General features: G+C 32.3%; 2 protein-coding genes across 6 annotated transcripts; both read right to left on the bottom strand.

Moving 5' to 3' along the window:
• Positions 1 to 6,445: 6,445 nt before the first annotated feature.
• Positions 6,446 to 10,203, bottom strand: LOC111041724. The gene is made up of 2 exons (XM_022326106.1): positions 10,080 to 10,203; positions 6,446 to 7,128 (listed from the first exon to the last, which is right to left on the bottom strand). The coding sequence occupies exons 1-2, from the start codon at positions 10,101 to 10,103 to the stop codon at positions 6,841 to 6,843; spliced, it is 312 nt and encodes a 103-aa protein (XP_022181798.1). The 5' UTR covers positions 10,104 to 10,203; the 3' UTR covers positions 6,446 to 6,840.
• Positions 10,204 to 12,329: 2,126 nt separating this feature from the next.
• Positions 12,330 to 51,926, bottom strand: LOC111041727 (glutamate-gated chloride channel). 5 transcript variants are annotated; one of them, XM_022326110.1, is made up of 10 exons: positions 51,674 to 51,926; positions 33,005 to 33,089; positions 32,444 to 32,604; positions 30,670 to 30,737; positions 23,789 to 23,858; positions 23,063 to 23,216; positions 22,894 to 22,976; positions 22,670 to 22,804; positions 20,048 to 20,481; positions 12,330 to 16,285 (listed from the first exon to the last, which is right to left on the bottom strand). In XM_022326110.1, the coding sequence occupies exons 2-10, from the start codon at positions 33,073 to 33,075 to the stop codon at positions 16,049 to 16,051; spliced, it is 1,413 nt and encodes a 470-aa protein (XP_022181802.1). In that variant the 5' UTR covers positions 33,076 to 33,089; positions 51,674 to 51,926; the 3' UTR covers positions 12,330 to 16,048. The 5 variants fall into 5 exon arrangements, with proteins under 5 accessions (XP_022181802.1, XP_022181804.1, XP_022181801.1 ...); XM_022326112.1 differs by having other exon boundaries at positions 20,066 to 20,481; XM_022326109.1 differs by lacking the exon at positions 30,670 to 30,737 and adding an exon at positions 27,462 to 27,532.
• Positions 51,927 to 57,030: the final 5,104 nt, after the last annotated feature.

Below are 57,030 nucleotides of genomic sequence, written 5' to 3'. Positions count from 1 at the left end.
TGCATCATCTAGGATAATATCTGCATAATACAGTGGCGTAGCCAGGATTTTTTCGGGGTGGGGGTGGGGAGGGGCTGATCAATTTTTTACACAGTGGCGGTTTAGTTTTTGATCGAATACCATAGACCATTAAATAATTTTTAAATTTTAAATTTTATTAACATTTCGGTGGGGCTGCAGCCCCCTCAGCCTCCCCCCTGGCTATACGCCACTGGCATAATAGTAAAAGTACCTATATAGTATATAGTAATAAAGTAATCACGATTTGAGCCATGTTTATACGATGTGGAAAAACGTCTAAACTGCGTTTATCAGCAACAGTTACATCAACTTTATGGTATATTTCTATAATAACAATAATAATCATAATTATGATAAAAATATTTGGTCACTTTACACTGCAGAAATCATTTTTTTCAAATGCGTGTCAAATCTAACTCTCCCCCTGGACATTTTGAACGCCCCCCTCCCATATAGGATGGGAAATACTGTTATAGACAATGGTAGGTGGGTTTTTTTTATAAATATTTTCCCCTCCTCTACCATTGCAACCGCACCGGGACGGGTGAAACGAAGTGCGTCGGCATCGTATAAGAACGCTGCCGTGCGAATGGCAGGGGGACGGCTATTATATAATATATTATATATTATATATATATTCGATCGTTGTCGGACGAGCGGATGGGCGACGAGTGGTTGAGTGGGGGGGGGGGAGAGGGTTATAGTCGTCGTCAAGAAACCGGACTTGAACGGGCAGAAAAAAAAATTTAAATGAAAAAAAAGACCGTTTCGGGAAAAGAAACGGCAGCGGGGAATATAATAATATTATATTATGTACCTACTCGAAAACAAAAAAAAGCCGAAAGCGGTTTTTCGGCGCGGTGTGTAATAAAAATATAATATTAATTGAACGACGAGGGAATAGAAGACGGAGGAAAAAAATAATGATTAAAAAAAATTGTGGGCATAAAATGTCGCGATCCCGCGGGAGAAACGTCTAAGAACAAAGGGTTGCTGAAAAAAATGGTCCGTTCGTGACTGCACACGCTGGTTGAGAATTATGACGTGTCGTTACAATATTGTTCGCATTGTACAGTGCAAACGAAAAATTCTTCGCAACATCGTCTTTTGTACGTATGTAAATTGACGTGCAATAGAACGGTTTTTTTTTTTAATATTTGTATGTATACTTATTATTCGCATCGGGCAAACATATTAGTACTTTCTAGATAATCATCAATGCAGTCCGTCGTCGCTGAAGCGTTCTTATTTTTACTATTGAGTAGGTACATTGAAATAGTATTATAAAAATTACAATATATATATATATATATATACATATATTATTATTTATTATGTTTCACACAGAACGAGAATAATTAGTTTAAAAAATAGGCTGAAATACTGGAATCAGCGTATTATTATTAAGATCATTATTTTTCTGGAAAATTTTCTGACTTGCAATCTTCACGTTTTGTACTACCTACTCTGGTCCTCAAAATGACCCACATCAAAATAATTATTTGCCAACCAAGAATTTGTTGTCTAATAATGAGCACGATAACTGTCATACGGTTATAGTGACGACTGATGTTGTTATTTGCAGTCAACCCGCGCTCGAAGGTAATATAATACATTACAATATAATATTGATTTGTAAATGTCTTGCTTGGTAAATTGTCTCCCAACGTCTGCACCAACAGTAATCTAACTGTGCTAGCCCTTATAGAGGACTATAGTTTGCGACCGGGGACGACCGCGACCAGTGCAGACGACGAGGACAGTGGCTTTCCGGACTTCCGGTTACCGCTGAGACTCGATGATCGGCCGTCAATGTGACCATACTTCCCGTGCTCCGGTCAGCCACTGCCTCGTGTCCCATTTCCTGCGGTCAGCTCTGCACCGTAAACGTTACATTTGCGTGCTTGAGTAACCGGCAACAGCTGGTCAATTAAAACCACATGCGGCATATTATGTGAGCAAAAACGGATATTAAAATCTACACTTTTCCGAAAATTTTCCTGCAATTGGAGCTCGGACCGGAAACGTATAATAATCATAGATCTTTTACTATACTGGACAAGAACTGTGTTTAACAACAGCATTATGAGCGGCGCGCTGCGGCGGACATTTATGCGCATAACCATGGTGGGTACACGTAAAAGCAATATTTTACAAACAATACAATTACGATTTACGGCCCTTTTTGGGCCCAACAACAAATTAAATAATGAAATATATAACTTACCAAATAAATAAAAATAAACATGTTAGTACTCATGATATAATAGTTAATCGTACGGCGTTCAGACTGGCTAGACAGGTCCTATATTCCTATCCTATACTCCTATAGCTGAATAATAAAAATAGAATAACAATCACATTGCGGTAAGCTCACACAACATTTAAAAAAAGTAATGGCGATTCGCTCAAAAGTTTGGAAAATTTGATTAATAATAATAATAAATGCAGTGGCTGTTCGTGCACACTTTACAGTAATAATAAATATGCGATTATTCGAGAGCAACACAACTAATAAAATTTTTATAAAATAAATGGATTAGCGTACTTATTTAACTAATATAAATAACAGCGTATTATACACGTGCAAATGCCTAATACGATTAGGATACATAAATTCGCAATGATTATAAAATATAAGATCTGATCATAATAATGTGGTTGATCGTTGATTAATTATTACATTAATGAAATAATAATAAATAATAACAATTATAAACGAGCGCAAATATATCATTTGCATCCATAAAAAAAAAGTACAACCTAGGGTGATCGCCTCCCTCTCAACATTGTCCAAAGTCCCATGATCCCTCTTAATATGTGCCTGTCGGTGAACGACGCAGAAAAAGGTGTAAGTAATTAAGTATCCGCGACCTAGCACAAAAAAATCGTCCGCCGTGACATCAACAATATTTCGACCTAATCCATACACCACTGAAAGCGTGGGTGGAGTTCTAAAAAACACCTATTCGTACATATAATACCGAATACCGATATATCATGTGTACGTAAATCTAATGTAGTGTAAGTGCGGTACCGGTCTGTTGCAGATGATGTGGAAATCCTATCTCGGCATAGGTGTGCATTGAGAATAATTACACTATCCATCATCGTTGGTAGATTTCCCGAGAATTAATAAAAACAACAACCCCCCCCCCCCCCCTAAACGTTTACGGCCCGGTGCCTTTCTCCCAGACCACTGCACAGATTCGTATACAATAATAATAATAATAATAATAATAATATATAATACGACACGCTGCATTTCCGGTTAACGTTATACGTCATACATATATATTATATATATATACCTATAGGCGATGGTTGATAAAAAATGTAATGCTCAAAAAACATTTGGGCAACCCTGCCTCGGTTAATCAACCGCATTCGTTTGCATTTAATGCGTGTGCGAACGTTATATCATACATTTATATTTCACTCATATTAGCTCACCCGTCCACCGGCCACTCAATCTGCACAATCATCCCCAAGTAATAAAATGCTTAGCTCCGGATACCACAACCGCTGAAATATCGCGTACAAACTTCAGAACCTCAAGTGTCGAATGTTGACTATTTGAATTCAGTCCCGGCATGCACACATTCGTTTTTTGTCGAATTTCCCATAAGTCTGCAGCAAAAGGAGTACAAGATTGACCCTAATCGCAGTATACACGGATGTACCCTGCAGTACCACCTATTTATAAATTATTGTATTTAAATACAAGTTTGTCAATACATCACCAATTACGCCGGTACCGTAGCCTGGTATGGTTCAGTAGGGAAGGGTCCCTAAAGCCCCCTCACCCTGGTCTATGGCACTGAAGTAAGCGAAATATTCGCCTTTTTCGAAAAACTTCCACTGCCGGTGACTGAATGAAATGACGATTCACGGCGACTGCCACACATCAAAAATGCACGTGTGTGTGCATTCAACGACCGAGGGGATAAAAAACCGGACGTGTGCACAAAGCAGTGTTTCAAAATATAACTCTAATAAATAAAATATGCGATTATGTATTTTCAGAGATATTAATAAAATAGAATTTGTACTTACCTAAATTATACCTCCGTTGTAATCTCTTTCGTTTTTTTAATACCTAACCTCAGATGTGTCGTATACTGTTGTGCAATGTGCATAGTTGAAATGTTGAATAATAAGGATATTGGAAAATGTAACAGCAGTAGTGTTTAATTTGGACTTGGATTGTATTATTCATTGTTAAGTATCTATCTATTTAGAATATTATACATGTATACGGCATACGCGCGTATCATGATTATTATTATTATTGTTAATGTAGCCGATGATCACAGCTACAATATTATTTTAAAACACAGATGTATAGAATAATGTATGATTCTATATATTATCTGTGTTTTAAAAATTATCGTAGGAACAATAACTTATAAAAATTTAAAAATTAAAAAAATTGTCATGCTTATAGATATAAATAAGCAAAATATTTTTTATAAAATGAATTACAAATAGTAATTTAGTTGTAGCAGGTATACAAAATTATTGTTTATTAGGTTAATCGATAAGTAAATTATTAATGTTGTCAGCGTACGTATTTATTTATACTTAATTTTAAGCCTCCTGTACATTTTAATGCAATATGCAGTATTAATATTCATTACCTATTGTAAATTAACATTTATAAAAAAATGGGGTTATACCAACACGGAGCCGTGACTATGCGCCGCCACTAAGAATTATAAAAGGTTCCTATTCATAAAAGGCCTGGGAAAGAAGAAAAAAACACGGGAATACATTGTTTCTTTCGAACAATGTGAGATGGTAAAAAATAGTCATGAAATATATTTTTTTTTTGTAAACACTAAATAAAAATTATATTAATATAATAATACTTATATGTATATGTATAACATATTCATAAACCACGCGTTTGGTTTAAGTACAAAATTTATAATATCATATTGACAACTGAAGCGAACTGAAAAATATATAAGTAAATAATTCTATAGTACATACGTACTTTACAAACTATGAAAATTATTTCAAAACACAGAGTGAGATTCAATTAAAATTCTACGGTGGACTGATTTATGATAAAATAATTCAAACGTTGGATATTCAATGATTGATTTTTCGCAGCATGTAGTTTGAACCTCGATGAATAATGATTTTAATATAAGTTAATTAATATGTTCTGTATATAATATAAATTTCCTTATAATTTCACATCAGTCATCTATAATTCAATAACAATATATAAATATAAAATAAAATTGTTGTGATTTTTGAAAGTATTGACAATCATTATAGGGAGTTGGTAATTAATAATTATGTTTAGGTTAGGTTAGAATTAATTTTAGTTTTGCCTATGATCATGTTTTTGAAAGTTGGATAGACTATGATATTATACAAATTAAATATGGATCCGATACAGATAAATAAATGTTTTTTGAAAAATATTAAACCTCTAATTTGGGATGAATTATAAAACGTCGCACTAGCGGTTGTCGGGAAAGATAACTGAGATAATAATCTTAAGACTAAATTAATTGATAACTTGTACTATTTTTATAAATATAATAGACATTTGTATTTCTGTATCAACTGTAAACAAAATAACTAATAACTTATAAGTAATAATTTTTAAATTTTTATTAGTGCGTAGTGTGTTAAATTACTTAAATTACATGAAATGGTTTTATTATTAGAAGACGTTTAAAAATAAACTGATACTCGATACTTAAATCATATAGCCACTGAACCAGAATAAACAATGTAGACGATAGCTTACCAATAATTGCATATTATTATTTTACACATCAAGTAAAATAATACAATTTTGTCTGTGAAATTTATTTCAAACAATTTCTGGTCCACTTCACACAATTTTTTCATTTTAATCTGGACTAGCGCGCGTTAGCAGCTGGTTAAAACTAGTATTAAGTAAGTTATTGACGGACGGCTCTGAATTTTAAAATTTTGTATTCTTAGAATTTTTATAATAAAATAATCGTAATTTAAAATACAATCCAATCCACTTGACTTTTAAGTATTAACAACTGGTGTTTTGTAAAGTTTTCGTGTCCCTATAGAATATCGCGTGGATATACCTTGTCTACAATTATTTTTATTTTTTACTGTGTAATAAAAAGCGTGCCAATGTAAAGTAAAATAAAGAATATTTTTGAAATGAAATGTTCTTTTGAATAGTTTAAAACCTGTTGCATACTACTTCATTATTTTCATAATGCATGATAAGTTGCGTCGTCAGTTTTTTTCAGGAGTAGATTTGTGGCTCGTCTAGAGAAACTGGTAGTTAGATAATCATTATACATAATTATATACCATCATAATAATGTAGAAATATAGAATACAATCTAGGATTTAGGAATTTAAGATAAGTAGGTAATAATTTGGAAGTATACGATTAATTATTTTATTGTAATAAAATATTACCGGTGGTTTATTTACCATTATGACAGGATCTTTTTGAATTATTTTTTTATAATTGTGCAAAATACATTTTTTTTAAATTTCAAGCTGCTGCAAGGTTCACATAATACTATAAATTAATGTAGCAAATTTAGTATTAAAATCACTGTAAATAAGTTTACTTTTGGTACATTTATTGTTTGTCACAACTCACAAGTGGTTTACCGGACAATGGTGATTTATGGTTAAATACATTTCAGAGTGGTTTTATGGCGTTTCAAAAACGATAAAGACGTAACTAAGCATTTAAAATAAAAATGATATCTATTATATACGGGGAGTATTATTTTTTGTGTAGATATCTTGGTATACATGGTCACCAGCTAGAGAGTGGCCCTCAGCATTTATTCAACGGTAATAGTAATTATCGTTGTAGTTATTGTTGTTGTAGTAATTGTTGTTGTTGCGCCGATGGTATTGCCTCCAACCATTATTTGAACGCCACCTCCACATGGACTCTGGGTGATACCAGTAACCCTCGCCGCGATGGTACATCCACCCGTTTTCTCCAAATTGCCTGTCACCGGGCGACGGTCGCGACGGTCTTGGATACGGCCGGTATCTATCACGGTAGCCACTTATGTCGTCACGAGCGCAAGACACTCGATGCAAGACCAAAAGTACAGAAACAATTATCTGGAAATGGTATGAAATAATAAAGTCATTATATAAATAATATAATATAATATGATAACTATGAACACTTGTGGAATCCAAGCAACAGGTACCGGACCACAGAGATTCGTGAGCTGGTTCAAAACCGTCCCAGGCACAGAATACTCGCCAATTGGATTCGAGCGATAGATGCAAGGGTTTTACAATGCAGGTATCTATGTTCGTGGGGTTTTTTAAAATGGAACATTCCTGCACAGTATTATAGAAAAAATTCTCCAACCTTGCACCTCGTGAAAGGCTTCTGGTGACAAATTGGAATTAATTTGAACAGGAGTTTTCATTTTTCGCCAAAATAAATTATGATGTATTAATTTATTTATGATTATCTTTTCAAAAGTACGTGCAAATTCTCTGCATTCTCCCCCCCCCCCCCGAAATTTCAAGAAAATCTAAAAACTATTTCCCCTTTCCATGAATTCGCTGCAATAGTTTCATTAAATTGCATTTTATTAATTTTAATTTCATACCATTATTTTGTAAGCTCATCTTATCGCTTATGGACAAAACTTTATCACGAAAGAACGAATACCGGGAATTATAGGTACTAATTATAAACCTGTCGATAACGATCAACAATATTTCTATTAATAAATATTAATGCCAAACTAACGGACGATTCTCCGAAGTTAAGTTTTTCAAATATGGTTTTTAATTTTTAACCTTCGCATTGCTGAAATTGTCGCAATTTGAATGAAAAATCAGTCCGTTATTAACTAAAAATTTAAAATAATATCCCTAATGGAAAAACTTTACCACGGTAGAGCGAATACTTGGAATTATAGATACTAATAAACCTGTCGATAACGATCGCCTAGAGGCAGACGCTCTTCTGAAAATAATTTTATTAATAAATATTATTTCATGTACATTGTACAGTCTACAACAAAAATAACCTTTGAGCTTGTTGTAAGTTCATACCGAACCGAGTTAAATTTCAAGAAAGTATTTTTAATTTATTATTATTTTTATTCATGTTGTAATAATAAATAATGAATATATATAAAATATTATAAAATATGAAGAATAATAAATAAAATGAATTAAATACACTTTCTTGAAAGTGAACTCAGTTTGGTATAAACGGTAAACAAACACAAATGTTATTATTGTGGTGGACTGTACAGTTTTCATGAAATAATATTTATTGATAAAATTATTTTCAGTAAAGCGTCTGCCTCTCGGCAGTCAACGATCGTTATCGACAGATTTTTAATTAGTATCAACGATTCCGGGTATTCGTTGCCCCGTGGTAAAGTTTTGTCCATGAGCGATATTATTTTAAATTTTTAAATAATAATTAGCAAATTTATTATTCGAATCGCTGAACGCAGTTTTTCAATAATGCGAATGTTAAAAATTATATTTGAAAAACTCAACTTCGGAGAATTGTCTCGTTGGTTTTGACTTGTTAGCTAGAATTTCCTAGAAATATTTTTATAACGGACGAAATAATATGATTTTAGACAAGTTTGCCAATGGTGGACGGTCCTGCAGGCAGGCGTTTACAACTTATTATTCAGTACACACATATATAGTACCAATTAATAATATACGTATTATATTATGATAATTGTTATTTTATGATTCATTAAATATAATTTTTTAATTTTTAATTTTACTATATGACGATGTTTATACATTTTGATCAGGTCAACCCCCTCTCCCCCTTTGGTTAAAAATAGACACAGTCGAGGATCACTTTGGTAACAATAAAAGCAGGCTTATTGTAAGTTTTTATTACTCCAATTAAAAATATTGAAAATACAGTCGCAGTTTTTTACTTATAATTATTTGATATTCAAAGAATTTCGTCGGAACAGCGATCATTTTCAAACTGAAAAACTGAAAATTTCACTCATCTAACCATAAATATCATATTATTAAATTTGTTCAAATTAGTATAGGGCGAGTATTTCAAAACATTTTGCCCGGCGCCCCGGCATGTCTATACGTTGGAAACTGAAAAAAGTTACCTACTGTCAATATTTTGTCTTACATTTCTATTATAACACGTATAAACATGTCATTTTAAAATTTCCGAAACATCAATAAATATTTTAAGTAGAAACAAAATAATGGCGGAGAAATGTAGAAGCACATGGGGTTGAATTTCGAATAAAATCTTGACTACAAGCACAGTGAAGCACGCATACAATTATATTATTAGATACCACGTCACACAACATAAATCATATCTTTAGGAATTGTGTTATAAAATCGTTAAATAATTGCAATAAATGATTTATAATTGCTATAAAACAAAGCTCACTCTAGTTGTCCAGTGTCCACCCAACTTTATAGTATCACATTTTTGAAATATTCTTTATTCTATTGTTTTCGATTTAACCATTGCAACTAGCCATAAGGTATATGTATGTATATGTAGTATATGTTATATGTGCCTTTTTATATTCAAATCTCAAATTGCATATCATATAAATCATGAAACTATTAACAGTTTTTTTTTAAATACAAATATTTACAGGTTTCAGATAAAAGTATTTTAACAGCTATCATTAATTTAATATTTTTGATATGAACAAAAGTATTTTTTTATTACTATACTTCATAAGTATTGGTTTTAATTTTATAGCGTTGGTTTGTGTACACATATTTTATTAGTAAGTAGTAACACTCAAATAAATGTAAATTTCCCCACAGTCACTGTTTAGTATCCATGTATTATACTGCCTTTAAGGCGATTGAAAGTGGGTCGTTTTTTCGTGCATTAAGACCAATAAGCAAAAGAAAAAAAAATACACTTCCAAAAGTCCAATTATCATTTTGAAAAAATGTTTGGATTTCTTTACTCCTTGTCTGTGTTATGTATGAAATTAATTTTTAATTTTATGTTTTTCTCGATACTTTAAATCTTGTTAATATTTAGGTACATAGGAATAAATTATACTTACAGAAAATATTATGATTTTTTTCATATTGTATTTCCGCAGCTATCAGGTGATACAATAATAAAATGAGCGTTACTGTGTAAACTGTGAAAAACAAACTGAAATTTTCACTAAGATTTTTTGGTTTTATATGTCTAGGTACCTATTAAAATGAGGATCATAAAAAATGTAACCTTGGAAATCAGAAATAATCTAATTAAAAAAACGTACCACCTACCAACCTGCATGATTTCCTTTAAGGTGTAATTATACTTAATTATTTGTAAATTAGTGTCTAATATTCATGTACAATATTTACATATATACTGTATAGACGTATAGTACACAATTTTCGATACAATTACCACCACTAACTAAATTGCAATTTTAGATCATTTTAAAGTACCCACAGTTGTTTTCCTTAAATACGATACTAAACGCATGTACGCATAATTATTATTGTTATAATTAGCATTAAAAAAATTGAAGAAAGACGTCATTACTACATTAAAATGCAGTAATAATGATACATTTATGTCTACCATACACGTGTGATAATTATTTTAATATTTTTTATAAAAAGGTAACTATACAGATATATGTATTGTAATATTAGATTTAAAATTCTGATAAGTATACCTACAGGACAATCAAAAAATATGAGATAATATGAAAAAAATTAGTAGTATAATGTCACATTATTAATGTGAAGGACGAGAAATTAGGCTGGCTGTGTGCATCATACTCAGTGAACATCATCTCGATGAACAACGCATAATATTAAACAATCTAATAAATTATACCCAAGTAATATTTGAACTGTAGGTTTTAAAATCATTATAAAATCATTTGGGCTCTATAGAGTATAAACTATAGTTGAAAAATGTCTGATATATTTTGATGTGGTTGTATGTTTATGTAGCAGGTATGTAGTGTTATATATTATTATGGTCAATTCGATTTTAAATTGTAAGTGATTGCCAGTGAACATATTAGTCTATGATCACACCTAGAACCTGCTACATTTGATTAAGATTAAATTTGTTTTAATTAATAATTAATAGTTTAGATTGTTGTTATTTTTTTTTTCTTTTGCAATTGTTTAACTATAACCATATTTTATTATTTATTTCACTTTTAAATAAATGCATAAAAAAGGTTGCTTCCATTTCGTATCATGCATTCATGCACGCAGGAATGTTTCACACATTCCTATATTTTAATTTTTAGTTTCCTGTTTTATACTGTAATCCATATATCCTAAAGCAGTCGCAATGAAACAGGATAATATTATATCTTATCCACGTTCAAATGCTGGGGATTCAATGAAACAGTGAGTATGCGTGTTTGATATTATGTTATATAGCAGCAATTTCACAAACGTTTTAAACTTTCCTAACCAGTAAAAGTAATAAAGGTTATAAATGATAACCTACACTTTAGCATTATAATAATAATATACAGGATTGTTTGGAATAATGCGTTAACAACCACTAACGCGTTAACAATAATGCAAATTATGTAAAATAATACCTACCTACCTACACAATGCACTATTATTACTTATTATACCATTACTATTATGTAAAATGCAGATCACCCAAAAGATGTATATTGCATTAAATTGTATGGACAAACGTATTTTATAGAACCATACGACATGGCAATACGTGTATATTATGAAAACATAGGTATTCGAAATAATTTTATAAGACAGTATTATAAATTCTCAATTTTTTTTTACACATATTTTATTTTTCAAGAGAATTTTTTTCAACATCTATAATATTAAAAATTGTAATTCAATAAAATCTTATACAACCTTATACACTAACACATATAAATTAAATATATTTAATATATATATATTATATTAAAACTCGTTATCACTCGTACGTCTAGTAACAACACATTATTGGTATTGATTTCGATTTATATCTTTTCATATTTTGGACAACAATAATGTGATGATCGTTAGTTGTTATTGTATAACACAATAAATTTAATATTATTATATATTTTATTACAATCAAATTTACTTTCCTATTTTTTTATTTTTTCATAAGTACTTAACAATGTTAAAAAAAACATTTTACGCTTTGACTCAGTTATAGAAAGCACCATTACTAAACCGTAAAAATGCGTTTTTATAATAAAATGATTTTGATTTTTACACTCTAGCCAGATTTCATCGATTTCTTTCAGAAATCTTAACCACAATAACGTACCTAACTCAATGCTTACATTTATAACAAAGAATAAATCCAATCGATTAAAAAAAAAAAAACACAAGTATTTGAAACAAACTTACTAAGTACACTAATTGTTTATAATTCTCTCATTTAATTAGCAACCGATTAACCACACGATTACTCTAATACGTGGTTTTTAAAACCATTATGTATCTCGGCAGTAGGATCAAATGACAGTTTTTTTTTTATTACTGTTAAGAATCACTGACACCTCACTTAAAAACTTATCTTTAAATTAATTTACATTGTGCAAAAATATTTTCCGTGTATGGTGCTCACACATCAAGCGGAATTTTCCATCACGAAGATTTTATATTTATTTTATTTTTTCAAATTTCAATTACGACTAATGGCGCCTTTGACTGGGTACATAATGAATGGAGCTCGAGAATTTATATTATAATGATGTAGTAATGAGGTTTCAAAATTTAAAACATAATAGAAAATGTTTTTTTTTTTTGGTATGTTTACCTACATCTGCATCTGAAATTGGCAACGTTAGTACCTATCGAACAGATAATTCTATAATATATTATTATTATGATGAACATGAATAGTTGGGGTGTGGAAACGTTTTTTAGATACGCACTGGAACAATAAATTGACGTTTGAAGTACATTTTATAAAATACCTACCAATATAAACGCAATATCGATTAAGACGATACCAAGCAAATTTTCAGTCCGTTTGAGATATCGTGGTTAGGTTAGATTACTTTTTTTCAACACGGCGTAACCGATATTTACTGTTTGTAATGACTACTTTTATTTATTATTGGAGCTTACTAACGATTATCATAAAAGTGGTTTTATGATTATTGGGATTTTTATAAACTGTAATATTTTTAGTGTGTAGGAATAGTATTTAAAAAGTTGTGTGAGACATTACTCAGATTACTGGATGGTCTATACATTTTTAAGAGTTTTTCTAAATATTCGTTTCAGATTTTAATTTATGTACATATTACATCATAGCCATTAACATAAATCGTAGAAATGAAAATAATTTCAAATATTATCGAAACGAACAAAAACAGTCAGAGTAAGATGTCAGACTTTTAGTTCTTTTCTTGTTTACAGTAATCTAAGTTATCACCACTATGATATAATACTCAATGTCAAATACAGTATATATCATTTAGTGGTCACTGATTTCAATTACTAAAAATGAGATTTTATTTTAAACCAATCGTATTCAACGCTATAATGTTTTAACTATTGGTCAGCGTTACACCCGACATTATGTACAAAACTATTGCATAATATTATATAGTTCCGTGGACCAGTTATTGTTATTAAAAAAAAAAAATCACATTTTTTAGCATTCTTTTCTGGCAACTTTTATATTCACATTATACATTATGATATAGCGTCAAATGTATGTGTCAAACGACACAAATTAATAATATAATATTATCTTATCGTTAAAAATCATAAAAATCGTATATAATATAATATATACACACATTATATATATATATATACATGTATATATACGTATTTATCTTAATTTTAAATTAATTTTAAATTAATATAACCCTATCGAGTATTCGCCTTCGGTCGTGGGCGGGTGTGTTCATAATGTTGTACATCAGACTAAACGGTACAGCGTATTATTCCAGGGGACTTGAAAAGTTTTAATCCGACTTAATGGGATACGCCCTAAGCGTGATAAGACAACGTGAGATGAATCAGATGCAGCTGGGTGTATATCGTTTAATATGACGTCTGTCCTATCCACGCGCGTGTCTTGTATATATAATGTGAGTAAGCAACGTGTACGTTTCTATTTTCAAAAATAGCTTAACCGTGACCATTAGACCATAAAGATGCGATTGTGTAACTGGACATAAATGAATGGCGGACGGAAAAAGACGACAGTCAGTCGTCGTTTGTTTATCTTTGATTTCGTCAACCGAGTTGGTTTTTATGTATTTATAATATATATTATATATATATAGAGAGAGAGAAGAGAAAACAAGAATTAATTAATTGTTAATCGTTTCGAATGACTTGAACATTTTAGTGGAATTACAAAATAAAATGGGATAACTTTTTCTTGCAATCTTATGATAAAATGATTTAATTTGATTTATACGGGAACAGTAAAATGTGTCATAAAGTTTACGAAAAGTTTGAAAAGTCGAGAAAAAATGGAACAGTTTTAAAACACAATTTATTTTATAACAGGACATACAATTAAAGGCAAATTAAATTTGACTTATTCGGGATTGTTTAAGTGTCTTCTTATGTTTTTCGAATTCTGATATATATATATATAACTATGGCTTTAAGTTAATGGTCAAATTCAATAATGATCAGCTTAACGACTATTAGACAAAAGCATTACATATTAATTGGGTTTTAAAGTCATCGAACCGGCAGCGGTTTCGGTCAGAACTTTCCATCTCACCCTGTTTACCATATACGGTATGTCGTCATAGTGGCCTTTGCACATATGAATATCATACAGTCTTGGTGACAATAAAAATAATATATTATTTCACATAAAATATGAGTAATTAACATCCGTGTACGATGTTTAATATCGGATGTCATATTATATGGACTTTCTAGACCGCATCTACCGTAAGTCATGTATTCATTTTTATATAATATTAGCGCAATTATTGTGCTTGGAAAAAAATGCAATTTTAATGTACCTAATAAAAAACGAATATTGAATTGCTATGAAGCACAATTATTAAAACAAAATTATTATTCGTGCAATTCAGAATTGATGAATTATGTGAATTATTTTTAAAATGTCTCTATATTATAATATAGTTTCGATTCGGGATGCGCGCGAACATGGAATAATATTATTTTCTGTGGCGATGATACGTGATGGTGGTAGACATGGCTAAGAACACGAAAAACAGAAGAAAAAACGACATTGAGCGTTTGTAAATAAGGAAGTAAGTAAGTAATTAATTAACTCGAACGGGATAGACGAAACGGACAGAATAATAGTTGCAATTCGTCGGGTTAAGGAAAACGCCGATGGAGTTTTATGTTGATTTCTATGAGGTATAAACATGGTATATTATATGTAAGAAAACTCTCGCTCTTTCGATAAATTAAATTTGGATGGAATCGATTCGTGCGCGTCGGACACGCGAACAGATTTCCCCGACAGATTTCGTATAAGGACCCTGTCTCTTTGTATCTGTCAGGTGTGTAACAAATGAATCAAATGGTTTCGTTTAAAGGTAAAATTGAGCATGGAATGTAGAAAAAAATTACAAAATATCGATTGAGATGGTAATCAATATAATAATGTGGAGTGGACACGTTTTGTTTATTATATAGTTTTCGGGAGATCTGGTTGAGTTTACTATTAATAATAATCATAATAATTGTATTGATGCGAGTAAATGCACTTCGAGTTGAGAGAAGATTTAGACTACACAATGACTACGTATAGAGAGATTCGTGTAAAAAATAAAATAAAAAATACTCGTAAGACCAATGGATATATCAACAGTGATAACAAACAAACAAAAGAAAAAACTAAACGAACCTGCAAAACAGATCGTAATAATGGAAACCGTGGTCTGCTGAAAAACGGAAATCCAAATACACGAAACGCGAGCTCGCGTGTTTTTTATAATAATAATAATAATAATATTATCATGTGCCGTGGAGACAATAACAATAATAATAATAATAATAATAATGATGATAATAATTAAAATAATATAATAATAATACGACGGCGGCGACGGTCTGCGGTTCTGAATTACTTGTCCTCGTCCACGCCCTCGCGGAACAGGTACGTGGACCAGTAGGACATGTTGAACATGGCGAACACCATCGGGAACAGTATGCGGGATATGACGTCGATGCGCTTGGACCTGGTGGGGAACTTGGACATCCACGACTTCCAGCACGAGTTCTTCTCCATGGGCGGCGCCTGGTGGATGATCTGGCTCATCTTGTCCCGGGACATCATCAGCTCGGGACGCATCAGCGGCTTCTGCGGAAACACACGGCGCGCGCGCACCGCGACGGTCGTTAGGACGTCGTTTACGGCGACGGCGGCTGGCCTAGGCGTGCGCGTCAAGAGGGCACAGGCCGTCGGAGGAGGAAAGGGTGGGGGGGGGGGGTACGGTTTGGAATCTTTTTTTTTCTTCTTACAAATCCTTCTCCTCGCGGAGAGCGAAAAAGTTTAAAAAAAAAAAAAACAATTCCAAAAACCGAGTGACGTATACAGCACAGGCGACGTGTTCCGATAGATCGCAATATTATAATGTAAGCGCCATGACAGCGCATGATATGCGAATCGTTTTCTCGCGGAAAAATCGATTTTCGAGATTTTTTAAACCTCCCGAATGATTTCTGAAATAGATTCGAATATGAATATTATTGTAACCGGTATTGACGAATCCCCCTGTATACGTTACTGGTTGTTACAATTTTCCGCTAGAATCGTGTATACATTTCCATTTTCCAGCGGTGTATATAGGTTATATAGTTGTCAACCGAAAGCGGTAAAAATATCATTTTCATATACTTCCAAAGCACTACAATATATATTAAAGAGCTTTCTCAAACTTCAAACGATTGGATGGGGAAATGATGACAAAAAAAAAAAAAAGAACGGTGAATTTAAATTATGCTGTTAAACATTTGAATTTGAGTCATATAGAAGTGTAATGATATTATTCAAGTCTATGAAATAATATAATATTATATAAATATAAATATAGAAATCATAAAAATAATACTGCAAAATATCACAAATTGCTCATCCATATCAGTCGGGTATCGATTGGCTATGCGTCAAAACAAATGAATTAATTCTATGTGACTTCAATTATATATAGTTTCAACTACTACCATATAGTTATACTCTTATATGACACACAAAACCGATTTTGTGACAAAGCTATTCAAATACCAGAAATATGCACAAAATTGCATATGTGCACCCAAATCCAATTGTTTGAAGAAAGATCTGCATGAAAATTATATTATATAATATTTTATCTATGTATAAACGTTTTTTATGGTATCACATTATTTTTTATTGAATTGTGCAATGAGTATACTAAAGGGAATTGGCCGTAATCTCGTTTAGCGGAAACGAGTGACGCTGGAAAAGGAAAAGGTATGATTTTAGCGGAAACAAGGGTTATGTCCATGTACCAGTAGCGCACCCAGGAATTTTTTTTGTCGAGAAAACCATTTCATATTTTATTTGTTAAACCCTACACACCGCGTAGACGTTAAATAACAAATACCAAAATGTTCGATTCAAATTAAATTTAAAGAATACAGCAACATCATTGCAGTGTGTAAAATAAATACCTACAACCTAACCTTATTAGTGAATTTTAAAATAATTCACTGGTTTTTTTTGTTTGAAAAAATTGTCGGAAATCGTCTCGACCTGAAGTTAGATAATATAATTTCGGGGATGGTTCGAGCATTGAAGCCAAGGCTTTCCCTCTGGGCGCGCAACTGTAATATGTAATATTATAATATGTACCTATACATAATAATATTATAATTTCGAAATACCGTATACATTAAATCAAATAATATATATAATACGAATGCACATAAAAGTACGTATTCGTCATTGATACGGTTGATTTAAAAAAAAAAAAATTTAAAAAAAAAACATTCGGGCTAGTGCCAAGCTTTCGCATTAACCGTGTACGGACAGTTCCCGTGCGACATTCGCGCTCTCTGTCCAGATTCTCGTCGTACTGGAAAATGTGGTTGGCCAAATATTGCAGTCGGTTCGTACATTATTTTTTATTACAAAATTATGTGCCAGTGTATACGCGTATCGAGAAATTGGTTTTTTTTTTTAAATTAAAAATTTCCACGTAATTTAAGACATATCGAGAGGAGGCGGTGTTATGTCGCCCGAGAAACTGTTCACCTAAAGGATGCAGACCATGCGGATAATGCAAACATTGATTCCCAGCTTTTCATTTGAAAATAAATAATGAAAAATGCGTTAGTAAACAAATTAATAATATAGTCAAAGAACTAAAATCAAATTATACTTGAATAAAATTAAATGATTACAGGTACAACGAAATACTGTAGCATCGGTAAATGCATAAATAAACAGTTCGAAAATGTTAAGAGTTAAAAATTTCGTGAGGTGGATTTGGATTCGGGAGCAAATAAATAATAAAATAGAACTCAATAAGTGCACTACAATATGTTTCTAAACTCGAACTATTTAACAACCGACAGCTTATTATATTATTATCGTGTTAAGTATTATTGTATTATTGTGTTTTGAGGGTGTTTTTTTTTTTAATCCAACTGATTGTTTCTATGTTCATCAATAGGTTGACCCAATCAGTATAAGAAGAAAAAAAACGTTTAATGAAATGCTATTGTTGAAATATTTTATTTGAACAATTAGTATGATGTGTTCCGTTGTACATATAGTGTTTGGTAATAAAAATATCAGAAAATCAATACCATAATGTTTCAATCAACCATAGGGCGAATTTTATCCACTTTGAAGAGTAAATACACAATTAATGTATTGGCAAATATTTAATATTACAATATATTAGAACATAGTAGAATAGAACGAAACGAAATATTTTTATTTTGCTTTGTTGCTATATGTTTTTCAGTATTACGAAAATCGCGTGTTGATTTACTTGGCTGGTAGAAATTATTTTTGATTTATAATCAATATGCACACAATATTGAGATGATTTTTTCAAAATTGGACATTCATTATTTAAAAAATATACATTATCTTTCACGCAATTATAGCATTTTATATTGTGCCCTTCTTTGAGAGTGTTAAATGGCTATATCAACGAAAAAGGTGAAAAATGTTCGTTTAACGTTCGACACACTTGTAAGTAAACCTATTCATTACATTTTTGTATTTCGTTTCAGTCGACGAAATCTTTAATAGACTGTCGATTAAAATGTAAAGTCGATACAGATTTCACCAATAATGGTCATATAAGGGGATATGGATAAAAAATGAGAATAATATAAAATATTAATAACTGCGAGTGTTGAATTTTACGTAACCAAATGTCGAGGAAAGTTTATATTTTTTGAAATAATATTATGCGCGTTTACCGCTAAAATAATCACTTTGTAGTTTGCATATTATATTATGTACCTTGAACAGGGAAAGAGATGAATAATTATTTACTTGCAGTACTCACGAAAAAGACATGGCGTGTGTGTCGAACGACTGCGGAATTTAAGTGGTATCCAAACATTCGGGGGTTGTAGTGACTTGTGGTAGTTGTGGTGGTGAGGTGGAGGAAGAGTGTTAGCAAATACGGGGAGATTATTTAAGACTGAATAATTGCGGAATGCGTTTGTTAATCTTCAAGAGTTTGCGTGCGTGTGGGTGTGTGTGTGCGTGTGTGGGTGTTTGAATCTAAAACCAACGAAAGTAACTGGTCCGTGGTACGATAAAACAATAACGACGAGTCGAAACAAAATTAGTAATAATAATTCGTCAATTAAATATAATAATAGTAATAATAATAATAATAATAATAATAATAATAATAATGTAATTATATGTCGCTATTACGTTGTATATAAAAATAATAATATTATGGTATGTGTGTGGAAGTAAAACGAAACGAAAATTAAAAAAATAAAGTAAGTAGGTACAAAAAGTATAAAAAAAAAAAAAAAACGAAAAACGATAAGAATGAAAAAGCTGGAAAGTAAATGAAGCGCTTCGAACGAACCGGGTTCTCCGCGCTCGGTCAATGCTCACCGTACTATTCGACCTCACCATATTGAACGAGTTCGGGCCGTCCTCGTAGTCGCCGACGTCCATGGACACGGTGCGCTCCAGGTCGCACTTTTTGCTCATGTCGTCCCTGTGCGTGTCCGACCGGGACGCGTAGTTGACCAGCGCGAACTCGAGCAGGGCGCCGAACACGAACGTCAGGCACACGCCCGTCCACACGTCGATGGCCTTGGTGTAGGACACGGGCGGCAGGGACGCGTTGATGCCGGACGTCTGCGTGGCCATCGTCAGCAGCGTGGTGACGCCCAGCGACACGCGCGCGGGCACAGCGCTCTGGTCCAGCCAGAACGACACCCACGACACGATCACCAACATGCAGCACGGTATGTAGATCTGGATCAGGTAGTAACTGAACTCCCGCTTGAACAGCAGGTCCACTTTCAAGCAGCTGTATTCTCCTGCCACGCATCACACAACAATGACAATAACAACAACATACAGGCGCCGCTGCACGATCGCGTGTACCCGCCACACGCAGTCGCGCGCACAACGCGATTTGTTCTCGAACGGACTTTGTTCGGCGGACTTTGTCAATGACGACGTGCATGCCCGCCTAACCCGAGCACGACGTGTGAGGGTGGGTGCGAGGATACCCGCGCCATACGTTTTCGTGTGTTTTTATCTAAGCACCCCGTGCGCTGGGGCTCGATTTCAACTTCGGGGGTGATGCTGAACTGCTATAAATGCCATCATAAGTTTTCAAGTCTATATATTATAGTCCTATGTGCTCGTGGATTACGCGCAACGAGCGGGTCGGAGAAACTGACACCCCCCCCCCCCCATACCCATATCATTCGCAATAATCATATTTAATAATGCTTTTGTTCCGTATATACACTACAGTGTATACATATTATTACATTATACCTGTGATGTGTTTGTATAAAATAAGAATTAATTAACCACGTATACAATAAATGGCATAAATTACCGACACCGAGGGTGCTGATTTCAAAACTGGAAAGGGAGCTAAGCACACCCAACTTTACATGTACCTGTTTATGCAGAGTATCTTAAAAGATTTAGCGGATCCGCATATTAAATATTACAGGGTACAGGGTAATATTCCACCAAGCGCATCCCATGTACATCCCCATTTTTTCCTTTGGTAATGGTTTTTTTTCATAATTCTGAACTTTTAGAATTTTTAAAAACGATACTTTAAAATTCTTGAGATTCTATATTATACTACGTCTTATAAGGAGTGGCGAGATACAAACTTTGTCCAAGTTGTTAAACGCTGACCTATCTAATCCAAAATTCATTTTCATATTTTCGGAAAAATTACTAGCTAAATAATTTACAGTAGAAAAGTGAGTTCTCATTTTGAAAAACAGAAGTTTATATCTCCAAGGGACACTCCTTTAGAAGTACGAAAAATCTCGAGAATTTGAAACTATTTTTTTTAGTCTTATTCAATATTTTAGATTTAATCTACATAAATAATTTATTTTGAATCAGATTTTGAATAACTACGGTGTTGGAGGAAAAACAGAATGAGCATGTCTGGCGAATCTCCCTGTATAATATATTATAGCGAGCTCCAAACCCAAGATCATGATAAAATGTTTTGATTGGGGTGAGTACCAAAATTTTTAGACAGAATATTTATATCCGTAGTCATAAATATTTTTTATCTTTTTTCCACCAGAATCATATTACGACGTATCTGTAATGTATTGGCATTGACTAAAGTTAGAATTCGTATCGTCATTGGATTATCATTTTTTACATCGAATCTCAAGTTTTTGTAGGTACAGTAGGGTTGATGAAACTTATCTGCAGCCAGGCTTAAAGGGTAGTGCTGCAGGGAATTAATTCTCGTTTCGGAGTTCGAGTTTATAGGAAATCCGAGTATACATATTTCATTAAATTACCGTAATTAATTATTGTATTGTGCTGTTCAAGTTTTAATCAAATCCGATTATCTGAATTATGAATAAGACGAGAATATAAATAGATGATATCGTAAGAGTCATCACTTACGATGGTCCCGTGTAAGTACTATTTTATTCATGATAATTGTAATAATATTGTTTAATTTACTAGAATATTATCTATTGGATTATAAGATTTAAGGGGTGTTCATTAAAATAATGTATTTTTTACTGTTCGTAGCTTGAGTGATTCAGTCATCATAAACATAACATTTATTTTTGAATGTTAAAACTGTATAATACACAGTAGGTACCCTTATAGCTATCCAATTTTAAAAATACTTAAAATATTATTTTTTTGCCACAAAAAGCAATCAACTTTTAAATCGCATGTTACGTGATGTACGTGAGATAAAATATTAAAATATGTAAATTTGGACGTGCAAAAATGCATGTATGGCATAATATAGGTTCATAAATAAAATAAAAACCCTGTTTTTTCGGGGTTACGATGCTATTCTTACATTACATTTAACTATTGCGTAATGTGTATAAAAGTACAATATAATATACATATTTTGTTAGTTTCGAGAACACGGTGGGTATGTGTAAATAATTTGAAGTCTTATAAAATTACGCTGATATTAAAATATAATATGCATTTAATTACCTATATTGTTTTCGACGTAAAATAAAAAGTGTGACTAACCTGTGTTAGTTTTGCTGTTACAGTAATCCGTGAGAAATTTTTCTAAAGTGAATCTAGGCAAGTGCAAATTTTTTACCACTTGCACTGGATCACCTTCTTTCCATAAAAATACTAAATCGTCAGTCGTCCAGCCGTCTAGGAAAACATTTAAAAACGTGTGAGTTCGTTGTTGAAATCATTTAATAACTATATGACATTAAACTATAATTATTATATTGACTTACAGCTGACCATTCGGAGTGAACACGTTTGACGATCCAGTGGATATAATTTGAGATTCATTGGACACGATAGAGTAAGAGATATTCTAAATCATAATAATAATGATTAATGACAACATCAAGTTGCAATAATTGTCTACTTATTATTCAACCGATTAATATTTATGCTAACCTTATACTGTACAAGACTAATCCATTGGGGAATATCCTGATGTACACGTTCGGCATAATTATATTGTGGAAATGACCTTCCTTCTCGTTAGAAAAGAACAAGTCGGGCATCCACACTCTGTTGGCTTCAGTCAAAGTTAAGTATTTCATTTTACCTATCCAAACAACAGGAAACATTAGTTTGTTTGTGCGCTTTATACCAGTTGATGAGTGAAAATTAAATAATTTAACACGTCAGCGTTGACTGTGACTCTCGATTTCGTCGTAAGGATTTCGCGGATGTCAACAAAAGGTAAATAGAGGTACCTATAATTATTGTGACGTTCTCACTATCCTGCAGCAGAACACATTTTCGAAGATTTTGGTTCTTCTTTGAAAACTGTTGTCGATAATTGAGTTTTCCCGAACTATACGCTACCCAGTTATATACAACACACCCACGAACACTATATCCTTCGGGGTGCAGACGTGAGAATGTAAAAAAAAATTGGGTCATTGTGTTCGAAACGGGAACGCGTGAAAAATACATATTAGTATGTACATAGGTAGTATATGGGTGTATAATATATTATATCACATAGGGTCCGGTTGAGCGCGGTGAGGGGTGGTGGGTGGGTGTAGGTACTTCACTGGTAAACTTGAATACGGACGCGAGCGCCCAAGTTACGTCGGGTGGGTGGCTCCTCGAGTACGCTTTTAGTAAGCAAAGTGATTTCCATGTATTTACCGTTGTAATCGTTAAATTTTAGCCTCTCGTCCATCCATTGTTCACGGAACGTCAGTTGCACACTGTACTCCTAACACACAAAACACACGTTTAGAAATATATCACATGTACAGCTCACGAATATAACACACACACATATATATATATATTGTATTATTATATACACGTTATTATATAATATTTAATAATAACGACGAAATACATTCGTGGCCGGGGGAACGAGGCATTTCAGCTGCTGGGAGACCCTTGTGCTAGTAGTCCGAAAACAATATATAATACGCCTTTGTGCACGATGTGTGTCGCACGCCGACACGTCGGAACACGAATTAGACACACACTTGCCGCACAGGGTCGGCGTCAAGTGTTCGAATTACTTGGGGTATGGCCACTTTGGAACAAGTTGCGTGATGTAGTTGTAATTCGCTTCTAAAAACGCGGTGAGACGGGCAAAAAATTATTTTTTGAAATTTAATAACGACATATTATCGTAATGAAAAATTATTGGCGTGTCATCGGGGTCCGCGAGTGTTAACCTTGTACGACAAGTATTTTGGGAATACGGACTGCGCAGAACGTCAAGTCGAAAAGGTATTTTAAAAAAAAAAATGTACATTTTGTTCTCGTAGACTACTACTATATTATTATATCAGTTTCTGTTCGTAAAATATATTGATTTACAAATACCACGACGGCTACAGTGTTGGAAGAGTCGCTTACGAGAAAAAAAAAACCAAAAATTGTTTATGACAAGTTCAAGAACTGTAGTCGAGTCTCGTTAACTCGAACCCCAAGACCAACCTCCAAGTTGGATACAACATAATTAAAAACTTTTGTGTTTTTGCGTTTTATTCCTGAAATATATATTATATACTTATAAGTACTTCCGAGGGCCAAGTAAAACTCTGAGTTATGAAGGTTTTCGAGTTATCGCGCCTTACTTTAGTTACTCTTTTAAACTATTATATATTGAAAGGCTTAAATGCATGTAAATATACACAGAGGACACTTAAGTCCTCCAAGACCGCGATTTCATTGCCGTTCTCTCCAACACTGCGTTATTGATATCGTTGTTTAACCACTACTCACACGCATATCATATATAATAATATGTGTACAGAGTGTCTCGCTGTGTCCGTCCTCGTATACGTATCCATCCGACTACAGTAGTATTCTTCTTTTAGCCTCCTGCCGAACCCGAAGACCTATATAATATAACTGTTTGAACACTTGACACGACAATTGATAAAAGTAGAACTCTTTTAGATGTCCAAATAATCAAATATGGTTTACATGCTCGACGAATTGGCTTTTATTCTATAGATTCTCATCGAGAAACGCAAATATGTATATGCCTACGATATTATATTGTGTTTTCCTACGTATCAAAGAGGACGAGAAGTACGTTACGGGTACGTACGGCGAGACACCCTGTATAATAATAATAATAATAATAATATGCACATTAGTCGGAACGATGAACAATATATTTTACGGATCTACGCGCTCTACCTCCTACACCTATATCACACTCCCCCGGCCGCGAAAGGAAACGCGCGCGAGCGATCGGTGTCCCATATACAGCGCATATCATATTATTATAATAATATTATTTGTATTATTGTGTTGCATATCATTATAATAACAATGTGTCGTATACAGGACTCCTGTTAGGTCACTCGACCCCTCGATTACCGGGCGAATCGCGAGATCGTCCGTGTCCGGCGATTCGCCCGGAATCTGAGCGTTTCGGGGACAAAAAAAAAAAAAAATCAAATCACATATTATCATATATAACATCATATATTTTTCAAATAAAACAAATAACGCACAAATACAACAATAAAGTGGCATGCGTGTGTGTGTGTGTGTCTGTGTGTGTGTGTGTGTGTGCGTGTACACAGAGACCAAAAAATGCAATAAATATTGGCCTCCGGCCGTGTGTGTACGACCGTCGTCCGTATCGTTGCAACGGCAAAATGCAGGTGGAAACGAGCGGTTGTTTTTTTGTCTGTGTGACGCGTGTGAGGTGGGATACTACGATACATATACGGAAGCGTAATAACAACGATATTATTCATACGTACGTGCAAGCATGTAGCGGATTGTATATAATATTTTTTTTTCAAAAATAAAGCATGCAAAATAAAACGAGTTATCGAACAAAATCGTCATAGATACACATCTGAGGCACAGAAAGTTACAGATTAAAAAACAGTGAGGCAGGTGACAGTCATAATGTATAATAATAACAATAATAATAATAATAATCATCAAAATAAACGCATTTCAAAAAAAAAAAAAAGAAAACCAACAAAAGCATTTTTAATCTTTTTTTTTCTCATGAATTATTAACATCCGACATAGTACGTCAAAGGTTATAGGAATTTTTTTCGTTTTGATTTGTTTTTTTTTTTTTATTATTATTCACCACAAAACCCAGCAATTTCCTAAAAGCACCGAATGTTTTCCGCACACGTGTAAAATCCCCCGTTATTTTAGTTATTTGCTCATTGCGGGAGTTCGTTCGACCGTTATTTGGTGTTTGGTATACCTACACATTTTGGAAGTATGTAATGTTAATACGGTATCAATGGTGTGTCAGTGGGCTGAACAAAATATTACAATACTGTTGTACAGGGAAACTGACTGGTCACTTAGGTACTAATAATTCCAATAAACTTTTAGAACGAGTTGGATACGGAAATTTAAATATTGCAAGCCCTATTAAATAGATAACTTAATTCAGTGTTTTGTTATTATTATTTCCCTTCGCAATGTTATATGCCATAGTAATAACTGTACTATCTTTTGTTTTTCCCAGAAAAGTTATATAATGTTTATTTAATATATTTTTGAAACATAAAACTTTTTGAAACAAATACTGCTTTAAAAGTGCCCTAATAAATTAAATTAAAAAAGTGCACACAAATTGCTTAATTCTTTATTTCTACAACAATAGTTTTGAACTTTATAAGTTTTTATAAAAGTATAAAAGTAAAATAACTTAGCATGATATTATATTATGTATTATATAATATATAAGTATTTATATATATACATACATATATGTATATGTCAATACAATATACACTATTGAGTTAATTCAATATATAATATATATATTTATATAAATATATATATATTAGTATATGTTGATGTATGATTGTATGTATTTATATACAAGACACAAAATTCCTAAATACACACACCATTTCAATGCATTATTTAACAAAAAATAAATTAAAATAAAATAAAACAAGTTATGAGTTCAGAATAATCAATATTTAAAATGAAAAAAAAAATACTTGTAGAATTTGGTTTAAAAAACACATCTTGTCCAACAGAAAATAATAAACGTGTAGAGAAAACTATCATTTTGAATTATGTGTCAGGTACTGTATGTGTATAATAAATAGTGGAATATATATAAATAGTGGAATAATTAGTCGGATCTCAATTGATTATTGTGCGTCAGACGAGCAGATCTCAGGACTTAGTTGGATTATGATTACGTGATCCTGTTGGTCAAGACATATGCCTACGGCCACGAAAACAAAAACATAAAATCCGCAAATAAATTGGGCGCAATCTCACAACAGAAAACCAAATAATAATATTTCATAAAAACAAAATAAATCCAATAAAAATTATTTAAGGCCATCACCCGACTCACCATTTTGTAATCATCAATTCTGCTGATGGACCGTACCAACATGTTGACATACACAATGCAGGGAGAGTCGCCTGCGGGATACAATAAAGACCGACAAAATATAGTCAGCGGTTAGAAAAAACAAATCAGCATACTACATGTTACATTATTTCAAGAGAAAATAATATTCAAATAAATAAAAAATCAAAATCAAAAAAATAAAATCAAGAGTAACCTAAATAACATCGCGGGAAGTACTATGTATAACTTTTTTAAGAAAAAATTCTAGCGCTATTCATTAGGCCATTCACTATAATATTATAACATTATCCTTTACGGATTTGAATTGTACAGGGTGTGCGATGGACGTCAGATGCATACATTACTCATGGGAAATTGTTTGCGTATAAATTAAAGTAAGTGACCCTGATGTTAAAATTGGTATTCGGGCTATTTGGAGGTGGTAATTATACAATGCATTATAGATAATTCTTATGTGTGTGTATAATCATAATTGTTAATTACTTAAAACGAAACACATTTGATTAAGGTGTGTGGTCTGTAATTATTTCCTCATTATTAGTATAAGTTATTATGTATACGGTATATCTACTACTAAAACGATGGTACTATTTATAACATTTTCGGTTTTGTTTATACAGAGAAATAAAAACTATTGTACTGTCGTTAGTGTGCACTGCTATGAGTTTTCCCGGGATATTTCTGTAATTCAGTATCAAAATGATTAAAGGTGGTCTTTAGTGGAAATGGAGGAAACTTGGAAAGTTTTTTTTTTAAAGTTCACGAGGACAGCGTGACAAATTGTTTTTAATTGAGAACCGAATAAGTTTTAAAAATAAATAGTAAAATTCTTCAGTGTAGTTATTGAATTTAAAAGGTCACAAGATGTCATCTACATTGGTAAATAGAAAGTTAAATTTGTTTTGTTATGATTTAACATTATAATTAATTGCAAAGCGGAAATGGAAGCAAAACCAATTCGTACGAACATAATTGTATTTATGTATTTATGTTAAGAAAATATTGTGAAATCAGTGAAACACGAATATTTTAAGTATTGTTTACCAATTACCAGATTTTAATTTCAGTTACTTAGTGATTTGGTAATATTTAAATTTCATAATCAACTATTTATTTTTTTCAAATTTGTATAAAATTGTTGGGTTTAAACGAAATTTGTGTAACTATCTAAAATGTAAAGCAAAAAAAAAAAATATGAAAATGCACGTGACTTATTTCATTAAACTTTTGGGACACGCGATAAGTTAAAATACTCGGATATTCGGATAAATAATTACAATAAGGTGAACTTCATATTTTATTCACGCAGCAAACTAAAATATGTTTAAAAGCAATAGGATTTTTTCAATCGAATACAATCATTGTTTAAATCTATACTCGTAAATCAAAAATAAATGTTTATACATCGTAACAAATGAAGTGGAAGGTGTCCCCTAAAATTAATAACTGAACAAAAGTGTCACTGGATTGAAGGAGGGCATCATTGAACACTGGTGGAGTATAAAAAAAAATGTAATAAAGTATTTTTTCGACATAATTCATCATTTTAAAGAGGATGTTTTATTAAATTACTCGACAACTGAAGAAGACGCTTATATAATAGCTTGAAAGGAAATAAGTGAGTTGAAAGTTTAATGAACCATTTTAAATTTAAAAAAATGTTTTACAGAAAAATTAGCACTGATTTATTCTATAAAAGTTTTAAAATCACGCATAATATAAATCAATCATATTTATTTTGATAGGATGGTAATAATCGTGTTATTGGATTATGAAAGTATAAGACTATATATTTTTTAAGGTTTAGCAGGTTTATTTATTTGTAATACATATACAACTTACTAGTATTTGATAAATTTCTAATTGATTTATAAAGTGACGAAAGATGGTTTGAAATTGATGGTTAGTACTATGAGTATAATTTCAAAAAGCCACAAGAATATGTGTAAGTATTGTTTTTATGTTAGTTTAGTGCATGTTATACATACAACTGTCTACGTGTGATCAAATTAATGTATAAAGTTTCTCGATACAACTGAAGGTTGTTTAATTTAAAAAAATGTATACTTAGGATATTTCGACGACAAGTCTCACTGGAACATGATTACCTAAGACAATTAATTTAAACCAGAATAAAAAAAAAGTTTTAAACCAGTCTTGGAGTCTTACGGCGATCGCAGGTGTTTAGAACTTTAGACTAGACCATAATGTTGAATCGTCGAATCTATTACAATATTATACAAATACCTAGTAAATGCAACGACCATGGTCCATGGCATATGTGTTATTGTACGTATTGTTATCGTATTATGTTTTTCGATCTAATACACGTTACATCGCTATAATATAGCTCTAAATATATAATATATATATATGCATCGAATAAGAGTAAAATAGTATAATAATATTATAATTTTATATTATGACGTATACTGTCAAACCTAAATCAACGTATAATTATATAGTATACATTAATTAGGTATACTATTATTTATATTGCTTACATTAGCGTTACTAATACCTACGAATATTCTATAGCGCCTATCTAAAATCGACCCTTTGGGTACTCTGCAAGATTATCATTATAACATTATAGATATATATATAATAATATACAATATAAGGCAGTAATTATATAATAATTTTAATAATATTAAGTGAATTCTGTCAATTAAGTCAACAAGCGTACAATTTAGTCCAGCAATAATTCTATGTTGTTATATTATCATTAATTTTTTTCTAAGTGTAGGTATAGTTAGTAGTCATATTATGTTACGCACCCCGGAAAAAGCTCTTTGTCAATTTATTGGTATGAAAACCGCGTGTTTATGTGCGTTTTACAGGATAGGTTGTCATTTTTTCGTTCTTAAAATATTTTATATATAACAGGTTTTATTATTTATTTTATACACAATCATTCCATGTAATGTACAAAAATAAAAAAAACTGCTATGAATGCAAAATAAAACGTTCATCAAGAGCGGGTGAAAGATTCAGGAAATATAATATTGTTATAGTATATAATATATAGCGGACGGGACCATCTACAAATATATTATCGATAACGTTTACGTTAACAATAAAATGTAGAATATATTTTTCTCTAAGTATAAATATATAAAACAACAAAAAATTGCGTTTGTTTTCGCTCAAAATACCAGCATCCAACCTAGACAAGATGACTTACCATCTTGTTGTCACTTATTGTCATGATACTTCTCACAAATAGGTTTATGTGCACGATTGTTGGGCCATCTAGGGAGTTATAAAATATTTTAAATATATTTATATATATATTATTTGTTAATTGTTATCGTTCAAAATACAATAAATTTGATAATTTCTGCAAATATGACGGTTTATAAGATATTATTATAATATATTGGTCGCATTCTTCCCTAAGACGCAATGTCACATAATTGTGTTATTATTAATCTTGTAAAACACTGCACACATTAAGCACACCTCAATGATTATTGAATTATTTAAGAAGAATACACCATTATTAATATTCATCGAGCGTAGCGAAGAGAGTGTTGAAAAGTTTTGAGCAAAAATCCAAATTTAAACACATATATATATTTAAAACATTTTTGTGTACGAAATAATAATAATAATATATAACAATATATAATATATACTAAAAAAACATATTATCTTCTTTGAAAAAGTTTAACCCTTTTTGTGTTAAAATTGTCCAAACGAAAACGCATTTGTTATTATAATTAGTATTAAAAAAATAAACATTAATATTAATTGGAAAAATAATTCTGTACATTTCCAGAACGCGATAAAGTAGTATTGGCTATTTTTAAATATGATGGCATTGAAATATTGAATGGATTAACTGTAATACTGTTTATTAAATATTCCCAGTATAAATTAAATGTAAATGAAAAAAACTGTTATTTTTATACTAGCGATATAAAATTTACAAAATTGATTAAATGGATTTTTGCTCAAGTGTATATTAAATTTAAAAAAATGTGTAATGACTGTAGGTATAACCGCAATTGTCAATCATATAGCTTGTAAATAAAAAAACGAACTTATTAAAAGATTGCTGATTAAACGATAAAAGAAATAAAATATCAAGTGCTAAATGTAAGAACATGATGAAACCCTGCAATAGGCAATAAATATAAAAGAGTTGTACGTAGTGCGGATAATAGTGCATAAAATGTTGATAAACCGTAATAAATGGTTAAAAAATAATTGTGACATATTTCGTTGATAGAAACAATTGAAAATTGAGTGAACCAATGTGCTTAACCGATTTGACTTACCATTTCTTTGTCACTAATTTTCTCGACGTTTCGTAGCATTAAATCTATTTTAACAATAACCGGGCCATCTAGGAATTATTATTAAGAGTACTGATTTTATATGTTTGTTACCAAATATTATTATTTCGATACAATTAAATAAACGAAATATTATTAAAATTAACATTTTTGCTGGTTGTTACAACTAGCTGAAGGCCCACACAGACAATGCAAAAATGAGTGGCCACTTGAAAATTAAAAGTTAAATCCTGCTCCCATATATGCAGGCATCGTAATATAACACAAAAGGGGATTTGGCACTATGCACAAGTACTCATAGAATTTTTCAGTTTGGCGAAAAGCCTAAAGCACTTCGAGTATTTAAACAAAAAATAAAACTTTGAAGGGAAAATTAAAAAAAAAGTAATAATGAAGAAAAAATAAGGTGTCGCTTTTATGGTAAACCCACAAGATTAAATCAATCTCTTCCTCCCTTTAATGTTTTACAAATATTGTTGATATCAAGAGATTATTGTTTGATATAAAATCATTTCCACGTAGTTTTAATAATGTTGATTTCATAAAACATACATAAAAAAATAAAAAGTAAATGAACATAATGAATTGTTTTGGTCGTGAGCATGTAACAATTTTTCATTTTTATACAAAACGATATAATTTTTTATGGTATTTTACCTGTGCCATTAACTCCTGATGGACGGATCCTAGCATCGTAGCTTCCTGGACCTAAAATTTGATCAAGAACCTCTTTTTCTTTGTGCCTATAGTTAACTTTTGGTACGCATCTGTGTTGAGAATTTCCATTATAATTACACCCATCATCGTCAATTCGAGTGCTGTAATAAAAATACGATTTTTTTTTACAAAATAATAAATATTATACATTTTACTGGATAAATTTAATCCAAGATTATTTATCCGTAAAACTGTTATTTAAACACGTTATCGTTAGGTATTGATTATTACATTATATTATAGACTATAGTTGATTACAATTTACAATTAACATTCGTTTTACTTCATAATTTTAAATTTAAGTTTAGTTATCATATTATATATAGATAAATAAATCTAAATATAATAAAATTTATTTTTGTGATGATAATTGATAGATTCAATAAATATCGAATTTTCGCCTTTGATATAATATTAATTTTAAACTCAAATCAAGTAGAATTCGTGGAACTATTGATCAATGTCATGATTAATATTTGCTTATAGACAAAAGTTACTTACCAACAATATTGAGCAAAGTGCGCAAACAAAAATACCATCAAGAACGACGGCCACTCCTTGAAACTAGCCATTCTCTGCAGTAACCCTGAAACAAAAGCAAACACCAAAATTATTTTCAATTGCTTATAGTACACGTTTTGCATACACATATGGGCACAGATAATAATAGCAGGGAGTTGATCGCATTTCCATCAGGTGCAATACGTATGAAAAATGTGTCGATTTTATGAGTACAAAGTTTGATTAATCAGTAACCACTATTGGCAGGTGGAGGTATACCTACCATACCCAACTAAATATTATAATAATATGACGGGATGGTGCCGCCCGTCCTATATTCTGACGCATTATAATATATTATTTTATTCAAGTGCAGGTTCGTGAATCACGGCGATTTACCGAAAACCGCGTACACGGTTTAGGTCTGGTCGTGTGCTTGTAATATATATATATATTTACGCTATTATTATGTTTAAGCGGCACAATGACCATTACAATACCTATATAATAATTATTGTCTATAGTCGGGACAACTACGTCATGTAATCTCGAAGGGACAATCTCGCGTACAATATGGTGCAATATAGGTTCTGTGTTGTGCACTCGTACGTGGGATTGGACGATTGGTATTATGTTATAGCGTTGATTTTATTATCTGAAGACATGTAACGATATTGAATACAATTTATTATATAATATCATTATTGTTATTGTGCATGTAAGCATGTGGAGCACTATTACACGCATGCACCACCGTTCACGGTTGTGTTACGTCGGTTTAATATTATTATATTTTTGAAAAAAAAACAAAAATTTAACTTATTTTTACAATATGCGTTTTAGAGTAGACCGCTGCCATAATTACAGCACTATGCGTGCCCACGGCCACTGCAGTGTGCACATAATATTATGTAAAACTGCAATTATTGGAAATAATATTACTCCTAAGTGTGTAGCAAAACAATAACTTTATAATACTTGCAGTTTGCGGATCAAGTTGTGCATTACGTGTAAAAAATGAAAAACAAAATTCTTATCCAAATTAAAAAGATACCGGATTTACGCGGCCGTGCGAAAAGGCGAACAACGACAACATTGTATACGAGTGCAGTCACGGACACGATGGCATTTCGCAGCAGAGCCGACCCCGCAGACGCGGATAGACCGAAACCTAGTTGACCCAGTTTGCAGCCGGCGACGTGTGCGCTCGTCCGACCACCGCAAGTCACTCGGAAGTTGGTACGAAGAAAAATAAAATCAGCGATAAAAATATTCTTTACCATATTATATTATATAATAGGGATCAACGGTCGTTTCGCAAACCCTAATAATATTCTACGGGGATGACCGCGAGACGTTTTTATGCCGATATATTATATTTTCGTATCATTGTGACGTTTTACCGAATCGAGGACCGAATATACCGAATATAGTCTCAGTCAAAAAAATTAATTTACGCACGTCATTTCGTCTCGCGTAAATATTAAGACATAGGTATAGTAACTGAAGCGGTCCTCACTCCTCGGGTCAGAGTTATTAGCCGTAGATATATAGCCATATACGACGTTTGCTCCCCGCCATTTTCGGGAGTCTTTAATATTACGAACAGAAATTAAATTAAATGTGTAAATGTTTAAATCGTGAAAAAAATTCTAAACAGGAATAATAGATGGATACGAGTAAAAATGTGTGCAGCCGATCGTGCTTACCAAGCTATTTGTTATTTTGATTTCTGTCTACGGAGTAACTGTTTTGATATGAAAATTAATTAAAATTAAATAGCCTGCCTTGCCTAATTTGACCAAGAATTATACTAATTTAATTAACCGACACGTGTATATTTTGATTTATTTAATGATTTCAAATACCAGGTGATCAAATAGGATATTTCCTGAGGACGAAACTTCCGTTTATCTATTACCGAACACGTGACGTGTAGTGCTATATGACATGCAGTCATAGCTCTTGAATGTAATACGTGCAGTGATCGGAATTCAGTGGCGCTGGAATTCGAGTGTTATTGGATTTCATCCTATTCGAAAATTGGCTGCGGACTGCGGGTGACTTATTAGCGTAGACAATTTAAAACTTTTAATATTTGAACATGCACCTTTGGAATTTGCGATGTCTTAAACGAAATTGCCCTGTCCGAGCTGCACACGGGAAGTCGGCTTCGAATCTAGTTTGTAGGCCTATTCGAAATGCCCTCCGCGTCACCGGGTCACCAGTTTTCAGAAAAGCGACGACGACGACGCAAAGTCTCGTACTTCAGCGACCGCGCAATGATCGATTTTATCGAGTGGGATGGGTAGCTTTGTCTGCACGTCATATAATATTGTAATATTACTATTACTAGGTAATCGGATTCTAAGGGATTCTCGGGTGACTCGCCCACCTGTATATTCGTATTCGCTATACGTCATATTGCATCGACTACGCCACGGTGATAATATTATATATTATTAATTAATAATACGAATTTACGTGTACGCAGTATTATACCATTATACGCGATAACCGCACTCCAGATATATATTAATATGTATATATACTCGGCCGGAGGGTCCAAGAGTATAATTATTTTCACTCTCTCTGTCGCTCGAAAAAAAACAGAAAAAAAACTACCCGTGTTTTCCAGGGTTCTTGTTTTTTTTTTTATTATTATTAATTATTATCGTTTGACAAACGCACGTTGCCTGCACCCTTTACCCCGGTGGCTCGAGAGCCAAACTAATGGCTTTGTGTGTTGTTATTATATATATATGTATGCTCGTGATTATATTATTATTTTCCACGCGATGCATGTATAATTATTCAATTTTTATACACGTCTCCCGGTTTAATCTTTCGGCCGTTCGCCGTATAATTCCGGGCAACGGATAATCTAGATTTCATTCCGCGTTCGGTTTAATATAGCAAAATATAAATATCGCGAGTAAACAGCACGCGTTTACACTGCGGTCTCCTACACTCCCCCCCCCCTTTCACTGACGATGCGAACGGATTTGACTCTTGAATTATTACAATAATATTTCATATTGCGATGGGAGAAAAAACCGAAACTAGTCCGACGGATGCGAGTGTGTGATAGTGTTGATATTTTCAGACGACGGCGGCGGGGTGCAGGATGTCTCGAAATACAAGGAATGAATAGGTTGAGGTGCACTGCTGGTGGTGGATATCATATTATTCCACGAAATGCGCGTATAAAGTATCGTTTGAGGGTTTGAGTCTATATATTATAGAGGCGTTTCCGTTGAACTAGATTAACTAGATTTTCAATTATTATTTGCACTGTATTGGAATATTGTCAGAACTTCAGCGGCGATACCGCAGAACACGTGTCTGAAATTTGATTGATTAAAACTCATGTCGTCGTACATTACAGTTTATAGGTTTGTAGACGAACACGAAATGTATACATATAGGTATGAAAGCATATCTGCGGGACGGCTTTTATAATATTATAATATTATTCGTAATGACAAATAAACCGAACGGATTTCCGTCGAGGGAAATATTAAACTTTTCCTAAAAAAAAAAAAACGAATTAATTTTTGTAGGCAGATAGGACGTGTATAAGCTCTTTTATTTCTGCAGGTGCCACCGCCGCCGCCGCCGTTTCTTATACCTATATTTTGTGACACTGCCCGCCCTCCCGCCGGCGCAAAAGTATGGGGAAAAATAAGAAGATAACATCGGCGGCACCGGCCGAGGTGTCACCAGCAAGCGCGCGTTATTATTATTATTATTATTATTATTATTATCATCATCATCATCAGTGGCGACGGCTGTTGTTTATATTTAGCCATAGCTGTCTGCGCGAACGTCGGCGGCGGCGGCGGGTGGCGCTGCAGGTAAAACGTCGGCGGCGGCGGCGGCGGCACAGGGGAAATTGATCTCGTGTCCTCCGCGCCGTTGCCCCGGGCTACCAGGTCGCCGCGACGGAACCCGTGACGTAACGCGCGAGTATACGTCATCGTTACGAGAACACGCCGCCTTCGTTACGAGAACACGCCGTCGTTACGAGAACGCCGCCGCCGCGTACATCATAATAATATCTCTATGGGTGTATGTGACATTATAATAATTGTACGCGACAGCAGCGACGAGCGTATATTATAATAATTGTCGTCTCGTTATTTTAACAATCGCACCCCCCCCCCCCCCCGCGGTATTGTTTTTCGCGCTCGCGTTCTCGTGTTTATTTTTCGTTATTATTTTTCGCGGAGTCCTATGATGTCTCTCACACGATAATACGGTCGCCGTTACTTTTCATACCGACTCGCGTGTCGCGGTTTTCCGCCAGCCCGCCGGCAAAAAAAGACCGAAATGTCGAAATGCTCGTCGTTTGTAGGTGTGTGTGTGTGTGTGTGTGTGTGTGTGTGTGTGTGTGTGTGTGTGTGTGTGGATGACAGTGATCGTCTGCTGCAGCTTTCGCCGGGGAACATATTGACATTCGTACATAATTCCCCCGCGGCCTCGAGTACCTGTAATAATACACGTGTACGCTGCGCACACGACAATAGTAACGTCGAAAATAAATTACGATTTGTTTTGAATTAGTTGTGCACATATAATACGTCGGGTTGTTTGTGAATAATACATTTAATAGTAAACCGTGAATCGTGATTATTTACCGTTCTGCGCACGGACAGTAATAATCGAAACCATACGTTTCTTTTAATTTGAATTTCATAAGAGATTGAATTAAAACTCCGAAATAAAGTGTCGAGTTTTCTCAGTTGATATGAATAACCGATCATTTTTAATTAAATTTCATCAAAAACTTATCAAACATATATATTATATTTTATGTACATCTGCAAGTGAACCTTTGAGCATCATTCTTCTTCGGTTTTTAATTTTAAGTTTTAAAAGCGACACCTAGGCACGTACATATACTTTAACTAACGTTAAACTCCCCAGACGACAAACTTTATGTGACCTAATATGTAAATATTATTAATTAGACTGTGAGAGTTAATTGTTTTCAGGTCCCGAGCGAAGAGAAGCGAAACATTACATTTTTTTTACAAACCTTAGTTATAATATAATTTATAGCAAAAAAATTCAATGGCTATATAGCCTATTTAGCTAAGAGTCTAAGACATACATTTGGCTGGAGAAAAACAACGTTTAGACATTTATATTTAACCTAAATTATGAGAAACGGTATATCTATTGGTATTTAATATTATCAATATAAATACAAATAATATGCCAACTGCAGCAAATGACACAATTCAAATGATTAAAGTGTGAGTGCAAATGGATAGTTAATTTTGGCTTGTCCGTAGTCCGTTGTTGGGTTTGGTTTAAAACAATTATTTTATGTTATTGTATTTTAAATTTGAATACACTAAACATTAAAAAAGTTTATTAGCACAAAATATATAAATAACCTAATAAATTGTACTTACCAAAATCGTGTATGTATAAATAATATACCAAGTTGGACTCAATACAAACCTGCAATGATTAAATCTATGATTAAACTACCAACGACTCGTGGCTATGATGGCAAAATATTTTAACTTATTTTAGAATAACATGAAAAGTTTAGTCAGTTCAACGAAACCACAAATAATAATTATATGCATAATTTACTAGTTATAGAATATTTGTTGAATGTGCCAAATTTCATATGAATGTAGTGAATAATGATTGACGCTTATTGAGTGGTATTATTGAATTTAGTTTTTATTACGGATTATGAATGGATATATTCGATATTTTAATGAACTTCTATTGAAAACCATTTTTTTTTTTATACACGAAAGTGGATTTAACACAATACCATTATTATTAATTAACCTATTATGATTTTAGGTATTTATATAATTTATAACGTTGTAATTAATAAGTTTCAAAACTATAATATTTTGAAAATATACGTATAATTATATACGTAAACTCATTTATGTTTTTAAACAAGTGGTAAATCATTTACCATTATAGTATAATAAATAATATATTTCAAAGTTACGATTATAATACAAAAGTTGTTGGTTTTAAATTTATTTTTGTTCTTTCCGTGATAAAAACCAGTAACCAACCCAAATCAGTTACACGAGTATGATCAATACGTAATTGCTCACTTACATAATATATGAGTAGAACCATTCCCAATGTTGCAAACATGCAATACATAGGTGTATTGTTAGTAGATAGGTAATAATATGGTTATATATTAGTATTAGGATGAACACATTTATCATAAGATCGTTTTGCTAATACAAAAAAGAAAATCAATATTAAATGATTAAAGAAAAATTAATCATACATCATAATAATATGAATATATAATAAATGATCTGTTCACGATTGAAAATAAATTAAATATTTCATCGACCTTTAATGTTTTTGATCATTATGTTTTGTTGGAAATATTTTTGATAAGAACATTCCACTTTTTTTTCACTCCCTATTTGATATTTTTTTTCAATATAATTGTTTCATAATGAACTCAACTACTCAACATAACAACATCATCAATCATCAAGTTCACACTCACGTGTTGATTACGTCAGAGATATATATTTTAATATCTAATGTAACACAACAAACAAGATGGCGTTGTAAACGTATATTATCTTAGTTTTTTATCGGGGTGGGAGTGAAGGAGTGTGTAGAGTATATAAATGATATATTTTGTTTAAAATATTTATGTGTATTCGAATTAAAAGATAATTGTGTCTATCATATTTAATGTTGAACCGTTTTTTAACTTGGATCAAACGTCTAGTACCTATTATATCACTGATACTGATCCATTGTAATTTGTAGGTATATGTGTACGTTTTTATTATAATATTATTAAAGCTATGACACATTGAGAGATTTTTCAATAGATGGTCCGAATATCTAGGACTTATATATTATGCACTTGACTGAGTGCAAATAAAATGTAAACCGTATGATTTCGATTCATCATGTTCGGTTTACTGTGGTCCATTTATATACGTACCTACATATACCTAAAGATATCATAGATTTAAAACTGCAAACGTGTAAAACGGTAGAATAAAGATATTTATTGGGAAAGCTGCCAGCTACCACTGGCGTATAGTACACATGAAAACGAAAGGGGTGCCGGGTTCTTCATTTTTCCACTCATCCCTTAAGCCTCGCCGGAAGCTTTTAATTTAGGCCACCTGCAGTAAACTTAACGTGTTTGCACACGGGTTCGAAAATCCCGGAAGTTCAGGAAGCAATAAGTCTGATAGTTTTCTCACGTCGAGTAAGACTATACATAGGTACGTGTGTATTGTACATATATATACACCATACACGAAACGGTAAAACCGCATACTACACACAAACATTTTAAAAATAATACACACGCAAACATTAAAAACGTGGTTTTAATAAAAAATAAAACCAAAACAATAGTTTGTTTCTAAAAAAATATTCTCAAAAGTGTTTTCTTATTTTAAGTTTAGTAACGTTATTTCTTGTTGTTTTATTTTTATACAACCAACAGTTTTTGAACACAACTTGTATTTGAAGTAAAATATGGTGATGGTAATATTATAAAATCTGAATTTCTGTATTAAATTGAATTGCTTCACTAACGTTGGTATAATTGAATATACTTTTGTTTATTAATCAAAATATAAACATAAATTCAAGCGATTAATGTTTGTGGAAGCGAAGCAATTGAATCAAGTAAATTATCCAATGCAAATCCCAATACTGAGCAGTCTTCAAAATATTCTCTCTTCCACTAAGCTATTTTAATCCTCGGGTCAGACGGATGTACAAATACTATTTTATAGGTCAATTTTTTCTTGCCGAATAAACAACATTTCGATTAGTTTTCGATGTACATGCAGAGAACGGTAACTGTCGGTTTTGGTGGAAAATAAAGAACAAAGTACAGATATAAATATTGGTCGCTTATGAATCGAGAGATATTTTCACAATTCTAAAAAAACACGGTCGACCTAAAAACGTCGTCATTTCACGCGCCGGTCACCAATTTAGCATATAAAATTGCATTACATTTCGTTTTCGATAAACGCCTCTAACGGGGGAGAATGATATTTCGATTTCGGTTGCTGCGAGGGGAGACGAGAAAAATGTCCGCCGCTGTAATAGCGATTCTTACGGACCACTGGTTGATATAGTACAGATTTTCCTCTTTTTTAGACGTTCCATAATATTAATATAATGAGGCACGCCGATCGTATAATAAAACTGTCGGGGAACCCAGACGAGCACGTTTATTTGCAAAAATGGATTTCGGGATACGCCGTAGTCGACCAGAAAGAATCTTGTTACCTCTATACCGTAATAACAGTCGTTTAAATAATACAATACTACATTATATTCCAATATTATTATTATTATTATTATTATTATTATTGTATAAACCGGAGCATTTTCGTCAGCGGATGGGACGCAATAAAATCACGCCCGCAACTCGTTAACCCGGTTAACGACGTTTTTCTTTTCGCAGCTCTGAGCACTTTAAATTTTAGTTTTTACCAAATAATAAACAGACACAAACGACGAACTATATTTTCGAAGTTTGCACGCGTACCTATTATACATATAATACTGTATTATAAGTTATAAAACGCAAACGGCGCTCTCGTACATCGCAACTATTATTGTAATAATATATAATAATATTATTATATACCTACTATATGTCTCACGATGGTACCAGCTACGGTTGTCGAGCACGGACAGCGTCGATATGAACTAGAAAAATAAAATATTATACGAAAATCGCCGCGTGTTATTCCTCTAGCGTTTGTATCATCACGTTTCAAAGCTTTTAGCGGGGCGTGGTCCACTACGAATAACACCTATATAAATGTATAAATACTTTTGTGCTTGTGTGTGTGTGTGTGTGTGTGTTAAGTACATGAATGAAAAAAAAATAAAAAAACGAAACGAGAGAAAAATATAAAACACCGAAACAAAAACAACCTGACAAATTTGTACTGCACACGCTGTACGTGAACGCGATAGTCGTGGTGTGTATGCACACGCCTCTCGAGTTCACCGGAGCCACCGTAGTCTGACACTCTCTCTCTCGGTCTGTCTCTCTCGCACACACACTCGTGTATATGCACGTACATAAATATCATAAATCAAACAATAAAATTAAATAAATTTAAAAAAAAAAAACCAAACGAAAAACAAACAATTTACAGCTCGAAATGTAACGCAGCCGAAAAAAAAACTGAAAACATCAGAGTTTGCGGAACGCGTAATGCGACAAACGTGAGCGTCGGCAACGACCGATAATTAAATTTTATGGGAAACGCCGAAATCGTGTTTTTATTATTGTTTTTTTTTTCCGCAGCTTTGTCTTATCGCGAGTATAAAAACAAATTATTATTTTCGCTGGCACACCAATTCAGCTGTTTTCCGGCCTAACGACACCCATCACCTATACTGCACAGATTTCGCCGTGAAAATATAATATTCAATAGTATTATCATAACCACGGAAGCCGCGCGATGTCAGTTCAGTGCCTACATGTTGTTATCTATTTTTGGGCAGCCAGGCAGGTGCACTCACACCGCAGCTGGTGTTCAAAATTCAAAATCTTATCGGTCTATGACACTTCTATATAATACCGTAACAATATGTTTGCGGAGAGTATATACGTGCAACGTGCTTATATGGACCGATGAGATGATATAATAATAATATAGTATAGTCTTACACGAGATGATGCACCAAAATTATTATTAACGATTCGTTGCACTCGTCCACTGTACCCAGTGTCGTAGCCAGGATTATGAAATTGGGAGGGGAGGGGGGGGTAAATACTCAAAACCTCCCCTGCAGACCGTACCCGACCAAACTGCAGTTTTTCAAATACGTCAGCAGCTAAAATGGCTGCAACCTGCACCACACGACGTGGATTCATTTGAAAACAGCGACTGGAATTGTACAATTATGCGAATGCATTCCGTCGAAGTGGACCTAACGAGTGGGTTATTATTCCGATAGAGAACAGTTACCGTCGTGGTGCACCTACGCGATATTTGTTTTAAATTTTACCGAAGAATTCGAGGAGAAATATATAATCGCACTTATGCATACTTATATGATATCGATCGTGAAAACGTTAGTGTCTGTCAGTATAATACTATAATATAGTACATAGTATTGTATGGTATACATTATATTATACATACCTACCGTCAAAATATTTTTACCGTATTTTAGTATTTATAAGACGAAAAGCTATAAATACACCGAGTGGAATACGCGATTTTGAGAACTATAACATTTCGAGGAAAAAAATTCACCCCAATCAGGCGGCCATTGTGTTCAAATGTGAACGATGTTTTCTCTAATGCGACACGATCCAGGTTTTGTGCGGTATTATTTCGGGAATATTAGAGCTACGGCTTAAGTTGCTTAAGAGTTAAAAGAAATATAATATGCGTGTATAGTGTATACATCAACCTATACAAATATTAATATTTAAATAATAATTAAAACTACTTTATCGCTATGACGCTATTCGCTTGTATGGATTTAAATAGATAGTCGAAATCAGAGCTATATAATCACGACATAACACTAATGCCATCACACTGAAAGTATTCAAATTTTCCATATTGACGCCATTATTATTAATATCATTTCATCATAAAATAAAATTGACCCGTAGTATGTGTTTTGAATTAAGCCAAATACATTATCCTAATGAATAGACAACACAGTAATGAACCGCAAATCAACTACTGATAGGTGTTTATTTTCTGTAATGGAATTTTTCTTCAATATAATATGGTAAAAAATAGTGAAAATATATTTTATGGAATCGATTGTTTAATATCACTTTTTTTTTTTGTCATTTAATTTTATGAATATTTGTTGAGAAATGTATATGAACCTGTATTTACCCCTACATAGTCTGACATGTTATAGTATTTTTCAAACTGTTAAAATAATAAAATCTTTTGTAGTGGTAACATAACCTGTAGGCTATACTGATATACAGTATACACATAATATATTATATAGTATAAAATTATTAAAATTTAAAAAAAAATACTTGTATTTGTATTCAAATACTTCGTGAGTATTCGTAAAATACATTTCTATAATAGCATTTTAAAAGTATTTTTAATACTTTTTTATTTAAATACTAGATCAGTGTCTTGATACTTTTTCAAAAGTATTTTTTGCAAGACTGTTCATATTATGTAATCAAAACTACCCGCATCAATGTCATCACATTAACGGAACTAGCGCATGTTCAGTTGGTATTTCACACTACGTTATATCCATACACATCATCATCAGAACAGCCTGCGCAGTACAATTAATTATTATACAATAAATTTAAGTCAATAACGGTAATGAAATATACAATATAGGTGCTGGTGTACGGACATGTTCTGGCGGACCGAGTGTGGTGTAATTATTGTCATAACTCACTATGCATATCATTAAAAATATGTCAAATATATCATCCCGAAGTAAAGTAGTTCTCTCGTGTATATATTGTCTCCGCATGACCGTGATGACTCTGGTATTGTGAAACAAACACTATACTTTACATGATATCAAATACAACAAACAATTTCGGTCGTTAAAAATAACGTCCAAACACAGCACCTACCTACACGGTGCAGGCGTGCAGTCAAAATTATGTTATGTGCTTATTGTTCTCTGGTTCACGAGTTCGTTTTAAATTTATTCACGCGGTCAATTGTTCGGTCGGGTTCATAAAAAAATTTGTCCGTGCATTTTAAAAATAAACGTCATACAATCTCCGTGTTATGGCGTTTTCAGGATTGACGCACTTGAATAATTTTTCATTCAGGATATCTGATAAAAATAGGTCGAGTGGTGGAAAAAGCTTGTATATAAAAACTATTCTAGCGTAATAATATATGTCGTTATGATTATGTGTACCTACCTACCCTTTCTGTTCACACGAAAAACTTTATATACGCATAGCGAAATTGCCCTGGTTAATAATTGCGCATAAACAAAATAATAATTAAAAATAACAATATTTTTATATTGCCATGAAAATGGTGGTATTTATTTTTCGTTATAATTATGTTATATTCAATTATACGTTCATTATGTGCGTGTAAAAAGTTAGGAATGAATTAACATTATAATTAAAATGATAAATTGTGCTCAGATATCCAAGTGGTGTTGATTTTTTTTGATTTACACATATTTTTGAAAACTCGATTTATAATAATATATAAGGTATCCCTCGTTTGTTGAAAATCACATGCCATTACCACTTATTATTATTTAACGGGTGTACTTGTTTAAGAATTACGGGGCCCGGTACTTGCCTCCTGGGAAATTCTATGAATTGACTTGGCTCAATGCCATAATTTTCAACACAAGGAAATTATAGCCAAGAACACGAGTTTTTGTGTCTATTCGATAAATCTCGAATACAAATAGTACCGTTAATGGGATTTGCATGTTTTGAAAAAAATCATATACCTAACAAATTAAATAATAATTAAGGCGCTAAAGTGCTGCTGAATGGGCGACCGAGGCCCATTGAAATTTGAACGAGTTTCGGTGTGATATATTATTTACATCCTGTGTGTCCACTGCATTGCATCAAAATCGGATTTTTTATAAAACACAACGAGGCACATTTTTTGTCCATTAGTGACATACGCTGTCGACATTCGAACTAATTAGGTGGTCAGGTGTGTATGTCGAGTGGACATTTATTAGGGATTATAGAGACAGGCACGGACAAAATGAACGGACTTACCTACAATTGCGTGCAAAAAATATAAAACAAATCCTTCACATACCCGTGGGGTATTTTAGTTTTTTGTACAATATTCCGTTGGTTTATACACATGTAATGACGAATGTGCAAATATTGCACACGTTGGAGGAACGATACAGCTTTAGTGTAAAACGTATTACACGCACACATATTATTACGGGAGGATATACACGGAAAAAAAAAGTACAGCACTTAGGACTCTGTATAGTTAACGAGTTTTAATCTCGTAACGCAGCCGAAAGAAACATTTTTAATACGTCTGTCGACAACATTTTAATTGGAATCCGGAAGAAAGTAAATATAATATAACAAAACACCAAATCACGGTGCATGTATTTATATACATCGTCCAATTATAAGTTGTATCATACCATGATGGTCACAGCAGCGGTGCATCACCGGAAAATCAAAGTTAACAATACACAAGTTCGAAAGGAGTTTTAAGTTTGCCGGAAACGTATAATTGACTTGTTACTGTTAAGTTTATCATATCTTTCAAAGCGTTTGAAATCTGTCGAGGACAAAATATTAAAGTGTAAAATGTTTATTGTGAGTTTTTTTTTTCAAAATTATTTATCTAAAAAATAAATTGGCAGCATTATTGGCCATTATAGTAAACAGTTATTTACAATGACATTTTGTATTGATTTTTACAATAGGTTTTTGTAAATATATATAGATACATTCAGTCAACTTATAAATATTCACTTCTTTTTAGAAGGAATCTGTTTATAATACTCATAATATGCACGATGCAGCCATTATACGTTATGTGTGCAGAAAAGTATTATATTATTTGAAGTCTATAGTATCTATACATTATAGTAGGTAGTTATAACTTTTAAGTGTACAATATTATATTCTCATAGGTATGAATGATATATACATATATCATTTATACCATCGCATTTTATATAATATACTTATAATACATATATAATACACATCAACATACTATACTATATACAAAAATGTAGAAAGCGTAAATAAATAACATATTTTTTCAAAATACATTTTGTATCTCATTTACTATCTACTTTTATTTTTAACAATAAACAAAAAATAGAGAATTTTCCCCACCTTGAAAAAAAAAAAAAAAAACACTCGGCCGGTATCGAACGGTATTGTTGTTGGTTATCTAATCAAAAAAATAATCATTTAATTCAAGAAAAAAAGTTTTGTTTGTTTAATCGCTTTAAATAATATTATATTATTTTCTAATAATGCGTTTAAATCATTCTTTACAATATTATAATTTTAGTATAAATCATAGTGTATTAAATCCTGATCGGATATATTTATTTTTTAGGTATTAGTTAACAAACTATCTGAAAAAAGAGTTGGTAACTAGTTTATTATTTATATATTATATATTACGATGTGTATGAATGATAAATTACTATATTTAGAAGTATTTGCGATGTAAAAAAAATCACGAAATAGGTAAAAAAAAAAGGTTTTTTTTAAGAACTTTTGTGTTTTTAGTTTGTCATTACTTATTTGTATTAAGTAACATAAACTAACAACTAACATCAAAAGTAAATTTGTCTGTTTAGAATTAGATGGACAAAACTAAGCAAAATTTGCAAAAAGTTTGCTTAGAATTTTGAAAGGTTTTGCCGATGTGCTTCTTTTTTGACTAAAACTATTTTGATATTAACCATTTTAAAACGTGCATAGAATATTTTTTAATTTTTAAATTAATCAAATTTAGCAAATATTTTATTACCTGTGTATTAATTATTTTATTCATTTAGTATGTGAATAGATAATAGTTTAAACGTAATGATACAGATTGACAAAAACTATAAGACTTGAAAACTTCTATTTTGAAAAAGCAAGAAAAATGTTATAGTATTAAGTACATATGAATTGAATACATCAATTTTTGTTAAAATAATTATTAAGTATAATGATATAGTTATTAATAATTATCAAGGAAGCTTATAGAAAAAGAAATAACTATTAATAAATTAACAACGATTATAATAAAAGTATCTCTTACGCTTTAGTATTATAAATGCACTGAATTACATTTTTAACGGAGCTTAATATACAATATTTAAGGCAAAACAAAAAATATGAACATTTTCAAATGGAACATACTTTTTTTCATAGTATAAATAATAATTATCTTTTTTCTTGTGATTGCTTGAAAATGAATAGAAATGTAACATTATTCGGGAGCAGTAAATCCGTATGTATAAATACAGTTTTATACACCTGAACCTACAACCATTATCATTATGATTTAAGTACGATACACTTTAAGTATTGTATGCATGAGGATTCCTCTTGTAAAAACAATACTCATCACATATTCATTAAATGAAATATTTATTTCCATCTGACAAGCGATGTGCTTATAGTTACGAATGAAATGTGGGAATTACGTATGATTAAAAGCATAATATGTTATATGGGATTAATGTTCGATTTGTTTGCTGTTAATGTTTTCTTTACTTCAGGTTAACAATCATAAAAATTTTACCAAATTTTATTTCTTGCCTGGCTTCTCAAATATAAAACAGAGGAGAACAATGATGTAAGTTAAATTAAATTTAGCATTTGTTCATTTCGATCATACACAGTATACACACAGTAATTTTAAGGGACAATATAAAGGATAATTGCCAGATTTTCAGCAAATTGTCGTCATCTAAGTGATGGGATTGTGTCACAAGGTATTAAGGATTATGGATTATGTATAAGATAATAAAACAAGAGGTAAAAAACATTTTGTGACAAATGACAATTGAGTAAACTAAACTTCGGCAATAGTGTGATGAATTTCATAACATTTTACCTTTTTGTCCTCAATTTTCTGTATAAATGTTATGTTTTATATTGTTGTCATCATGTACATCCATTAACAAATAACATATTAGGTCTAATTATTTAGTGAAAATATGATATTATAGCAAAACCATAAGTTACTAGAATTCGCTTTCCATATTGCGTATTATCGACTTATGACTAAATGTCAAGTAATTTAGAAATGTATTCATTTTTTTGGACAAGCTTATAATATAGGTACAAAGTTAATTAATTACTGAGACAAAATAATGTTAATATTTAGGTAAATTTGGTGCAGCAGTTTCAATATTTAGGTAGCTTACAGTTTTAATATAAACGAATTACTCGAAGTAGAAGTCATGTTAATTCAACAGAACACCTACATTATTAATTGATATAATACAACACATATTTTAGGGTATAATCATGTTTTTAATTATTTTAAACATTTTAAGAAACATTTAACAATTCGGGTTCCTAAATGAAATATAATATGGAGTAGGTAGATATCATATTGTAAGTACCTACCTGCGTATTTCATGTAGATTACACATTGCGACCTTACCCGGTATTTTAATTAATTATTCTATTATACCCACCTAACACTCGTCTCGTTTCGGTCACATTTAAACATGTGAAATTGTTATTTTTAATTTGTTAGCTAAATAATAAATAATATAAGTGAATATTTCGATCACAACTTATGTTTTTTTTCAAATTGTATATTAATTTTATAAAAATTTTAGATCAGTAAAATTGCAAAAATAGCTAGATAATACAATATTCAATCTTTCAGCCTTTATACCTAAAAATATTAAATTATTTTTTAAATTAAAAACGAAAAATATAAATTGGATGACTTAAAAATGTTTTTATTTTTAAATATTAATAATTTTTGAAATGTTTAGTCAAAATTAAGTAAATTTATCATTGACAAATAAATAGGTTGGCACATTTTGTAATAAATTATGATCACATTCAAATATTCAACAAGGTTAGTCGAGTTTCACTATACACTAAACACCCCATAATATCGTAGTGTCAATGGGATTTTCTCGTGTATTTGTTTCGTTTTTAAGAATATTATTTGATTTTATTGCAATATTGATTTTGCAATGCGTTATGGGGGTCGACCGGAAATTTGGCAGACAACGTACAAATCGAAGGGTTCCCTATATACGGCAATATACGTTATACATTTGTAATATACAGTTTATACTAATTACACTTAGATTTGCACATAACGAATTTAATTTTTGAAAACTATTTTAACACGAAGGGATTAAAAAAATATTGAACTTTGAAACGGTTATTTCAACTCGGAGGTACACAGTTTAACAGGGTTAACACAACTACGATAATTTGATATTATAATTGTAGCGAACAAAGTACATAATAATGAATACCTCCACAATAATTTTATAAGACAGAAATTCCGAAATAATATAATATTTAGAGGTTTGGACCTACATATTTTATTTCCATAAATGAAAGGTAGTGAAATACCTATAATATCTTATAAGGATATTGTAATTTAAACCTACTACTCATAGTTTGTAAATTAACAGTTAATTGCATTAATAGAACGTGCAGTTTATATATATGTTTTTGAATTATGCAAGTCTATCAAAAGTTTTTTTTTTCAAATAAAGATAAAACGTATTTTAAGTGCCAGTATACATTACATTTTTTTTATGTAACGGAGTGAAATAAACCGAGAGAGAAGTAAACGTCTTTAATAGTATCCAAACTATAATTAATAATATTTAGAAATTTCATATCTGTTATTTGAGGTTTGCGAAGGGCCAACATTTTTGTGTCATAATTTACAAGGCAATTGTATAAAATATATAACGTAGTATAAATATATTTCAAAGTTCTTGAAACCAGCAAATGTTAGATAATTAAAATATTTAAGATACAAATATACAATCAAAAAATGTTTAATTACGCTTGAAAATGTATTTAGTTTTTGGAATAACGATTATATTGTAATAGTATACCTTATTTATAACAATATTAAAACTTTAACAAAATCGTACTTTTCTAATAGGTGTATGATATATATAGTATTGCAATGATAAAAAACATCCGTTGTTAGTTGTTTTACTAAAATCTGATCTCGTATACAACGGAATTAAGTTCAATTTCTTGATAAATAATTGTTGATGTCATTTAAAAACACATGTTATAATTTCTTGATTTTATGCAAGTCAACATTTTAAAATCTTTCCCCCTCGAATATAATATTAGTTAAAATTAAAACCGTACACATAATTAGGATATAAAACTATATAATATTGTGGTGTCACCAAAACTATTATTTATAGCTCCGACATACCTGAAAAGTAGAACATACAAACGCATATAAAGCAAATATTGTTGACATTATTTCTCAAATATTATATAATATTCGTGTGCACAACAGTTACCTAGTACAATATTATATTATAATTTATAATTTACAATGACAACTAGCAGCAGGCAGGTAAGTCGTAGGTGCGCTGTACAATAATCGTGTCTGTCATTACATCGTAGGTACTTCAATAACATACTTAAGCTACTAAAATGCGAAATATAAACAATTATAGCAGATAAATGTGTATAATTATTTGTTTAATTGTCAGTTATTGCAATATTATGTATATACCACACACTGCACATATGTGCACTGTTCTAACGCCGTACATATAGTCCACCTGCACTAGAAGCCTATATTATGACATTGAAGACAAATAAATAAAACTAATGTTTATGTACCACAATATTATATATGCACAGGAAATCGTTGCGATTTTCAAAACATCGGTAAACAGATAACGACAACAACAACAGAATGGCAAAAATTGTAATTAATCGCAGCTGACGACGTAGCTATATGATAGATAGACAATATATACACGAACGTTTTGTTGTTGTCGGCACGTCATCGCGGTATTTTGACGGGACGATTATATCATAATACAATATTATTAATTATTATAATATACCTACACTAACGATATAATTATAATAATTATTATTATTAATGCATGTAGTGACGGCGGCGACGATTGTAGAAAAAAAAAAGTAAAAATAAAATTCGCGTGCTCGTATCATTAACTACTCACCGCTGGTCGGCGGCGTCTACTCGGCGTCGGCGGCGGCGGCGGCGGCGGCGGCGGTCTCGCTACAAGAGAACACGGCCCTGCATTTTGCGCCGGCGGGGCCCACGTCCGTCGCTGTCCGTCGGCCGTGGAGATGTGTCGTCTGTCGGCGCGCGCGAACCGCACACGGAGAGGACCACCACCACCAGACCGAGCAACAGAGAGAACACCTCCTGCTGGTGCTGCTGCCGCTGGTGCTCTGCATGTATACGCGGCGCACAGTCACCGTGCGTCGGTGTGCGCGCTTAACCCGCCGCCGCCGCCGCCACCGACCGGGAGTGCGCGTATCGACCGGGCGCGGGCAGCCCCCCGGAGACTGGGCCCGGTGGACCACCAACGCAAGCGCCGTCCCGACTTTTGTGGGTGGACGACGGGGTGGTCTGTGGCCGGCGGTGGTGGTGGGTGGTGGGTGTCGGGCGGCGGCGGCGGCAGCGGTGGTGGCATTCTCCGATGAGGCGCGCGCGACGACGACCCCGCCGAGGGCCTAATGAAGCGCGAGCGATTGACGTTCCGCAGGAGTTTTTTTTTCAAAATAAAAAACGTTCGTTTTATCAGTCTCCGCCGTTCCCTCCGCGAGAACCCTCCACGGGTAGACAGTTTTTTCTTGGTACTCATTGGTCGGTAGAGGAGGTGATCACTGCAGGACGTCTGCGGTGGTTGACCGGACGGATGTGTGATGTAATAATCAGTAATTATTTAGACATAATACGGGTACGGATATACGGCAAGCACGTCGGTGACACCAGGGTTAAAATTCCGGGGGGGGGGGGGGGGTCTGCAGACCTAACCAAAACTGTTACCTTCATATAACCCGTATGGAGGCTACTCCCACACCTCTCTCCAACATACTGCAGCCATCAGAAATTTTAGAGCGAAGCGAATTTACGTGACACTATCGTGAGCCAAGTTAGCCTAAGCCAATCATAGAAATGGTCTACACAAAAATATTCTACACACCTACCACTATATTATCTTATTGACTTTTTTTTTAACATTAATAACTATGTATAACGCAATAGTAACAAAAAACCAAACACCATTTCATAGTCAACATTTTTATTTTTTTTTTGAGCATCCCCAATCCACCCGTAGTAGTGGCATTTGCAACGAATCATACAGCAAATACAATACAATTACTAAAATTAACAGGAGCAAACGATAATACTATGCACGTAATTATTTTTATATAGCTGTAATAAAAATAATAATAATTATACAATAATACGTATAAACGTGAACAATTATCAGCAGTGAAAATTATTCTGGACCCCTATAGGGTATTAGGGGATTAACGCGGCTGCGACTCCCTCCCCAGTTGTTGCCACTGCTTGGCCGAGAGAATAGTTTATTGTTCATATTAAATATTAATGTAACACACACACACACACACACACACACACAGGCGCCAACCATATTATATTATATATTATTTAAATATGACAACTTCGTTATAGAAACGTGATCGTGATCGCAATAACTACACCATCGTGTCCTTAGATCAGGAATTGGTTAACTAAAGCTCGTGTGGGAAATTTAATCAACTTGATGCGGCTCGGGAACCAAGACTTTAAAGTTGTAAAATAAAATAAAACCGTGATACGAATAATGTTAAATGTACCCATTTTTTGCGAGTCGTAAACATTTTTATTTTTACTCCGTTGCCGTATTAATTCTCCTTAACGCGAGTAATGCGAATACAAAGTATATAGTCCTACTATTATATTGTACAGAGTAATTCTCGCAAATATATACAATATTATGGTTGCATCGATTTGAGTTGAAATAGTAAAAATTATCATGTGAGATTTTTGGGGCTAGAGTAAAGTGTTAAGACTCTAAGAACGATAAAAAAATCAATTGCATAATGTCGATCCCACAAAATGGCGATCCCACGCCTCTCCTTTGTACCATTTGCTAATGAACGACTTTTGAGTCAAATCATACGAATATAAGCGAGTCTTACACGAGCAGATATTATAAGATTACTTTTGCTTGAAATATTATAAAAAAATAAAATATAAAAGAATATTGCATGAAGTCGGTAAGCTGACATTTATGCCTGATAACTTATATTAAAGGGTTTTACTGAAAATCGTAGTGCAGTCGGGTCACTCGATTGTTATATATGTTGAGCAATTTTTTTCTCGGTTTGTCCAAACCTACTCATATATAGTCATATCATATCGTATGTACACTCGCACAACTATGAACTAATAAGTATACTAATATATATTGTACATAAATCCGAGGGTCGACGGTCACGGCTACGATCGGCTTGGCTTCGATTGGAGCTCCGTTTTCACAGTGGCAGCAGCGAATTCGTAATACTCGATAGGATGTAGGTTTGTGGTGGATACAGTGCGAAGTAAAAAAAGAGACTACGTGTAACTTTTGACCCCCGAGAAGCGCGCAGCTCGACTTCCGGTTAGTATCAACGAGTGACGAAGCGCCGGGTGGCTCGTAATAAAAGTGGGATCGTGCCGGTGGCGTAACTAAAACTTTGATTGCTCGTGGCAAAAAAATCCAGCGGGCCCTTACAAATTTGTAATATGAAGAGCATGCACTTACTCACACAATTTATACCTAGACCCACCCCTGCTATAAAAGGTAATAAATAATTAAAAGCATATTTATTATACTATTATGAATAATATGGTCATTTTTTATTACACATTATAATAAGAATCTTATTTTTTTAAATATTATAAATAACCACTTATTTTAGGCAGTTTTGATACTTTTTCTTGTTCTTCCATTTTTTTACGCTTTTCATAGCCGCTAGGTACTTTTTTTGACATGATCACAATATTAATTATTTGGTTCAACGAGTGACGACGACTCACAACTGATGACAGAATAACTAATGACAAAATAATATCGAAAAACGACGGTTATTTCAATTTTCAGCTGGGCAGTATAATAGACTGTATAGTGTATGATATGATAAATGATAATTGATAACGAATCGAGAAATCAACAGACTTCTGAGACTTCAATACGGTATCCTAGACTTCTAAGCGTGTTGCGTGTATCAGTTATTTTTCTAGTTATTACATTTATTTTACTTTAAAGTGATTTAATTTTACTAGAACTTATTAATAACTAAAATTCTATAATAATGGTAATCTGTTTTATTTAAATTGCCGCATTTTTAAGAGGGCCCTCCCCGGCGTTCTGGGGCCCTGGGCCCGTGGCACTTGCCCGTCATGCCACCCAATTGGTACGCCACTGGATCGTGCATATCAGTCGAATACATTATTTCCAGGCTACTTGCAGGAATCATATAGGCAACATCATAATCACTGCAACGATAATTCAAAACGCATTTATAATTTGGGTGTATATTGCATTGTGTGGGTGAAATTGTGTAACGCTACACATCCATTGTATTAATACTTAAAAATGTAAGGTGCTTAAAACATACAGGTGGGGTTAAAGGCCGATCTTTTTCATTTTCTCGCACAACTGTGATATTTGTTGACATGATGATGATAAAATAACTGAACACATACCCAAGTATTATAATATTGAAGAATAGAATATCCACGTGAGCTACAATTCTTGGTTTATTCGCGTACACTCGGTTGAATGACAAGAGTGTGTCTAGCCCCGACTTCGAGGACTTTTTGTGCGTTCTGGAGTGTATACATGACAGGATTCCTTTCATTATTGTTCTTTATTTTTATTCATATGTTTATATTATTAAAATGATAATATTTTTTAGTATATAGTTACACTGCAGTTCAGTACCTATATATTACTATGCAGGATCGTATAAAATATAATGCAATAAAAATTGTTAGTGGGACAGTTTTGATTTGCTTCCGTCTCTATATTATGTATTATTAGCTATTATAATAATAAATAGTGTTAAACGGCATAATTTTGTCTACAAAGCCAAAAATATTTACAACTTTTAATTCGTATATACTAATTGTAGTAAAATAATATTGGGAGTGTGTGTTATTTAACTTAAATTCTGCATAAAAATAATACAATTTGATCAAAAAGTTTAGGTCGGTTTACAAAAATAAATAAAATCACTGAAGGTAATTGATTAAAGATTATAAATTAAATATTGTATAAAGTTTATTCATTTTCAAGTATAACTAGGTAAATCATAAAAAAACCAGAGTACGTGTTTTCGAAGTAGTGTGACTGAACTCATTTACTTACGCCATTTCACCGTATTATTCTTATACAGATCTAAATGGATTGCAATTTTTCAATACTTATGAGTTTATGATTTTTTTTCATAATTTGTCAAAATATGTTATTTGTCCTACATAATATCGAATTATGAATAGAATATTGTCAAACGATTATTGAATCACTAGACTCTAAAGTAATGTAAAAGTTATATTTATAAACTATAAGTTCAAGACGTACTTAAATAGTATAATTTTTGGAATAAATCCACATACTCGTCTAAGAATGATTCTAAAAACAAGAATAATTTGAAAAAATTAGTGTATAAATATTAGTACCTATATTATCTATTTTACATCTTTCGCCCATAACAATTGATGAAGAATAAGATCAATAATATAGAATACACTTTATTAAAAATACAAAAATGAAAAATATTAATTCAAAAACTAAATTAACACGTAAAAGTTACAGATGCTTATTAAACCGTGATATTTATAAATTGTAAATTGATTCTGTAGTGAGTGTCGTGTGTCAGATCACTGATTTTGAGAGAAGACTTTTAAGAGTTCGTCCACGCGAGTACGTATTTCCAGTAAAAATCCATGTGGGCGATTAAAAATTTCAACATGAAACATTATGTAATATAAGCATATTTGATGCAAAATCTTAAAACGAATTAATCAAATTAGTTAAACATACAGTTCGATTATCAGCAATTTATTCGAAAACTTACTATAGTATATGTAACGTAGTCATTAAGTACTTTAGAATAAGTGATAATAAGTATTGGGTAATTAATAATTTTTAATCGTTTTGTGTTCATCTATAATCTAAAAAGTTACATCCACGTTTGATATTTCTTAATTTTGAAAATTACTTATTATAGGAACTGTATACAGTTAGGTGCAGTTGTAGTTTGTATAATGTATGTGCATGTTAATTGTTAACTGTACGCCTATAATACATACTTTTCGTGTTATTTTCACCTATACAAAGACGTCTAATGTAAACTCGACACGAATGACAGGTAGATTATCATAATTTATAGGGTAGGCATACATGATATACGCGTGTGTCTTATTTAATTAATGATGCAATATATTTAAGTAAATAATTACTTAAACAGAGATTGAGACTACATAATGTTAATTAAACATTTTTCTTGTTGA

This window comes from Myzus persicae, unplaced genomic scaffold (assembly GCF_001856785.1).
Source record: "Myzus persicae strain clone G006 unplaced genomic scaffold, MPER_G0061.0, whole genome shotgun sequence".
Lineage (NCBI taxonomy): Eukaryota > Metazoa > Arthropoda > Insecta > Hemiptera > Aphididae > Myzus > Myzus persicae.
This window is presented reverse-complemented; position numbering and strand designations above follow the sequence as displayed.

What these genes read in the sequence shown, in the direction of transcription:
- LOC111041724 (XM_022326106.1), bottom strand. Translation starts at nt 10,103, where the DNA reads ATGAAAAAAATCATAATATTTTCT. An exon ending in AAAAAATCATAATATTTTCT is followed by an intron (nt 7,129 to 10,079) that starts GTAAGTATAATT and finishes TACCATTTCCAG; the next exon opens with ATAATTGTTTCTGTACTTTT.
- LOC111041727 (XM_022326109.1), bottom strand. Translation starts at nt 33,075, where the DNA reads ATGGCTAGTTTCAAGGAGTGGCCGTCGTTCTTGATGGTATTTTTGTTT. An exon ending in GAATTGATGATTACAAAATG is followed by an intron (nt 23,859 to 27,461) that starts GTGAGTCGGGTG and finishes TTTGTGTGTTAG; the next exon opens with GAGTACAGTGTGCAACTGAC. An exon ending in TGGTGAGGTCGAATAGTACG is followed by an intron (nt 16,286 to 20,047) that starts GTGAGCATTGAC and finishes GTGTTTCCGCAG; the next exon opens with AAGCCGCTGATGCGTCCCGA.